At 41.2% G+C, this 72,089-nt stretch overlaps 1 non-coding gene and 1 pseudogene across 1 annotated transcript; one reads left to right on the forward strand and one right to left on the reverse strand.

Annotated features, from left to right (window-relative positions):
• Positions 1–8,989: 8,989 nt before the first annotated feature.
• On the forward strand, positions 8,990–37,052 carry LOC142461613 (lupus La protein homolog; annotated as a pseudogene).
• A 15,406-nt stretch (positions 37,053–52,458) lies between these two features.
• On the reverse strand, positions 52,459–52,590 carry LOC142462025 (small nucleolar RNA SNORA42/SNORA80 family). The gene has a single exon (XR_012787175.1). It is a non-coding gene; the product is annotated as a small nucleolar RNA SNORA42/SNORA80 family (small nucleolar RNA).
• Between the last annotated feature and the right edge of the window lie 19,499 nt (positions 52,591–72,089).

A 72,089-nucleotide genomic window follows, 5' to 3' on the forward strand; every position in this document is an offset into this window, starting at 1 on the left:
TTGGATTTGTTTAAAATTTTTTTAGCTTTAACTTGAACTGGAATATGAGCAACAGATGATCTGGTCCAAAGCTGGCCCATGGTCTTATTCTGATAGTAATATTGTATCTTTCAATTATCTCTACCCACACACATAAATATTTTAATAAATCATTTTATTGGGGGCTCTTACAGCTCTTATAACAAACCAATAATTAATTGTATCAAAAACATTTGTACATATGTTGCCATCATCATTTTCAAAAGATTTTCTATCTAGTTGAGCCCTGGTATCAGCTCCTCTTATTTCCCTCCCCCCCCACCCTTCCACCCTCATAAACCCTTGGTAAATTATAAATTATTATTATTTTCATATATTACATGATCTGTTGTCTCCTTTAACTCACATTTCTGTTGTTTGCCCACCTCACAGGAGGCGACGGGGGGGGGGGTATACATCAATCATTTTGTTTGGTTCCTTCTTTCTCACCCTTCTCCCACCACCTTCCCCCACCTTTTTGGTATTGCTACTCCCCATTACCATTCCTGAGGGATTTATCTGTCCTGGATTCTGCATGTAGAAAGCTCTTATCTGTACCAGAGTACATGCTCCAGTCTAGCCATATTTGTAAGGTAGAACTGGAGTCATGGGGGTAGAAATATGGCAGAGAAATCATTAAGGAACTAGATCAGTGGTTCTCAACCTTCCTAATGCCATGACCCTTTAATAGAGTTCATGTTGTGGTGACCCACCCAACCATAAAATTATTTTCATTGATACTTCATAACTGTAATTTTGCTACTGTTATGAATTGGGTGACCCCTGTGAAAGGATCATTCAACCCCCAAAGAGGTTGTGACCCACAGGTTGAGAACCACTGGACCAGAAGAATGTTGTATATTTCATCAGTGCTATACTGCACCCTGGCTCCCTCCTTCCCTTCTTTGTGACTCTACTGTGAGGTGATGTCCAATTTTCTAGAGATGGGTTTGGGGTCTCCCCTCCGACCCCCCCTCATTTGCATTGATATAATTGTTTCTTTGGGGTTTTCTGTTGCCCGATACCTGATCCTGTTGACACTTCGTGATCACAAAGTCTGGTATGTTTCTTCCATGTGGGCGTTGTTGCTTCCCTGCTCGATGACCGGTTGTTTAGCTTTAAGCCTTAAAGATCCCAGATGCTATATCTTTTAATAGCTGGGCACCATCAGCTTTCTTTACCACATTTGTTTATACACCATTTCCCACATATATTTAACCTAATCCCTGTATATTCTATTCAGTGAGGTTCATGTAGATTTTCTGTTTATGTTTTTAGTCTAAACATGGTATATGCAAGGAATAAATATTTGGACTTACAAAAAGTATCAAAAGGATATAGAAGAAAAACACAAAGTCAATGTACCAAAATAAAATTGGTTGACCTTCAACCATTTGGGGAGGTAGTGTATATCCAAGAACCAATGGTACTAAAGGAGGAAGTTCAATGTTTATTTAAAGCAATGGCAAAAACAAGACTCTAGAAATCAACAGAATACCAATTTAGATGTTTCAACAAACACATGTAATGCTTAAAATGCTCGTTCATCTATGAAAAGAAATTTGGAAGACAGACACCTGACCAACCTAGGGAAACAGATCTATATTTGCACCCATCCAGTCAGTGGAAGGTGGTCCAACAGAGTGCAGAAATTACTGAACAGTATCATTAATATAATACACAAGTAATTTTTTTGCTGAAGAGCACTCATAAACAGTTGCCGCAGTATAGTGACAGGGAGCTGCCAGAAATTCAAGCCAGATTAAGAAGAGGGCATAGTGAATGAGCAATGTCATTGCTGCTGCCAGGTAATTTTAGCTCAAATAAGAGAATACTTGGGTGGAGGGGTTTATACCAAAGGCTCAAATATAATTTAAATGTCTAGAAAATAATGATGAGAACATATGTACAAATATGATTGATACAATAGATGTATGGATTGTTATAATAGCTGTAAGAGCTCCAATAAAAATTATATTTATAAAAAAAAGAGTGAAAACCAAAAAGATGTTTACCTGTGTTTTATTTACTATGCCAATGCATTTGATAGTGTAGATCATAATAAGTCATGGACAACATTGACAATAAATGGGAATTCTAGAACACTTAATCGTGCTCACAGGAACCTGTACAAAGACCAAGAGTTCATTCTCTTTCTTTCTGTCTCTTTTCACAGAGTGATGCTTCACGGTTTAAAACCAGGAGTGGTGTGCATCAGAGCTCTGTCCCTTCACCGTGCTTCTTCAGTCTGTACACTGAGTGGGGGGGGGACCCAAGACACCAAATGATAAGAAGAAATCACCATCAGGAATGGATCCAGACTCGTTAACACCATAGATTATGTAGATGAAAAAAAAACACGTTTGCTGAAAGTGAGGAGGACTTAAAGCAGTTACTGGTGAAGATCACAGACACTAGCCATCAGTTTTGATTACACCTCAAGCTAAAGAAAACAAAAATCCTCACAATTATAAAAATAAGCAATAACCGAGAAAGTCTGATGTTGTCAAGGATATCATTCTATTTGGATCCACAATCTATGGCTATGGAAGAAGCTGTGAAGAAATCGAACACTGTATTGTATTGAGCAAATCCACTTCAGCAGACCTCTTTTGGTTGCTAAAAAGCAGGGATGTGCTTTTGAGGACTACTGTGAACTTGACCAAGCCAAAGTACTCTCAATCACCTCATACATGTGCCAAAGCTGGTCGATCAATAAGAAAGATGGAAGAAGAATTGATGAGTTGAATTATGATGTTGCCAAAGAATATTGAGCATACCATGAACTGCCAGCAGAATGAATAAGCCTGTATTAGAAGAATTATAGACTGAATGCTCCTTAGAAGCAAAAATGACAAGACTATCTCTCATACATCAGATATGTTTTTAGGAAGGACCAGTCCCCAACGAAAGACATCTTGCTTGATAAATTATAGGGCCAACAGAAAGGAGAAAGATGCTCGGTGAGGTCGACTGGCACAGCGGAAACAATGAGCTCAAACTTATCAATGAAGCTAAGGATGGCGCAAGACTGAGCAGTGCTCTGTTTTAGAGAGACTCACTGTGAATGACAGAACATCACAACTACAGCATAGTTCGTGTTATTCATTGAACAGCATATGTTATATATTGCAATAGATAATGGAGATTTAATTCTGCAATATTTGTCCTTAAGAAATTTTAAATTAGCTAAAACCCAAATAATTGGGACTAGAAAAAAAATTAGAGATTAGTACCATAATACAAAGATTTGTTGTTCATATTTCATTTAAACATTAATGGCACATGCCAAAATAAAATTATATCATGTTAATATTTTTTACTTTCAAAGTATATCATTATCAAACGAATTGAAAGTTAGCTAAAATGACTTTTAAATGAAATCCTGAGAGAAAGAATGCATGAGCCTGGCACATAGTAATAATGTACAGTAATTGCAGTTGTTTGTTGTTGACTTCATGTAAAATCCTGTCATCCTATGGAAATTGCTTGAGAATCATACTTAACTTGAGTGATCATCAAACTCCATAACATGAAAGGACTTAATCTTCCAAAGTTTTACTTGCTTTTTACTTCCTTACTTGACAGACATTAAAACCACAGGCCCTGCATTTGGAAAACAGGAAACATGAGTTACATCCTTGCCTTTGAGGATGTCAGAGTCAGTTGGGGAGCTGTGGGTAAGTCCCATCGAGTCAGTCCCCGTTCGCAGCAGTCCCAGGTGCAATGGAACAGGAAACACCATGGAGCCTACGCCAGCCGCATCTGCTTACTTCTGGAGAGAGGCGAGGACGCAAACGATCTGACATCACCTAGTAGTCTCCTGAGAAAACATAGTAGAGAGGGGTCTACTTTTGTTCCTCTATTTCTAATTCTGTCAAGGAGGTAATCTATGTGTAGTTTTCATGGGTATTCTAAAAATGAACTAATCAATATAGGAAAAATAAGAAAAGTCAAGAATGTGCATAAATTCTTTGGACTAATTCTGCTAGTAAATTTTAAACTCAGGCTATGTGTGATTAAATTTCCTATTTAAATACATAACCTCAGATGATCAGAAAAGACATAAACCATATACAATCAAAGATTTGTCCTCTCGGCAATAAAAATTTAAAAAACAGCTTCGGCATGTGAGATGAATGCTTACACTCTCTCAAAAATCACCCTAATATATTAAGAATAAATAACAAATATTACACTATCTTCAAGGAAACAATAAATATTTTCAATGCCAAGTGATAGTATTTAAAGCTCAAACTCAGAGAAGAATGGGAATGTGTATAGTCAAAAGGCTAACTATAACTGTCTTCAGAGAAATACATTGACCATTAAATCGCTTTCAACTCACAGTAACCTAGTGAGACAGACAAGGTCTTCTTGGCTTTTGCTTGCAGAGCGGCTGGTGGATTCAAAGCACCAACCTTGTGGCTAACAGCTGAGAGTTTTCACCACCGTGTCACTGGACTTCCACACACAAATATATAGGCTCCTAAACCCCCACCAGGTTTGCCTCTATCCCTCTCCTCAATGGAGATGATAGAGGTGTGCTTCCCTAATAAAAATAAAAGTTAACTGAAAGCCTTTAAATAAATCAGCCTAACAGTCACTTAAAATGATGGTGCCCAGTTATCAAAAGATACAGTGTCTGAGGCCTTAAAGACTTGAAGGTAAACAAGCAGCCATCTAGCTGAAAAGCAACAAAGACCACATGGAAGAAGTGCACCAGCCTGTGAGATCACGAGGTGTCGAAGAGATCAGGTATCAGGCATCAAAGACCAAAAAAAAAAACATAGCATTATGAATGAGGGGGAGTACGGAGTGGAGACCCAGGGCCCATCTGGGGGAAATTGGACATCCCCTTGCAGAAGGTCTGCGGGGAGGAGATGAGTTAGTCAGGGTACAATGTAGCAATGATGAAACATACATTTTTCCTCTAGTTCTTGAATGGTTCCTCTCCTCCCACCCCCCCAACTATCATGATCCCATTCTACCTTACAAATCCAGCTGGACTGGAGGATGTACATTGGTACAGATAGCGACTGGAAACAGGGAATCCAGATGAACCCCTCAGGACCAGTGCTGAGAGTAGCGATACTAGAAGGGTGGAGGGAAGGTGAGGGAGAACAGCAGAACCAATTACAAGGATCTACATATAACCTCCTCCCTGGGGAACGGACAGCAGAGAAGTGGGTGAAGGGTGACATCGGACAGTGTAAGATATGACAAAATAACAATAATTTATAGATTATCAAGGGTTCATGGAGGAGGGGGAGGGAAGGGAAAAATGAGGAGCTGATACCAAGGGCTCAAGTAGAAAGCAAATGTTTTGAGAATGATGAGGGAAACAAATGTACAAAAGTGCTTGACACAATGGATGGATTGATGGATTGTGATAAGAGTTGTATGAGCCCCCAATAAAATGACTTTAAAAAAATAAACAAGCATAAAACAATGGGAAAATGAGTATCATGAGAGAGGTTTAATCAACATTATGAAGAATGTTCTGGCAATGGGATAAAGAATGAATTGGGGCATAGGAATCCAAAGTTTCAGGCATAGATGGAGGACAGGCGAAGAGGTCAGTGAAAGAGGAGATAGGGAAACAGGAGATCATGAAAAGATGTTAGAAAAACAGAATCGATGGGCTGAGGGGACTGATTAAAGTCGGCGATATAGAAGAGAGAGAGAACGCAGTGGCATACATTGGCTGGTTGTGCAGATTTGCTGTCTTTTTGTTTGTTTACTTTGCTGGCAGATTTTCAGTTTTGACCGCCATGACACCCCAACCCAGTGCTCCCAGCTAGTAAGTCCTGTACTCCAAAATGCTTGGGGGCAGCCAGGGCCTACCTCCCATCTGGATAGCTAGAGTGTGAACCATACCTAAAACCAGTTACATCAAATACCTATGGCAACATAACAATTTACCCCAGAATTTAGTGGCTTAAAACAAAAATCTTTAGTAATTGCTCAAATATCTATGGGCCAGCAATCTGAGTTATAATCACCTGACTACTTCATGGTCTATAATGATCTAAAAAAATAAGTCTGTTATTATGTACTGCAGAGTGGATTCTGACTCATGGCAACACTATTTCAAAAACAAACGAAAAAAACAAAACAAAGGTGCCTAGTTCTTCCGCACCACCCTCACAATTGTAATATTTGAGCCCAATGTTGCACCCACTGTGTCAATCCATCTTGCCCAGGACCATCCACATTATGACTGCCCTTTGAACTTACCAAATAGGAGGTCCTTTCCAGAAACTTATCTTTCTGATAGCATGTCCAAAGTCCCAAGACACTTCCAAAGAGCATTCTGTCCATACTTCTTCCAAGACAAATTTGTCTCTTCTCATTTCCCACGTTACTTCCAAAATTCTTCACAAGCACCAAATTCAAATACATAAATTCCCCTTCAGTCTTTCTTATTCAATGTCCCACTTTCACAGGCCTAAGAGATGATTGAAAGTAAACATGGAATCAGTAAGTGCACCTTAGTCTTCTCAATGATACTTTAAAGAGATCTTGTGCAGCAGATTTGCCCAATGCAGTATGGCGTTTGGTTTCTTGATTGCTGCTTCTTTGAGCGCTGACTCTGAATGTGAGCACAAAGAAAGCCTTGACACGCACTTTTTTCTTCATTTATCATGATGTTACCCAATGGACTAGTTGTAAGGATTTGGGTTTTCTTTACATTGAACTGTATTTCCATACATTGAGTGGTTTTCTTTACATTGGGTTCTCGGTACATTGAGTTGTATTTCCACACATTGAGTGGTTTTCTTTACATTGAATTACATTTCCATACATTGAGTGGTTTTCTTTACATTGGTTTTCTTTACATTGAGTTGTATTACACTAGGACTGGTTGGAAGGCCACATGTAAGAAGACCAGCTGAGGACCAAGTAGAAGATTTCTTAGCCTTAAGAGAGTAAACTCATCTCAATGTTCAAGCAAATTTATAAGCTGGTGATTGTTTGAGCATTTGGCTGCTGCTAACCTTAAGGCGTTTTTCAAAATCACCAGCTCTTCAACAGGAAAAAGCTGAAGGGGTCTGCTTTTGTAAAGACTAAAAGCTTCAGCGACACTTAGAGAAATTTTCCTCTCTGTCCTGTAGGGCTGTTATGAATTGGAATTAACTCAATGGCCGTGAGTCTGGCTTTGGTGTGGCTTCTGAATACCTAGGAGACCTGATGGATCGCGGGTTACGCGTTAGACGGCTAACCTCAAAGGCAGCCGGTTGAAACTAGCCCTGTAAAGATTTACCGTCTCAGAAACCCACAGGGGCAGTTCTACCCTGCCCACTAACTCACGATGAGTGGGAATTGACTTGATGGCAGGAAGTGGGTTTTCTTAATGTATATCATTGCAAATTGCAAAATTCATGACCCAGCTTATTGTCAGAGCACAAGGCCTTCACAAGGGTACTATGACAGGAAGAGTTGTTCTCTGGACACAGTACTGTGATTAGCCATCATATTTGACCAATCAGATAGGATTCTCCAGAATTTTGGATCTAGACTAAGTGACTTAAAGGAGAAAGTAAAAATCAGGATTATTGTTAAGATGCTGGCTTTCTATCATAAATATGCTAGTCTTTGCATCTACAACTATTTTAATCATTTACTAATTTGTGCAATGCTATGGACTAGATTGTGTTTTGCAGAAATATGTGTTATAAATCTTAATCTCCTATATGTTCCCAAATGGCATTCCATTTATGAATAGGGTTTCCTTTGCTATGTTAAATAGACCATCTCAGTGTCACTTTTGAAATATAAAAAGTGGTTTGGGTTGAGAAGCAGCACAGTGTGAGACTCAAACAAACACTGTGAGACAGGAGATTCACGCCACGGAGAGACCACCAAAGAACCCAGGAAGAGAAGCTGCAGAGAGACGACTACATTCTCTCAGAGCTGGTGCCCTGAATTCTCATTCCTAGCCTTTTAAAGTGTGAAAAAGAAATTATCTGCTCATAAAAGTCATCCTCTGTAATATTTCTCTTAGAGCACCCAGAAACTAAGACTTCATTTTTTTATTGTCTGTTCCACGTTTTAGGGTGTAAATTCCATGAAGTCACAGACTGCGGCCTCGTTAACATAGTATCTGTTTACCCCATGAAGCAGCAACATGTCCAGGCTATACTTTTTAACTGAAGCAAGTAAAAACTGTGGCCAGAGAAACAGGCTGAGTCCGGTGGGTGAAGCATCAAACCTAGGGGGAGAGACTAACAGTTTAAGGACAGTTGAAATTAGCACATACATTGATGGGAAGGGCTGCAGCTTTTAGTTGCTGATAAGTCAATCCTAGAATCACAATGATCCCATGAATTACATAGGACAAGTTGTCTTGGCTGAAATCACTGTGGCAGCAGTTTGCCCTGCCTTTCTTAGACAGAGCTGCAGGGAGGGCTGAACCATCATCCTTTCCGTAGGAGCCTTCTGCTCCTCAATGCGTCAGCTTCTGCTCCTCAATGCAAAGAGAATTGGTCATCGGCGGGTCTCACACATACAGAGATTCCCCCAAATATGAATGTAACAAAACAACACCACGTCCTCTGATGCCTTGCCCTCTGCCCTACCTAAAAGCTTCCGAGCCGGTGTGAGTGACTCCACCTCCGCAGACATCTTATTAGAGCGGCCGTCCTCACACTGCTTCATCCGGGACCACTTTACACTAGCAACAATTATTAAGGATCCCCAAATGTTTCTGTTTATACTGGAATATTTCTCAGATTTGAAATGTAAACAGATTTTTTAAAAATACTTAATTATTTCAAAATAACAATAACAAACTCATTACATGTTAGCACAAATAATCTTTTTAATTAAAAAATTTCATATTTTCCATTAGATGGAAAGAATAGTGAGAAGTGTGGCATTGTTTTCCACGTTTGCAGATCTCTTCGATGTCTGCCCTAATAGAAGACAGCTGGGTCTCTGTCTCCTGCACGCAATCTGCTGCAAGACCATGCATTATGGAGCCTCTGGAAAATTCCACTGCACAGTTGTCAGGAAGTTGAAAAGAAGGCAATTAACATTTCAGTATTACCATGAACATACTTTTGGCCTCATAGGTCCCCTGAAAGGGCCTTTGGCACTTTTCAGGTGTTTGTCCCAGGTAAGTTGCCTGAGGTGGTGAGCCATTTTCATCCAGAGCTGCCAGTGACTTCGAGATGATGCTCTCCCGGGGAATTATCCGCCACCATCCAAGCAAACAGACTAAACTGTTACAATTTCTTTGTAACAAACAAAATGTCATTCTAAGAGTTCTGTTAATATTAATAAGTCCATTACTGAGCAAAATAAAATTGGACTTCACATACATAATGTGAGCTCTTTAACAAATTCGATTCTTTGTGCAACTGTATAATTTCAGTAATTATGGATTCTCTCCTTTTAAATCTTCTAAGAACCAGAAGCAATTCTACAGATAGCTCTCTTTTCTCTTTCAACACGACTACAATCTTAATATTAATTATTAAATAAAATATTATTTCAATAGTGTTTATGAGGGCACTTCAAAGAGTCCATGAGGAAATTCTATTATCTTTTAATTCCATTTCCACAAACTTTTGAAGTACCCTTGTAATATGTTCCAGAAATTACTTGGAGTGTTTTATTGCATTATTTTATATAATCCTTGAAACAAATCTTTCAGGTAAGTACTGTTCTCATTAGCATTTTTAGATAAGAAAACAGAAATCTAGAGAGGTTAACTATCATACTCAAGGTCATAAAAAACAGAAACAAATAAGCAATCAAACAAAAGCTCCAAGCTTCTAACTACTCTTCCATGCAGCTTCTCTGTTAGACTCCATCATGAGTATCAGAACAGCACTGGTTTCCCGTTTTCCACTTTAACTGCACAGTTTTTCACAATGACCTTAATATCTTTGAGGAACTCAACTAGACTTGTTTTAATAATTGTGTCAAGTTGACTATGCCTGTGAGACAGTGATCTTCAACCTTCCTAATGCCGTGATCCTTCAATATAGTTCCTCGTGTTGTAGTGACCCCCCAACCATAAGATTATTTTCGCTGTTACTTCATAACTGTAATTTTGCTTCTGTTATGAATCGGGCGACCCCTGTGAAAGGGTCATTTGATGACCCACGGATTGAGAACCGCTGCTGGAAGAAGCTATAGAAGTATAACCTCTCACTTAAGTCGCAGCCTAATGACATCTTGTTAGGGATACAACCTATCTGATATCCATAAAGTGACAGTGAGAATGCTCTCTCTCTCGCTCTCTCTCTCACGTTGCTAACAAAGATCATGAATCTGTTGCAGCCACCTCCAGGTTATTGAACTTGGCCCATAGTGCATCGACCCAGGGAATTATCGGCGATCTCTTATTCCATGGGACTTGGTCTTCTTTTACTTGAGTCACCTTCCAGCTCCATCGGCCCAGCAGTTGAGCAAGTTGGGAAGGGCCTCTAATTTAGCCCCTAAGCCGCGAGTTTGAGCCAGACTAGGTTTGCTCACTGTTTGCTCACTGTATGGCAGGATGGGTTGCTCTCTTGATATAAATTTATCCCTTGTTATAGATTTCCTTCTTATGCACATGAGCTGTGAAACGCTAAAAGGACTCACTCATTTATGCCAGGAAATTTGGAAGACAGCTAACCTGGCCAACTGAATGGAAGAGAGCCATATTTGTACCCATTCCAAATAAAATACCCAACAGAATGCACAAACTCTAGAAAAATATCATTAATAATAAAGGCAAGTAATATTTTTCTGAAGATCATCCAACAACAGATGCAGCGATACATTGACAGAGAGCTGCCAGAGGATCAAGCCAGATTCAGAAAAAGTCATAGAACAAAGACTATCACGGTGATGTCAGATGTATGTTGGATCAAAACAGAGTACCAGAAAGACGTTTTACTGATTATGCCAAAGAATTTGACTGTCATTGAGGCTCACAACAAACTGTGGATAGCCTTAACAAGAATGGGAGTCCCAGAACACTACTGCGTGTTCATGAAAAACTTCCACATGGATCAAGAGAGAGTTGTGCAAACAGAACATGGGAATACTGTATGTTTTAAAAGCAGGAAAAAGTGTGCATCTCACCCCATAATTATTTAATGGGTTTTCTGAGAAAATAATCAGAGAAGCTGGTATATGAAGAATAATGTGATATCTGGATATGAGGAAGGTGTATAAACAACCTATCAGATGCAGAGAACAGAGCCTTGCTTTCTGAAGTGGGGGGTCTTGAAGCACTTGCTGATGAAAATCAAGGATTTCAAGCTTCACTGTGGATTCCAACTCCATGTAAAGAAAACCAAAATCCTCACATCTGGACCAAGAGATAATATCATGATAAACAGAGAAAAGGTTGAAGCTGTCAAGGATTTCACCTCAGTGCTTATAGAGCAGCAGTCAAGAGAGCCAATGGCACATTCATTCCATTGAGTGACTCTGCTGTACGTGCTTTCTGCAGAGTGCTGACAGCATGGATGTTGCTTGGAGGATGAAGACGCACCTGACCCTAGCCATGGGTTTTTCAATGGCTTAATATATATGTGAAAGTTGGACATTAAATAAGGCAGACCAGAGAAGAACCAAATGCATTTGAATTGTGGTGCTGGAAAATAATATTGCAATTACTATGAACTGCCAAAAGAACTTTTGTTAAAATCTGTCTTGGAAGAAGTGCGTCCAGAGTGTTTTCTAGAGGCAAGGATGGTGAGACTTCATCACTAGTACTCTGGACATGCTGTCAGGAGAGACCAGCACCTGGAGAAGGACACTATGCTTGGTAAAGTAGAGGGATGGTGAAAAAGAGGACGCCTTCACCAAAATAGATTGACACAGTGGCTGCAACAATGGACTCGAACCAAAGACCAGTTATGGCACAGGAGCACGCCGTCTTTCATTCTGTTGTTATTAGCGGGAACCAGCTCGGCCACATCTAACAAGTGGCACTGGTTTCACTTCTGAAGAAAACCCAGCGTAACACAGCATCCTAGTCCAATATAACCTGACCTCCAGTGACCACAGGGGGAAAGGCCCGATTTCCAAGGGGCATCTTCACAGGTAAGAGGATATGTGTGGCTGGGTTCTCTAGAGAAGCAAAACCAATCACACACATTTGTTGTTGTTGTGCCATCAAGTTGGGTCCGACTCGTAGCAACCTGACAGACAACAGAACCAAACATGGCCTCTTCCCTCTTAGTCTCGAAGCTCTGCTGAACCTATTCATGTTGGGGACTTTCTGAGCGATGAAATATCAGTGACATTGCTTTCAGCATCATAGAGACACACAAGGTACCATAGCATGACTGTCGAGCACTGGAAATTTACATATATAACTAGATATCAAGAAATCCACCTGATTCAAGTCCTTGGAGAAGAAGCTAAATTGGAGGCTTTTTTCGACTCACTGGCATCGATAAACTCAGGTCTACAATCCAGACAGCAAGTCGGGCTCACAGTTGCAGGACCAAATGGACCCCACGTTGGTGGGGACTATGGTAGGTTTACCACCCAGATGCAGGATCTGGACCAGCAAGAAGAGAGCATCGTGTCCATTTATGTAAGATTAGAGGCTACAAGCCCGGTGAAATGGGCTTCGAATGGCTCCAGGGTTGTGACCGCATTCAACGAGTAGCACTGCACCCTAATCTCCCCACAACGGCTCCTCTGTTAGCAGCAGAGCCCGCCTGGAACTGGTTACACTGTGTTAGACCACATTATGCGGGGAGCCTCCAATTGCCAACCTGAGAATCCTGGCCTAGCCAACTGGACACAGAATCTATCCCACAAGGGTTAAGATTTCAGTATAAATGTGTTAAGGTGGTGGTGTAGGGGTGCTCAATTCAATCCTCGACAGTCATCCCTGCCCTATTTATTCAGTATGATCATTGAAGACAAATTGAAAATCAGCCTAGCCGTGGTGAAGAAAAACTTCCCAGTACTCTGATTGCTAACATCACCTAGGACCAGGGACAATCATGTAACACATCTGTCACATTTTCACTCTGCTTTTCAGAAATCCTGTCAGCAGCAACCTTCTGCAGACCCCTGTGACTTGGAAGGCAGCCCCTCGGTAAACTGTGCTGAAATGAATCACAGATGTGTGCTTGCAGCCCTGGGAAATTCACAAGTGTCAGTTTAATATCCGGGGTGTTACTGCCTGAACCTGAAAAGTCAATTCAGGTTATAAAAATTTCAGTGGATGGCCACAAATCCCTGAATGCTCCCTTCCGTGCAAGTAAAGCAAAGGTAGTGGGCCACAGGAGAAAAGCAGTGGGAAAAAGGATGGATCCCATCGCACTATTGACAGCTGCTCTCGGAAAGGACGAAGCTACCGAAGGTCATTCACCCACCTGACCCCGGATTCGAGGGTAGCAGAAATATAGATGAGGAATTCAACCCCTCAGGGTGAAAACAGGCAATTCGCACTGGCATCGTGAGGATGCTGTTTTCCTATATTATAGCTTGACTTGTGTCAGATAAAACACACAGTTTTTGCCTAATTGGTTATAATTGAATTACCAAGCATTTTAATTATTTGTGTTGCAAATAAATTTGTCACTGATTCAACTTTTTAAAAAACACAATCCAACTTAATTTAAATTTTGAAATTTCTTCCAGAAACGTTTCTTTTGCCTATATTATAGTTTTGTATATACATATAACTATGTATATAGACCATACATATATTCTCTCTATATGTATTCAATACAATAATTCACTCTGTTATTATTCTATTTGAAGCTGACATTAAGTGACATCAATTTTAAGAAGTCATAACCAGGGTATTATGACATGAATGCCCCTACAGAGGCCAGCTTTCAGAGGAATACAGGAAACAAGAGCACCCGAAGGCATTCTCACTTTCAGTATGATTAACGAAAGGTACTATCACTGAACTTATATTCACAATGCTGTAACATAGTACAGTATTCCAACTGATACACAGAATATTCGCAAAACCAATTCATTAATTTATATATTGTACCATCCTCAATCCTCTGTTAAACACAATAATAAAGGATAAATAAAACAAATCCTGTATTTACTCAGGAGCAAACTGTGCGCCAGATGCTGTAGCTATGCTGACTGATCGATCTTGGTCCCAGTCAGATCTAGGAAGGGTTGACAGTCATATCAGTCAAGCTTACATGCAAACAAGAAAAGTGCAACGCAAAGTGATCTGTTTTATAACAGAAGTACATACAGGTAATATGTGGGGCCACTAATTAAAAATAACTCTGCATAGAGAGATTAAAATAAGTTTTTAAAATGTTTTAAAGGGTCTTCTGAACTCAAATGAAGTTCTCCTAACTAGTTGATAGTGTTTTATTAAATTTTTTAAAAAGCAAATCTTAAATGTCATTAATATAATTTGTATATCTATCAATAAATAATTGCATTAGCGATCAGTCATTCCGCCCTGTCCTAGAGGGTCACTATGAGTCAGCAGTGACTCAATGGCAGTGAGTTTGGTTTGGATTATTGGTATAGTAGGTTATCCATTGCTTTGTTAACAGCCAGGTTCATGGTTCAAAACCATGGGTCATTCCTTAGAAGAAAGATGAGGCTTTCTACTCCTATAAAAATTTTAGTCTCAGAGACCCACATGGGTAGTTGTCCTATAAGTCAGGATTGACTCATTAGCAGTCACTGCAGCAGTACCTCAGCAGACAGACCTGATACCTGCTTCCAGAAGAGCACAATCTCAAACTCTGTCCTTGTGTGCGCACCAGGAGTCCGAATCACCTTGAACGCAATGGAGAGCCCCAAGCAGCAGCAGTGACGGACCTGCATAGTTTACCAAACTCACAGCACAAGCACCTTGAGAAGAGGGCTGAACAAAGCTTCATTTTACTGATGGGCAAGGGGGATTGGAGTGAGAGTAAGTGATTGCCAGAGATTGAATTGTGCCATGGTGAAAAATAATTCCTTGGCCCTGGTGCTTTCTGTTCCCCTAGATTCCCCAGCTAACCAATCTGGCCAAGAAAGCTATCGGAAACATATTCCATGTAGCGCCACAGACAGCCCCCTCAAGGATTCAAGGAGACCCAGAGCTGAAGTCCCGGAGCATCACATGTGAGCATCTGTTAAGATAATATCACCTTGGAGGGAAGACTGGCAGCAAAGAGACGCGGGAGGCTGATCGTATCGAATCAGACTGGGGACTCCAGCAATTAGGTGTGTTGTATTCAATGTCTAACTCGAATGACTTCAAAACCACTTGTGTCTTGGTACCTTCGTGTTACATTTGCAAAACGTGCCTTTGCATGATGAGTCCCTGAAATGAATGTATGCCAAAGGCGAGATGAGAAAGTCAAATTAGCAGTGGTTGCTGACGCTGGGTGCCATCAAGTGGATTCTGAGACATGGGGACCCCACGGGCCCTCTAGGAGTGTCTTGACTGTCATTGAAGCCGACCCACAGGTCTTTTTTCCTACCAAGCCAAGGTGTGCACACTGACGAACGGTAGCAGTCAAGTGCTTAACCAGTGTGCCACCAGGGCTCCTCAAAAACAGCACTGCAATTGCACTCCCCCAACGATAGGGGGACACCATTGGCCATGTCGTCTCTTCCAAAGGGGAAACCAATGCTGTGAATCACAGATCATTCCCACCGGGAGAGAGCCCGTGTGCTGAGGGAGGCAGTGGGTCGCGGAGATTGTGCTAGTCAGGCCTAGAATCAGCCAGTCCATGGTCAAGTGGAGCCTCCAAGACACACTCGGTGGGTAATTTGGGGTGATTTTAGCCTCTCCATACCTTCACTTGATCATTTTAGGGGAGGGGTAATAATATAATAATAGTGCCACCTCAACGAGTTATTCTGAGCATAAAATAATTTAGTATTTGCTAAAGCTTAGGCAAGTACCTGGCTCAAAGAAATGCTCATAAATGTATACTATAATACTAAGCATAAAGTACCATTTTATTACTGCAGTATTATGATGTGGCCTAATGCTGTCGTGCTCAGAAAGAATATGTAATGTAAATTTTGCCCTTAAAATACTTATGACCACTTTGAATTAATTTTCGAGGAAACACTGCCAATTCTATTTGGCATTCTATTTAAAGAAGAAGGAAAAGGCCTATTTTAATCAGGGTCGTCCTCATAGACCAGTGGCTTCCATGATAAAGAGTAATCGATGACTGTACTCCGTCCAATGTCAACCTGAAGAGACTCATCTAAATCACGCGACTTTGGATTTGCTGGACTAAATCCAGCTTCTTGGTGAATCATTTCTAAGGCTCCTGCTGTCTTCAACTCTGGGTTAAACACCGAAAAGATGCTTTATTTCAGCAAACAGGTAACGAGCAAGGTTTTCAAGGCCCTCTGCTTCTGTGTTCTTGTCAGTGACATTTCTGCCAATGTCCTCAAAGAGGTAATGAACCTCATCAGTACACCCAGCCATTCTCTCCCAGGAGCCTGCTTCCCTTGTCCCCTGACAGCCGCTATGGCTGGACAGCGCCTGGACACACTTCCATGTTCCCTTCCATACCGGGCAGGGCTCTGAAACTATAATCAGTCAATATCTTCTCATTAGCATTTCCTTAGGTCTCAATGGATGAGGCTAGCTTTCATTTGTGCCATGACCCCAGCCCATAAAATCAAGATGTCACTTGCAAGGACTGACATTTCTTAACAAGACAGATTTCATTTCTGTTTTTCTCCATTTCTAGGCAACTCGCAGGCTAATGGCTACAGAAGGTGTGCAGTCCTGCAACTGTGGAGAACAGGATAGCGTATCAAGTCTCAGGGACAAAGGTTAGCCCTGAGGTATGGGGAGTTCCTTCCAAACCCAACACAAACCATAACCCCCATTATCCGTGGCATGTGTATAACCCCCATTATCCGTGGCAGGATAATCAGCTTCATCCTTACAGGCTCTGTTTCAGAGTAAAACAATGAGAATGGGTGGAAATTTTCTGGAAAATTTGCTGTAAAATAACTGTATCACTCAATTTGACTTTTACGGTTGTTGTTCCCTGGCCATTCCTGCCAGCTGCTTTAATTCCTCTGCCTCTGTGTGAATCACTGGGCCCTTGGCATTTTCTATCACTCGAATGCTGTAGATGCGACTCAGACCAGATTGCCACACTCACTCGTTCTGATTCCTTTAAAGTGAAAGTGCAAGAACGGGCTTTTTTAAGAAGCAGAGCACAGATTTTATTTCTTGGAGGTTTATGCATAACAGATAAAGTTATTCAGATTCTCTAAGAAACCCTTCAAAAGTCTCACACGCAAAATTTAAATAATCATAAAAATACAATCATCCTCACAGAGTTGGTGCGTAATATTGAAAGGATAAGGTGGGTGGTGAGTGATTAATCAGTGATAAAAGGTCTCCCAGGAAAAGGTAAGAATCGTGCATGGTCCTGACTGCTCTATGAAGACTTTTTTTAAACCAGTTTTATTGGCATGCAATTCACATATCATAATTCAGAATTTCAATCATATTAAAGAGAGTTGTAAAATCATCACTACAATCAAGTTTGCAACATTTTCTTCTACTCATTGTCCTTAGCTCCTTGTTCCTCCCCCGCACCCTACCCCCATCTCCCCACCCCCGTCCTCCCAGTCATAGCCCCTAGAAATCACTACGCCACTTAATATCTCTATAGACTTACCTAACTTGGCCTTAATATCTAGAAAAGCATACCAATGAATTTTAATACAACCAACAATAACAAATAAAAGAGGAAATCCTCAATCAAGAAGAATGCAGAAAATATTAAAAACTAGAATGAATTTAAAATGGGTTAAAAGGGAAATCAAATGATAAAGTGTTACACTTTAACTCAACTGCATGTACAATACAGAACTAATTGATGAACTAAACACAATGGCCTAATATAACGTAATGACCCAGACCTGGAATTGAAGAAGTATGAATGGTCTCTCTCTCTCTCTCTCTCTCTCTCTCTCTCTCTCTCTCTCTCTCTCTCTCTCTCTCTCTCTCTCTCTCTCTCTGACTCTGTCTCTCTTTCCAGGCAGTCTGGAAGATGAGGACCTGTCTGCAAAATCTCAACCAAATAAGAGAACAAGAGGACAAAGCACTTTTGGTTACATGTTGTGGAGAAACATAGTAGCAAGGATATACTTATGTCACTGAAAGATAGAGAGTAAGTTCACATGTGTGTCAGAAGAGTATGATGCCATGATGTAAACATGTGTGTGGGTAGGAAAGTAGCCGTCGGTGAGCTCTTTAAGTGGTGCAAGTGGTCTGCACATGCAGCTGCTCAGAGCAAAGGTTTTGGTGTAATACTACCGATGGCGGGAGAGTCAGAAGAAAACCCAAGCAATCTACTTCCAAGCAACCGACCTCTGGCAATTCTGCAGGCGTAGCCCGTGCTCCGGAGTCAGTCAACTGCACAACTGATTGTGTGTGTTTGCTTGTTTTGCTATTTTTTGAAGAGGTATTAAATTCTTTTTAATACTTCTAATTCATAGGTGACACCAAGAAGCTGGATTTTGTTCTAGGTAACAAAATTACAACTAACATTTTTCCTTAAAGTTTCATTAATAAATCCATTAGTAAAAATATGCTATCTCTAAAAGGGAAAGATGGTGAAATCTTAACACTGTCTGTGTGTGTTTTCATGTGTGGCTTTAAGTCGAATAGCCATCGTTTCCCCCTCAGCTTTCCAATCCATCTTTGTTCGGTCAATTACGTTGACAAATGTGCACGTGTCATCCTGTGTTTCTCTCCTTCACATCTCCTCCCAACACACTTGTGACTTTCTATTCCTTGCTTTTGAACATGTATGGCAAATGACTATGTAGATAACAGCATATAGGCTCGACCTCAGAATTATTGCATCTGCTCCAGGACACTAAAAATAACGTAAGTGTTGAACCTTTAGGACACATTCAGCCTCAAGTTACAATACTGAAGAATTCTGTGGAAAGATATTGAACAATACAGGAAGCATAAATAGAAGATTGAAGAGTAACTATCTCAAAGAAGAACAGAGTCATGATACCAAGAATAATTGGTCACTATTCAGTTACAGTCATAAGATCAAAAATAGATTATGTTGAAGGCAGGAGATTAACCTGCACTGAAAGCACTGAGGAAAAGCAAGGCTATAGGAGCCAATTGAATACAACAAACGATTCAGTGCTAAAAGTTCTCACTGGTCTATGCTCAGACAGTTTGGAAGACAGCTACCTGCCCAACCAATTGGAAGGGAGCCATAGTAGTGCCCACTGCAGAAATGACTGAGCAATGTGATTAATATGACACACAAGTGACATTCCATTAAAGATAATTCAACAGCATTTTCAGCAACAGGGAGCTGCCAGAAATGCGAGCTGGATTCAGAAGAGGATTCATGCTGATGTCATGAATCTTGGCTGAAAGAAGAGAAGACCAGAAGATGGTTACTTATATCTTATTGACTATACAAAGGCATTCAATTGTGTAAATCACAATCCATGTTGGACATTACAAAGTATGGGAATTCCAGAACCCTTAAATATATATGCTCAAGCATGGTAGTAGGGCAGGAGGAAAGTCAAGGGAGATGGAGGAAAGAGCTAGGAGTCAAAGGGCATTCATGGAGGTCTAGACAAAGACATGTACATGCAAATATATATAGGAGGATGGGGAAATAGATCTATGTGTCTATATTTATAGGTCAAGTATTAAGGTGGCAGAAGGACCTTGGGCCTCTACTCAAACACTCCCTCAATGCATGAATACCTTCTTTTATTAAATTGGAACTCTACGATGCTCACTCTCCCGACACAACGGCTGGAGCCAAAGTGGGTGAACAAGTAAATGTGGTGAAGAAAGCTGATGGTGCCCGGCTATCAAAAGAGATAGTGACTAGGGTCATAAAGGCTTGAAGATAAACAAGCGGCCATCTAGCTCAGAAGCAACAAAGTCCACATGGAAGAACACACCAGCCTGTGTGATCGAGTGGTCCCAAAAGGATCAGTTACCAGGCATCAAAGAACAAAAAAATCATATCATTGACTGCACACCTCCATGATAGGATCGCTGAAGACAAATGGGTGCATAAGCAAATGTGGTGAAGAAAGCTGATGGTGCCTGGCTATCAAAAGAGATAGTGTCTGCGGTCTTAAAGGCTTGAAGGTGAACAGCGGCCATCTAGCTCAGAAGCAAATAAGCCCACATGGAAGAAGCACACCGGCTAGTGCGATCACGAGGTGCCCAAGGGACCAGGTATAAGGCATCATGCAAAAAAAAAAAAAAGATATAAGTGTGTGTATGTATGTGTATATGTATATATGTATGTGTATATTTGTATATATATATATATATCATATCAAATGAAGGGAGAAGTGCAGAGTGGAGACCCAAGGCCCAAGTGTCGGCCAATGGAGATTCCCTCATAGAGGGGTTTAGGAGAGGAGATGGGTTAATTAGGGTGTGAGGTAGTATCGATGAAGAACACAGCTTTCCCCCAGATCCTGGATGCTTCCTCCCCCCAACTACCATGATCCGAATTCTACCTTGCAGGGCTGGATAGGACAGAGGCTGTACACTGGTACATATGAGGGTTGGAGGTACAGGGAATCCAGGGTGGATGATACCTTCAGGACCAAGGGTGTGAGGGACGATGCTGGGAGAGTGGAGGGTGAGTGGGTTGGAAAGGGGGAACTGATTATAAGGATCCACATGTGACCTCTTCCCTGGGAGAGGGACAGCAGAGAAGTGGGGAAGGGAGACTCCGGATAGGGCAAGATATGACAAAATAACGATGTATAAATTACCAAGGGCATATGAGGGAGGGGGGAATGGGGAGAGAGGGGGGGGAAAAAGAGGACCTGATGCAAGGGGCTTAAGTGGAGAGCAAATGCCTTGAGAATGATTGGGGCAGGGAATGTATGGATGTGCTTTATACAATTGATGTATGTATATGTATGGATTGTGGTAAGAGTTGTATGAGTCCCTAATAAAATGTAAAAGAAGAAAAGAGAAAAAAAATGATTAGGGCAAAGACTGTACAGATGTGCTTTATACAATTGATGTATGTATATGTATGAACTGTGAAAAGAATTGTATCAGCCCCAATAAATTGTTAAAATAAAAAAAATATATATATATATATATATATGCTCATGTGGAACCAGAATAAGGGTATACTGCAATGTTTGAAAACAATGCCATCGATCATTTCTTGTGCCTTCTATTCTCTTCCTTTGCAAAAAGGATCTTTGTCTAGGTTGTTCTGTCACTGTTCTAGAATGGACTCATCCATACATCAGCATATGGAGCAGGGAGAATGATCCGGTGTTTGTTCCTTGGAGCTGCGAATCAAGAGGAACCACACCCAGACATTCCATGGAGACAAGCAGGCGATTCTGAACTCTGAACCTAATTCAATGTGATTGTTGGGTTACTACTCTCTGAAGAAAGTAAGTAAGCTTGGCGTGCACAATGGAAACACACAAATTTTTGTCATTAAGGCAGTGGACAAAGAGAGAATACACTGTTTCCAAATATGTCATGCCCCTCCCTGGTGGAAGAGCTGTATTCCTTTTGTGATGAGAGGGGCTTGATCATGTGATTTGTAAGGCCAGTGAAATGTGGATGGAAATAACACGTACCATTTCTGAGCAGATATTTGGGAGCCACTGCAAATCTACCACCTCTCTTCTTTCTTTCACAAGCCGAGCAAAGCACCAAATAGACACTGCTCTTATTCCCTACCTAGAAGCCAGTAAAATCCCTGGGAAGCCAAGCCATACCCCACAACAACAGCGACACCAACAACTAGCATGTAACATGAGCAAGCAATGAAGCACTGTCATTTTCATAAATGGCTGATATTATGAGGTTGAATATCAGTACAGTATATCAGCTTAACAGACTGATAAAGGTGATATCAAAGACAAATGACTAGTGACCACTGTCCCTGATAGAATTATCCAAGGGACAGTGGTATTATATACATTTTGATTAGTTTGATCAAAAATGCTGACCAGAAAACAATACCAAAAACATTCTGTTTATGTGTGGCTTACAGTGAATGTGCTAGGCTCTGAATTTTATATTTGAGAACAGCTGTAAGAATCCCACATGGTACTGGGCGAGACCCGAAGAGAAAGCTTTCATTCACTTGGGCGAGACCCGAAGAGAAAGCTATCATTCACTTGGGGGGTGGGGGGAGTCCACCTAATAGCAAAAGGGGGAAACATAATCTGTGCTCCAGTCTGGTGAAATATACTCCATAAAGAATGGTAGAGCTCCGGGATGACACAGAGAAGGAAATAAACAGGCTGCTGGCATCACTGTAATGCATTCAATGATCACATTGTGTAAAAGGCTAGCATTCATGAACCCAGTACAACTGACTTGCAGTGGGTACATCACAAAGCCATTGAATATGTATTACCACATATTTCTAATGTGAACCCACAAAACAAGTCCTTAGAACTTATTTCCAGAGCAAATCTTACAGTCGGACAAGATCCACGGATGTGTTCATCTGTGACAAAAACCTAGTAGTGGATTTCTGACCCAATCAGAGGTAGAGCTATGGATTCAAAGATGACTCACACACTCCTTCTACTGAAACATTAGGGAAAAATTAGAATTTTTTAATTATAGGAACACCAAAGATGGTCTTGGAGGGAAAAAAAATTAACTAAAGTGTCCACCCTGATCCAATGACGAGTCTCAGATTGTATTGCTATTACTGGCGTGCTTGTTGTCACTGCTGCCGGCGGTGCCGATTCACGGGTCCAGCTTTTTCTCCTCTCCTCCCTCCCACAGTGAGCCACTGCCCGTTGCCTGCAGGTCTTCTGCTGTGAGTGCACAAAGGCTGCGTTGTGTTGGTACTGACTATAAGCAAAGTAGGAACCGCTCTTAGATTTTAGAATGTACAACCTCAAACACTCAGTAACATACCTGGAGAGTTGTGCAGTGTGACTCATGGCAAGCCTCTGAATGTGCAAAATTATGTCAGCCCTGTAGCACACTGAGGAGGGAGTAGGTGTTGAAGCTTGCTTCCCCATCCAAACGCCCACCGATAGGGAGAAACTGGCAATGAGTAGACAAAAGCTGCCAACAGTGGTGTGATAGTCTAGGTAGACTACAGAAACAAATTCATGGACATTCATTTGTGCATAAGAAAAAGCTTTATATACAAGAGCAATTGAATATTGAGAAAACAATCCCAGCTGCGTCCAGATCAAGCCCATAAGTCCAATATTAGCCCATATGTCCGATACCAAACTATCAAGTTCACTTCAGACTCACAAAACACATGCAATAAAGCTGAATGCAGGAAGATCACAGACCAGTGGGTAGAAATTCTTGTGGATCCAGTGGCAGTGGAAGCATCTCAGTACTGGCAGGGGTCTTCACATGACTCCTTCAACTCCAGGACTTTAGTGCAGCTCCATGTGTCTTGTCCACAGGAATGACTCACAGAGAGTGAGTGTGTTTCCCGCATCCAGGGAGCTATTTATCTCCTTAGTGCCTCCAAATGAGGTCATCAAGCTGCCACCTGATTGACAGGCTAGACTCCACCCCTTCACATTTAAGTCTCAATTTGAAAACAGATTATGTAATTACCACAAATGGGAACCAAGAGAGATAAAAGCTTTTTATTAATGATGAATAAACATAGTCAATGCTTTCTTTCCAGTTTGATGAGATTAAGAATACTATGCTCAACCTGGAGCACAGAATAAGGTTCTCAACCACTCTACCCAGTTCATAGCACGCATCATCAATACCATGCTCTGTGTGGAGAAAGAAAATATTTAAAACCCTGATGATATGGAAAGAAAAAAGACTAGCGGTGACTGGTGGGAGTCACAGACTTAGATGACAGCAGGAATAACAAAGGTCAGGCCTCAAAGATGTACAGAATGTGAAGCAGTGGCATCTTTGGCAAATCAGAGTGCACACACACAAAGAGAGCACTTGCCACCAGGCCCCGGCCAAATGCTGCCTTGAAGACAAAGTGTCCCAAGGTGGCCATCCAGGCCTTCAAGAGCAGCCAGACATCCGGCCCTTCATGTGAAACTACTCGATATTTAAACGATAGCCAGCAATTCAGAAAGTAATAACATAAACCCGACGAATGGCAACAGATGGTGGACCACACACAACACATCTGCTTAACAGATCCCGTGAAGGATTCAAGTTTCCAGTTTCTGAGCTTTCCTGATGAACTCTCCCCATTCTTAAGTTATAATATTGACTCAAATTCCAAAGGAAAATGCCAAAGCAATGGAGATTTTTTTAATTGATTTTATCTAAATCTGTTAACTGTCTTTGACTACCACAAAAGGTTAAGTACTCAACTTTAGGTCTTAACCTGAAGCTTGGCAGTGAGAACTCACTCGAAAGTGCTTCGAAAGACAAGCCTTGACAATCTGCTCCTAAAAGATTTGAAAACCATATGGAATAGTTCTACTCTGCACACATCCAGTTGCTATGAATCAGAATTGATTCAGTGGCAAATTCCAGCAACAATAAAATCATGTGTAAGATCAAAGGAAAAAATACATTTGTCATTAAATACCATGAACATAACGATCCTCATTTTATAAGTAAACATGTTTGTAATGGACTGAACTTGCAAGCTTATTAAGTTTCAAATACTCCCCAAATGCAACTTTTACACTTCCCAGCCATTCTGCTGGGGAAATGATGAAGTAAGTAATACACACAAGGAGGATATAAGAAGCAGATTCTAGGCACGACTCTACCATGCCCGATGCTCTCCAGAGTGAACAGGTAGGTCTTAATTTTCCCAAACAAAAATGAAAAACAGAATTGGCTGATCCTCTAAATGTAAGATTTTCTCTGTCGGTACTAGACACCTGCTGCATGGAGTCTGGCTCCCACGAGGAGGGTCTCGGGGGTGGAGGAGGCAGAGAAAACTAGATCCTAGCACACCCACACATTTGTGCAGAAATTAGAAACTTTGTCACAAGAGGCATGTATGGAAATACCTTCGAGGCTGGGGATAGCAATACTTGAATGGCTCTGGCTAAACCCACATACGTGATTTGAGGAGCCGTTGCATGAGGCAAATGATAGTACACTTGGCTTCTACCAGACAAGGTGGGAGTTTGTGTCCACCCAAAGGCCCACTGAAAGAAAGGGTGGGCATTCTCCAGAGGCCAGTTCTGCTCGGACACTCAGGAGGTGGCTCAACTCCATGGCAACGGAGCCAGGCACAGGCACTTCAGGAAGGTTTGCTCCAACAGCACATTCTGATAGTCAGTCTTAATTCATAGTTTACTTCCTTCCACTGAAAGCACGTCACTAGCAATATGATACCCTGTTACGAATGATGTCGAGGAAAAGCTTCAGACATCAGATGAAAGACAGAGAGCGGCCACACAGGGCCCTTCACTGACAGTTTAGTACCCATAGGCCCTCAGGCATATGGTGAGAAATCAGGGCGTCTTCCTACTTCCTTTGTGAGCTTTAAGTTGCCTGGCTCCCCCACAGGATCGGGGTCGCCTGGGATGTGGTATCCACTCGTGAAGAATGTGAAGTTGGAAAAAACTACTATCTGAGGTTTCTTCCCATAATGCTGTTCTTTTTACAACACTATTCTCTTCTAACATTAAATAATCTTCCTTTTTTAACTCTCCATTCAGTATTTCATATGTGGAAATACCTGCCTTTTCTTATTCACAATATTCTTCTTTCTTTATTACATTATTTTTAACTGACCACAGTCTGTATTTGTTCACAAATACACGATTTGGGGAAGGATAGCCTTCCAAATATTTTATTCATATTAAACATTATATATTTCTAACAAAGGTCCTGAATTCTTTGGCCCTTCCTATGCCACCTTTAGGATGCCTGGTGGCATGGTAGTTATGTGTTGAGCCGTGATCTGCAAGGTCAGCAGTTTGAAACCACCAGCTGCTCCATGGGAGAAAAACAAGGCTCTCTATTCCCACATGGAGTTCCAGACTCGAACACCTAAAGTGGCAGTTCTATCCTGTCCTGGGATCGCTATGAGTCAACATTGACTCAATGGTAGTGAGTTTGAGGATGTTTTGTTTGTTTTCATTCTACATTTGCTCATTCTAAGGAATTAGATCCAGAATGTATGTAATGCACATTGAATATCATACACCTGCTATCTCAGTGACAGCTAATATGGAAACCATCAAGACATCTCGTCAAAACAAAGACACTCCCCTGGTCTTATAAAGGAGACCTGGCAGCATAGTGATTTCCATTTGGGATGTGATCCAATAGGGGCTCAGCAGTTCAAAACCACCAGCAGCTCTGCTGGAGAATGACGGGGTGTCTACTCTCAAAAACATTGGCAGTCTCAGAGACTCACAGGCACAGTTCTACCCTGACTCTGTGAGTCGACGTCAACTTGATGGCAGTGAGTTTGGTTTATGGTTTTGATCTGACATAGATTTGTCTGTAAGGGGGGAAATAACATTGGAGACATCGCAGGAGAGCCAACTAGACGAGGCAAAAAGGACAGCGAATCCTCAAGGACAAGGTGTGGAAGGGTTAGGAAAAAGGCAGAATGGAAACAGGAGAAGGGGGAAGGAGTGGGTGTGGGATGTTACAGTCAGGAGATTGCAATGAAGGAGTTGAAACAAATGCGCGAGCATGGTTGAATGTATAGCTGATCCTCTTCTCTGTAAATCGCCCGAGTCACAGCAACATATTTCTTAAATGTTTTAATCATCTTGTTTTAGTATAGGCCTATTTTAGGGAAGGCCTCATGGTCTGTGCGTGTGTATTAATTGTTCATACATGTCACTAGTTCAGTCACAATCGTGAGAGTTGTGCAACCTCCGTCGCCATCACTTCCTGGGTAGTCTTTCTTCTTTGACCTTGTGACTAGCTTCCTGTTCCCCACCCACTTCCCCTCCATGTGTCCCTCTAGACTTAGCCGCGGTGGGTTTCATATACAGAAAAGCATACAACATCAAAAGCAAAACACAAAGGAAAGGCCCAACAGCAACAGAGTGATACCTTCAAATAGATAACAGCAGAAAATGCTAAAAACTGGAATAATTACACATTGGCTCCAGGAGGAGCCCAAATGACATGGTGGCGCATGTTGACCAAACTGCAGAGGCAGTGGTTGGCCCTGCAGTGCCCTCTGCCTGACAGCAAGGCCTTTCCCATCCCTGGTCCCTAGTCAGAGGGAAAAATGTTTGTTATGAAAAAGTACTGCACAATTTTCTTTTCTTTAGAGGACAGGGGTGGGGGAGCAGAGTGGGAACCTAAATTCAGCCCTGGGAGAGTTCAAGAATGTGCAGGAAGGTCAGTGATCAGGGAGCAGTTGGAAGCAGGGCCTGGGGAGTGGTCCCTCCCACTTGGATGCTTGGACTGGGTGGGATCCTACCACACAGGAACCTTGCTAGAGGTGACTGGGTAGAGGGAGGCTGCCAGCACTGAGAGACCGGAGTCGTGCAGTTCTGGAGGTAAAGAGGGCTGAGGGTAGAGGGCCATCCTGAAAGAACAGAGTTCCAATGGCCCAGGCTGGAGCGGATGGAGAGAGGAGTCGGGGGGGGGGGGGGAGGCAGGAGCTGAGTCAGGCACATCAGGGGTTGGCGGAGAATTGTGCAAGATGGCCGAGCGGGTAGGGGTTGGGCACAAGCCTCCTCCAGGAGCAGGCTCTTGCTCCTAAAGGACTAAGGTGATGTAAATGGGGTGTTGGTTGGGGAATGGTGCTGGGAGGGCAGCACTGCTCACATAGCTGGTACTTTGGTTGAGATGCTTGTTGGTGACAGGAGCCGTCCCCAACCAGGGCCTATGACTCTGGCTTTGGCTGAGGGGAACTTGGAAGCCCTTACATTAGCAGGCAGCCTGGGAAGTCTGAGTGTGAGCTATATGGGTACCCCAGCTGGAGAGTTAAGAGACCAACTAAGTCTGCAGGGAGATCAGCAGGAGGGAGGAAGAGCTCTGGGAATGGGCACATTCCTCCTTCCTCTTCCCCTCTACCTTTTCCATTGTCTCTGGACCTGGGGGAGTGGATTCCTTAACTATTGAGTTGTTCCCATAAGATTGCTCATACCCAGGTTTTTTTTCTTTCTTGATGCTTTCTTCCTGATTGTTGAAGAAAGATTCACTCTCCATGAGATCAGTTGTCTATCTTGAACCAAAAACTCCCCAAGTGGTTTTTCTAGAAAACATTTAGAACAACAATTAAGAAAACTCTGGTCCCTGCTGAATCAGTTCATAGCTGGCCCAAGAGCAGCAAAACATCAAGTTAAAATAGATAATTATGCCATTCTTCAATGAATAACACCTGAGCAGGGGCAAGTTCTTCATGCCTATAAAAGATATCCACAATACATACATACACAGACACACGACCAGATCTGAGACATTGTGATTAATTGCATAATTTGATTTTGTAAATCTCATTTTTTAAAAAGATAGTCTTTGTAAGGATGTGTGCCCCCTTCAGAAGGCAAAGCAAGAGATCAATTAAAAAATGCCAAAATCAGAAAGAAGAAAGTTAAGGCTTTTGCAGAAGGAAAATCGGGGAGAAGGGAAATAATGGAGTACTGCAAATAAAGCAGCTCGAGAGGTGTGAACCAGCCTTTCTTCCCAGGGACCTCTGCGTATTTCCAGAGCACGTCCCAGGATGCCATCTTGTGTGAGTTCCCTGAAGATGTGCGTGACGGCTCATAAATGTTGAATTTCACTCGGCTGAAGGGGGGCATTTTGGTGACTCCTATCACTACTTCTCATAAACTGACGGCACAGACTCGGAAAGCAGCGAACGTTCAGACGATCATATGTGAGTTCTACCTCTTCGAGGTGCTGTCTCTCCGCAGCCCAAAGTGGTAGAAATGGGGGAAAACAAGAGCCAAAAACCCTCCCAGTGATATGCATGGAAATGCCCCACTCCCTCTCTCTCCAGACCAGTCTCACTGTTCTGTACACTAACTGCCCAATGACACGTGACACCATCTAGGACTTGAACAAATTGCTGAGAGAACACTGATACACTTAACATTGGCTAGTTTTAAATGTAGGATTTAGGGGTATGATTATTTCATTTTGTCATGAAGACAAAAATTATTTTTAAAAACAATTTGATATGCTTATAGACACGAATAAAGCCTAAATATGCTATCTCTCACTTCCCCAAACTCATCTAAAATTAAGCTGTTTCATGGCACTAACAAATTATAATGGAATCCGTAGCATCGATTTGCTCAATCCATTTTAAACACAAAATTGAAAACAGAGCGAATGCACTGCTGCTTAGACCACAGGTCGCCCTCATTATATTCAGCAACAAATATTGATACTGTGTGCGAGATGAGAAAGGATACATCTTTATCAGAAAGGTAAACAGTTGAATAAAGTGACATAAAGTTGTTTCCTAAATATTTTATCAGATGTCAGCATGGCATGGAAAAGAGATACGGGAACATGGCAGGGGAGCGAGCTCCCATTGGAACCTGTTCTACTCACTGCGATTGAGTGGATTCCAGCCCATAACCCTCCTATAGAACAACAGCGGAACTGCCCGCTTGGAGTTTCCAAGGCGGCCACTCCTTATGGGAGTGGAAAACTCACCTTCCTCCCCTGGAGCAGCTGGTGGTTTCAAACTGTGGGTCTTGTAGGGAGCACCCAACAGGTAACTCACTGCAAACATTTCCTGAAGACGGAGTCTACAATCAAGGACTAATCGTGAAACGTATAACTCATCTCCAGTCTATGCTGGTAGACTCCCCGGTCATAAGCGGAACAGACCACCCCCCATCTAGTCTGATGACCTTTTTTCCTATAAAGAGTAGGAGCACCCGTGTTCCACTTTCAATTCAAGGAGGAAGTTGCTGATTATGCAAAATTCCTCACCCAAAGAGGAATGAACAAAAATCCATGAAATATTTCCAGTAGCTTTATAGGCTTCAACCTGGTGACAGGTAACCTTGAATGTGATCATATTTGCATTGTCCAAAGAAAGATGGGTCCTGATAATTTATGTGTGGCAATGATTCATTACAATTTGCCCCAAGAAAACAGGCACAGTTTCCTTTTCTCACCGTTTATCCAAAGAATCTCTTGCTAATGTAATTTAAATCAACCTAGATTATTTACATTGAGATTGACAACACAGATGATGTTTCCTGTATGCTATTGGGAATGTGTTGTATGAGCACATCACCAAGCAAATCGACCAAGCTCACTGTCATCAAGTCAATTTCAACTCATAGCCACCAGAAAAATATTAATGCTCCTTATCAAAGAAAAATGTTTAAGCCCTCAGAAACGAGTCCCCCGGTGCATACATAACTCTAACTAGCAAAGTTCTGACTTTAAGGTGACTCAGTACTACCTGGAAGATAGTGAAATATAGATTGTTGGACCATACCCCTAGATTTTCTAGTTGAGAAAATCTAGGTTAAGTCTAGGGGATATTTTCATCTCTAATACTTTCCAGTTGAGGCTAATGTTTGTCTGGAGGCCGTACTTTTAGAGCAGCTGCCTTAGACTAACCTGTTGATGGAAATTGTCTAAATTTACAAATGCAGTGTCTAGAGCTTACAGCTGCAAAATAAAAGTAAATTGATGCATTTATGAAAAAACATTATCATAGCAGTATTCCCAGAACACATGAAAAATAAGAAGGGGAAGAGAAAAGCAGAAGTCATCCACAACCCAGGGACATCAGAACATGTATTGTATCGGAAGGAAAGATTTACTGTGGAGAAGACAAAGGACATGGGTGAGAAACATCAGAGTTCTGAGTTTGGATTCGTTTCTGCCCCTTTAGTCTCAAAGCATTATCAATCCAGTTTCTTAATCCATGGATCCCTCCCTAAAGCAGATGGGAAAATATGCCTTCCCCCATTGGGTCCGTGACTGTGATTACAGACGAAAAGCACAGCACCAGGCTCGGGGAAGGTGCTCCACAGAGGCTGACGAAGCTAGATAGTTTTCAAATGATCACGAAAGCTGTAAACATCCATTGAGGAATTTAAAAGAAGAAAGATATATGGTTGAAATGAAGTTTTAAAATACCACTTCTGTACTTTCAGGGTTGAGGGATTCATGCGGATCGTGAGTTACAGGAAGGCTAGTCTGGAAGGGTGACGATTAATTGTATCACCATGGTTTGGGTCTGGCTCACATACGGGGCTACTAACCAGCTAGTGGAAGGGTGGGACCACCAGCCACTCCACCGCAGAAAGATGAGGCTTCCTGCTTCTGTAATGAGGCACAGGCTAAGGAAACCCACAGGGGCAACTCTATACTGTCCGATAGGGTGGGGCACTATGAGTCAAAATGGACTCAATGGTAGTTTTTGAGAATCTACATGTGGTTTGCAAGGTATTTACCTGTGATTAATATTTATTATCAGTTGCTTTAAGTAAAGCAGATTAGCCTCCCAGTGGTTCGCAACCTTCCCAATGCTGAGACCCTTTCATACAGTTCCTCATGTTGTGCTGACCCCAACCATAAAAGTATGTTCATTGCTAGTTCATAACTGTAAGTTTGTTACTGTTATGGATCACAGTGCAAATATCTGATATGCAGGAGGTATAAGGTGACCCCTGTGAAAGGGATTCAACCCCTAAATGGGTCAAGACCCACAGGTTGAGAACCGCTGCTCTATACTGTGGGTGGGCTTCATCCAAAACATTGAAGCCAAATCTGAGCAAAAAAATGTGTTTTTCCTGAAAGAAAAGGAATTCTGCCTCAGGACTAACATAAATATCCTGCAGGAGTTTCCAGCCTGACACATAACTCTTGATTTTGGACTCGCCAGCACCTACAACCACCTGGAACTGCTGAGTCAATTCATGAAAAATCAATTAATATCTCTCACTCTCGCGCTCGCTCTGCTCTGGTGTATGTGTGGGGGGAGAACCAGAAGGAAGCAATTCAAACTCGCCAACCACACTATGGGAAAAAGTTCAAGAGTTCTCTACTCCTGTGCAGATTAACAGCCCCAGAAACTCTCATAGGGTCGTAAAGAGTCGGAATCAACTCAATGGCAACACAGTTATTTAGAATGTGTGTGTGTGTATTCAGAACAACTCTATAGTTTTCAAATTATCATAAAATCCAGTAAAGAATATATATATATATATATTCTATCAGCTTCCCCCACCCCTGGCAGACCCTAACTAATACAGAGAGCCACTGAATAATTTAACTTAAATTAGGCCATGTCCACGATACGTAACAAATAAATGAGGGATGGATTCAAGGGATACTTGCAATTAACATGCATAGTAAGCATGAAGATTGAAAAATACAAAATGTTTGATGAGGATATGCAAACATTCATGATTTTTTTTGAAGGAAAGAAAAGTAAAGCTGTTGATAATATATATAAATTTTTTAATTTATGCATTTGCAATTAGTGGGTCACCCAATTGCATCAATATGCCGAACTGTAACAGAAATGCAGGAGGCTAAGAACAATAAATCAAACCAAGAGAGATCATTGTAAGTTCATGAACTATAGATAAATATTGTAATTTCTTCTCTTCAAAATAAATCTTTATAATTACATCTTGGATTGCAAGCGACAAACTAAAGAGCTTCAAGAATCACTGTCAATGGATATTGACCGAACTATAGTTATAAGAAAAAAACTGCATAAAAGAAACCAATGTCGGCCAGAAGCTCGTTACCATCATTTCTGCCCTGCTCCCATCAGACTTCGCCTTCACCATCACAATGGATGTCCTTGACTTATAAGTTTCCGTGTTTAACTAGTTGGACCTTTTCCTGTGTGCTTACAAGGACCACTGACAACTACGAGATCTCTAGTTGGCCTACTATTCTGAGACTTCTTATTCTATTTTGGATCACGAGCACATTGGATAATCTAATGAAGGCGCTAGGTATATCCTTCAGCCAGAAAAGTACTGAGATCAAAAATTTGCATTTAAATGCAAATTGGTACCAGATTCACAATTTGTGATCACTGCTACAAAGAACAAAACACATATCCGTTACAGGATGGGTGTATGGGGAAGGCAATATGAAAGAAGAGACTTGCCAGGCAGCCATGCTGAACTTCGCTACCACAGAACTTTAGAAGGCCTACAGAAGGGGCATAAAAGACATGACTTTTAAAATACACTTTCCAAATGTCCTTTTTAACAACCAAATTAATTACACATTGATATCAATCAAGACACAAAGGAAATACCTTGAAATAAGATCAAGGGCAAAGCAAAGTCACATGAATTATAGATAACAGAAATTAGCCTGTAACTGTGAAATATTTCTTTTTTTCTAAAGATGCAACAAATAAGGCAGCCAACATTACTACCTTCCATAAAGATTGAATTCTAAAGACTTTCATCATTAAGGTCTCATTTGTAATTCTATGCAGTCGGAGGACTATTGGAAAAGAAGCGATCCTTAGCTGAATCCTTTAGGAGATAAGAGAATCACATTTCTTACAGGAACTAGAACTATGCCTCTCCAACCAGCACAGCAGCAGTGGAAACAGCCAAGTAATGGCTGAGTCGCGCGGTCCGTGATACTCATTTAGTAGCATCACCCACGTTATCCCCAGGAGATAGTCTCGCACTCCAGCATAGGACGCATGTGTGGCTCCCCCACATGTGTGCTTTCCTTCGTCAAGTTCCGTACGGCCACAGGATCTAAGCCATGTTCACTCGATCTCCTCACCACAGCATCACCCCTTTGAATGGGCCTCATCGGTATGGGTGGGGAGAAATGAGTGAGGCAGCTTATGTCTCCTCTTAGTGCATTTTTATTTGGTTCTCGTGTGCTCATGTACACGCACACACGCATGTTCACACACAGTGTGCTTATCAGATTTTATTGAGGCCTGGGGAACATATAAAGGATCTATTACATGGACGTGTTTTAAGTCTTTGTTAAACATTAGCTATGCTGTAACCTGAGAAGTAAAATCCTTCACAAAAATACCCCTGTGAATATTCCCAATATTTAACTTAGCTGTCTCTAGCCGTCTTACTATTACCTGTCAGCCCTCTGACATTCCACCTGTTTCCTATGGTAGCCTTGCCTCTGGCTGCTCTTCACTTCATGGAAGAAGCCTCTGTGTACGCACTGGTATGTGTGGGACATTCGCATCTCACCTCTCCCAGCCTGAGGAAACGTCTCTGCATTCAGCAAGGAAGGAGTACACACGGTGGTTCGGGTGATGGAGGCCCTATTCTGAGAAGGTGGATATCATTTGATCATAGGCCCACTTAACCGATAGGGGATTCAAAAAGGCCCTCTGTTCTTCCAGGTACAACTAACTGTGAGAAAGATCGCCATGTTTAACACTGTGCCCACCCACCCCACCACCGCCCACACACATTCTCATCTTCTAAAGCAAAAGATGACTAAGATTTAGTTACAGCATAACCCAGATCCATAAAGGGAGAAAAATAAATATTACTCTAAGTGTCTGCTAAATCGTTTGGCTGCCAATCTCTTGGTAGAATTTTTATTTTATTTTATTATTCAGAACAGGATATGTTCCTTTAATCATATCATACTCTCAAATTGTGCCCCCTCTAATTTGATGGCTTAAACACAAGGCTGGATGCCAAACCATATGCTTCTCCGTGGCTGTCTCCTTGATCCACAAGTCCGTAGCCAGATTTCTGTAACAATCCCTTTCAAGGGATTTAAAATCTTTACAAAGGCATCATGCTTGGCTCCATTAAACTATCACCTTTTACATCTTTCTCTAGTCTTGTGTCTAGCTAAAACCTAATTTGGGAGATCAAAAATAAATGGACTTGGTTCCTGGACAATGGATCATTTTATTTTGTATTCTCTAGCCACCCTGCTCCATCTCCGTGCCCGCATTCTCCTCAAGTGAGGGCTCAAGGCCCTCCGCCTGCCATCCAAACTGTGTCTTCTTTCTGCCCTACGTTTGAATGGCTTTCTACCATCCTCTCCCTCCTCTGCCCTCGAATTCCTCAAACCCCCTGCATGAATATTGTTTCAATAAAATGATGGCCAGGAGGGTCCTCATATCCTCTCAATTAGGGAAATGCTATTCTGGCAAGGTAGGGAGAGCAAAAGAGAACTTCCTTTATTCCAACTTAGTTCACATTAAATGAAAGCATGTAATTGAAGCTAAAGGGTTAAATTCTTGCATTGGATAAATACCATAAGAAATAAAGTTGCTTGATAGTAAAAATTACTATCATAATTCAAGTGACAATGAAGATAAGCCATTCAATCTATGGGTATTACATGCTTAGGAAAATTACTTTTCCATTCAAGCAGACAGATGGCTGAAAAGTAAACTTGCAAGTCATGAAAATGAGATAATAAAGAAGGATATTGTCAATCACTGTGCAAGCTCTGAAATGTCTTTCTATGTGAGCAGATACTTCCCAAAACGTGAGCGCCAAACTACTAACTGCATTCTTTAACTCCACAGCACCTTATAATTCATAGCTCTCATCATGTATGAAAGGAAACATTTAAGATTCTGATCAATTTCATGAAAATTCTATTTGACCCAAATTCCCCAGCCACAATAAAAGACATTGATAAGAAAACCAAGATAAAACTTAACCCCCAAATTTGAATCACTGAAACTAAATTATCATGAAAATAGACCCACATTTGCATCTTGAAGGAAAACTATTTGTTACATCAATTTCAAGCTTTTAACACTAATTATTAAAAATTGATCCAGCCTAAGTTAAGAAAAACCTCTCTTATATTAAGGAATCAGGCTAATATTAAACAACTTAATATTAAAAGTATAATTATATCTTTCCCCGTCTTCTTTGAGCACGTTCAGCCGGCCGGTGGCACTTGTTTGTCGGGTTGTTGCAGTCGCTGCTCACCCAGGGGAGCGTCTCTGTGGGGTGGGAACCCTCCAGGAAAAATTTCCCATAGCCACAATGCCGAAAATGGTGATAGTGAAAAAATGGCTGAGCTGGAGGCCAAAACCTGTCATCAGATTGAGTATTATTTTGGTGACTTTAATTTGCCTCGGGACAAATTTTTAAAGGAACAGATCAAACTAGGTGAAGGCTGGGTACCGCTGGAGATAATGATAAAATTCAACAGGTCAAACCGTCTGACAACAGACTTTAATGTAGTAGTAGAAGCATTGAGCACATCAAAGGTAGAGCTCATGGAAATCAGTGAAGATAAAACTAAAATAAGAAGATCTCCAAGCAAACCCCTCCCCGGAGTGACCTATGAGTATAAAAATGATGTAAAACTCAGATCTGAATCTATTAAAGGTTTCCCAACTCATGCCACCCGCGATGACATCAAAGAATGGTTGGAAGGCACAGGTGAGACACTAAACATTCGGATGAGAAGACCCACGCACAGAGCAGGTAAGGGGTCAATATTCATGTGTCTGAGAGAACTGGATGTGCTAAGACCACTGGCCAGAAGTATAAAGACACAGACTTCTAATACTTTTCAAGGACGACTACTTTGCAAAAAAGAATGAAGAAAGAAAGCAAAACAAAGTGGAGGCTGAACTATGAGTTAAACATGAGCAAGAAGAAAAACAGTAGTTAGCAGAAGATGCTGAAATGAAGTCTCTAAAAGAAAAAATGGGCTGCTTGCTGAAGTTCTCAGGTGACTGAGGTGATCAGACCTGCAGAGATTTGCGCATCCTTTTGCAAGTCATGGGGAAATCAAGTGGACAGACTTTGTCTGAGGAGCAAAAGAGGGAGTCATTCTATTTAAAGAAAACACTAAAGAAATGCTGGATAAAGCCAAAGATGCGAGTACCAATAACCTACAACTCAGAAACAGAGAGGTGGCGTGGGAAGTCCTAGAGGCAGAGGTGGAGAAAGCAGCACTGGAAAGTCAGGGAAGATCAAGAGGAATCCCTGAACAAATGGAAGTGGAAAGGTCGCACATTTAAAGGAACGGGAAAGGGAAAGGGAAATAAAGTCGCCCAGGCTGGGTCGGCTGAAGGAAAAGTACAGTTTCAGGGCAAGAAAATGAAATGTGACAGTGCGGCTGAACGTGATGAAAAGGGTAGTACAGCTGGACCAGTGAAAAGAGCAAGAGAAGCAGCAGACAAAGAAGCGTCACATCAAAACAACAGAAAGCAGAAAATGGTACAGGAGACCAGTTGTGTGATCAACCACTGTAACATTTGTTTTATTTACAATTAATCTCCTTTTCTCTTTGGAGATTTTTAAAAAGAAAATCGAATTACCTTCAATGTCCACCTGTAAGAACGGAAAATATTTTTGTTGTTTTTGTCTTTTTGTTATCAGATGAGGATTTTTTAATGTATAACTGTGTGTTAACAGATAATTCAAAAGGACTTTTCTTCCACTAAATTGCCTTTTTAATATGAGGATATATTAATATACAATTTAATAAAATATATGCTATATAAAAAGTACAACAAAGTATAATTATTACAATAGCCTATCTTAACATACATTCATAATTCTACAGTAGTGTCCTGAAACCCTTACCAGAAGAAGAAAAGAAAAAAAACTGGCTATTGAATTTTATCATTTTATCTCCAAGCAAAGCGCCACCTCTGTCTTCTTTAATGCACGTAAGTGAAACAGACATGTAGTCCCTGGCGTAGTTGGAGTCCCATTTGTAGTTAGTTATGCCTTTGAACTCCACCATGTTGCCAGGAGAGTTACATGGGAAATCACTGAAAGACGTGCCAAGGGAATACACAGGGGAAAAGTATTTAAAGGCCAGAGGCAAATCGAATGCTAAGGCAAGATGAGCATTTAAAGGGATTTGTCAAATTGATGGAAAAGCATACACAAGACAAATGTGCCTGATAAGGAGAAGGAAAGGGGGAGAGAAAAATGACTTACATTTACCTTTAAACCAGAAATCCCACAGTGGAAAACAGGCATCAATACATCCACATCACTACAAATTTAAAAGAATGGAAAAGGTCAGACTTGGAAAGATATAATTAAGAAATACTTTCCTAGAAGGGTCCATTACGAGTGTTAAACCAATATGTCTAAATGTCAAATGAACTGGTGTACTGAAGTATCGGACAGAGCCCCATTAGATCATACCAACTGAGAAAAAGGAATCCTGCTTAATTTTCCAAAAATTACTCAAATTTCAAAGACCATACCGAATCCAAGTCTTTGGTGTGCCCATACCATCCAGGCAGCGAGTATCTGTCTATTATTTTGTGAGATGTTTCCAGTTCTCACACATTACCCAATACATGACCAGCAGGTGTGACAGCTGCTGCACACACGGTAGATGCGTTATGGCTTTAGGCAACATTAGGATAACAATTCATTGCTCAACATTGCTCTCAACAGGGTTCATCATTTTGTGGCATTTGGAACTTTCAGCCAAATATAACGTATTGAAAGAGGAGAACCTTTTCAAATGTCTCAGAGGATTTCATACTTTTTTCTTGGTTCGTAGGCCGAGTCCAGTCATTCCTGGATTGTTATATGATTTGTAAATTGTATTACTTCAATAATGCTCATTCAACAACAACAAAAATACTGCAAATCATTATGGAGAAAGCAGCTGCAGATTTCTTCCACAGCATGGCTGGTGCGATTGAATGTCACCCCTTGCAATTAGTGATCAAATGCCTAACACACAGCACCACCAACACTCCTTTTCGGCACACTGCATTGTCACTGTTGTTGTTGTACAGTGGGTTCTGACTGGGAGCCACGCCCAGTACCACGGAGCCAAAAAGAGACCAGGCCTCGGCCATTCTCCCAATCGGTGTGATGGTTGACCTCCTTGCTGAAGTCACAGTGTCCATCGTCTCGTCCAGGGCCTTCTCTTTTCCACGGTCCCTCTGCTGTACCAAGCATGATGCCCTTCTCCAGCGACTGGTCTCTCCTGAGAACACGTCCGAGGTACATATGACCAAGCCTCACCATCACTGCCTCGTAGGAGCATCTGGACTGTACTCCTACAAGAGACTCTTTTTCTGGCAGCCCGTGATGCTTTAAAAATTATTTTCCAGCAGCAGAGTTCAAAGGAACTAATTTCTCTTCAGTCTTCATTCTTCGAAGGTCTGATTTCATAGGCATGGAACAACTGAAAGCACCATGGTTTGGTTAAGATGAAGCGTAGTCCTCAATGTAACCGCCTTGCTTTTCAATATTTTAAAGAAATCTTGTACAGCAGATTTACCCAGTTCGGTACATCAGTTGATCTCAACTGCTGCTTCCATGACCAATGATTGCGGATCCCAGCAAGATGAATTCCTTGACAACATCAGTCAGTTCTTCCTTTTGCACTGTGTTACCTATTGGTCCGCTTGTGAGGATTTATCCTTCTACATTGAGTTGTCATCCATACTAAGAGCTACAATACTTAATCTTCACCAGTAAATGCCTGAAGTCTTACATATCTAAATAGTAGAAATGACGCTAAAATAGCACAGAAATTAGAATATTATCGGGTCACAATTGACTGCATTTTCTTATACTTGTAAGTCACATATTATTACTAGTCCTACAAAGATGTTTGTCAAAATCATAGCTTTTCCCATACTTATTTAATCCGTGGCTGGTTAAGTAGCATGAGAATCAGGTGTGTATGGAGAACGCGGCATTGGGTTTGCAGAAAGACTTACTAACAACCTGAAATATGTTGACGGCACCACCTTGATTGCTAAAAATGATGAGAAATTGAATCATTTACTAATGCAGATAAAAAGTGAGTCTTCAGTATAAATTAGTCTTTAACACAGTAAAATCAGAAGTCTTCACAAGCATACTATTAAACGACATCATAATAAGCAGAGGAAGTTTTCTAGGGGTTCATTTGACTTGGATCCACATGAGCATAAATGGAAACAGCGGTCAAGACATCAAAAGACGTATTATTATATTCAGCAAATTGACTGTAAATGATTTCTCCTTTTTTACAGTTGTATTAACACAGAAACCACAAATCATTCAATTCAGTGGTTCAATTGCATCAAGAAGAATTGTACAATCATTACACCACTGAACTTTAGAATGGTTTCTTCATGGATAAATTGTTTTTAAAAAGAGTTGGGTAATCGCCATCAGTTTTAGTGCTTCCTCTCCCCGACTTTCATTTTTTTATGGGGTTGAACTATGGAATGATATGATTACATGTATGAACTCTGGATTGATAATAATAAAGGGAGAAAAAGATATTTCTTTGAAGTGTTAAAACGATGTCACTGTGAGGAGTTGGCAGTGCCTAATGTAAAGTCTAGTGTTTGCCGTGCCGTGTGAAAGATGGATGAGGAATAGTGAAAGCCAAAGGCGAATGAAAGCCCTTGAATTGTGGTGTTGGGCGTTCAAAGAATGTGAAATGTGCCATAGACTTCCGGAGAACAAACCAATCTTTGTTGGAAGAAGTATAGCCGGAATGCTCCTTAGAAGTGAGGGTGGTGAGACTTTGACTTTTGCACTTTGGACTTGTTCATAGGCAGAACCAGCCCTTGAAGAAGGACGTCGGGCTTAGTCAGGTAGAGGATCAGCAGAACAAGAAGGAGAGCTTTAATGAGAGAGGTTGACACCGGGGCTGTGAAAATGGGCTCGAATGTAACAGCAATTTTAAGGGTCAGGAAATATTTCCTTTGCTATGAGGTCACCTAACAACATAACAACTGGAAAGCAACAACAAAAACAGCAAATACTGTGCAGACTATGAGGGCATTGGAACCCTGTCCATAGCTGGTAGGAACACAAAATGGTATAGTCATAGAAGGTCTTCTCTTTTAGTGTGATCGGTCCTTAAACCAAGTAAAACTAGAACTACCATCATATAAGCCCAGCACCTCCATTCAAATATGTGTACAGCACTATCTATTGTAGCGCTGTTGATAACAGGAAAGGAGCAAAAACAGTCTAAATCCCCAACAGTAGATGATTTGATAAGCAAAATGTAGCATATAACATAGAATGAAACACTGCTCCGTCGTTAAGAGAAATGACATCTTGATACATGCGATAATATGGATGGAGCATGAAGACGTTATACTGAGTGAAGTAAACCAATAACGAAATGAACAACATGGTGAAACCTCCCTTATACAAAAAGACACGGACACGCAAATGTAAACAGTCTAAATTTACCAGTGGTTCACAGGGTGGGTGGGAGAACTGAGGAGGTAAAGGTTAATGCTGGTGGCACATTGAGTTTGTTTTCCCATGATAGAAAAATTCTCATTCATAAGTGTTGGTGTTGTTGAGTGCATTTGAATCAACTCCACTTTACAGCTACCCCGTGTACGACACAACAAAGCACTGCCCGGTCTGGGAAAAACGTCACGATTGTTGTGCTTCAGCCCCTCTGTTGCTGCCACGCTGCCGACACATCTTACCAATGCTCTTCCTCTTTCCCACTCTCACCAAGCATCATGTCCTATTCCAGGCACTGGCCGCTCCTAATACGATGCCCAAAGTACACGAGGTGACATCTCGCCATCCCTGCTTCTAAGGAGCATTCTGGTTGTACTTCGTCCAAGACAACTTGGTTTTTTGGCAGTCCGTGCTACTTACAATACTCTTTTCCAGCACCATAATTCAAATGCACGGATTATTCTTCAGTTTTCTCTATTCAATGTCCAACTTCCACGTGTTATTTATTATCATGGCAAGTGATGGAAAATACACTAAGGGTCAGTATTAAGAGTGGCGGCACATAATTGATTAACATAATTGCTGTCAATAAGTTACACCCCCATAAAAAGTTGAACTCGCAAACATTGTGGGAGAGGTAGATGAACAACACAGTGCAGGATAAAAGGAAAAGGTTTGCTGCTGAAACTTCTTTGTACAACTGTACACTTCATAGGATTTGGTTCCTTGGTTTGGAACATTGGAATTAATTGGACTAACATAGAAGTCAGTGATTGTGCTCTATACTCTAGTCTGCTGGGTAGCATCTTGGGTCTTAAAAGTTTGCAAGCAGCCATCCACGGCACAATACAGGTTCTCTATTCATCTGTGCACCAGGAGAGAGAGCGCTGGAAATAGAAAAGGAACTGGAAAGTAAGGCTAATTGCATCCAGGAACAACTGGCCTTCTCTGACATGGGTACATAGATGCCATGACCGAATATTTTTTGAAAGATTCTATTACTATAATGTTGATAAAATAGGGGGAATGCAGAACAGAATCTCACATTCCTGTGGGATCTTAGCTTTTCTGGACCTAGGAAACTGGATGAACTCATGAATCGATCGCCCTAAGATCATCTTTAAACCTGAAATCAAAAACCAAAATTATCCCCTAAAGTCTTCAAAATTAAGCAATAATTTAGCTTAATTAGCAAGGAATGCCTGCCTTAAACTTTGAGCTCCTTTAATAGCTATATATATGTATACACAGTATTAAATTGGCAACAACTAGAAAGATCAAACAGGAAAAGCTAACGGTCCATGAGTGCTTGTCAAGGTGGGAACAATAAGAAAAGAATGTACGCACAACTCAGAGAATGTCACTGAATTGCTTGTGCCCACGCTGTGGCATGCATGCATATTCCCTGTTTATATTCTCAGAAATGAAAATTCATGAGTTTTTAAGAACACAATAGGACACATATGCATTAAAGTGACCAAAGTGAAAAGAAGTGACAATAAATGCTGGTGAGGACTGAAAGTCAAGGAGCCCCTCGTGCATTCCTGGTGAGAAGGTAGAAGGGCACAGCCCTGCTAGAAAATAGTTTGGTGGTTTCTTTGAAAGCTAAGCATGTGACTACTCTATTATTGACTGCCATTAAGTGGACCCCAACTCAGCAGTCCCGCATGACAGAGTAGACTTGTCCTCATGCGCTCTTCAAGCTGCCATCGCTACAGGAACGGAGATTCAGGTCTTTCCTCCTGTGGAGGGGCTGGTGGATTGAACCACCGCTCTTTCAGGGAGTAGCCGAGTGTCTGACAGCTGGACCTTGCAAGTACCACGTAACCCAGCCATTGTACTCCCGGCATCAGAGAAATGAAAAATTACGTTCGTGGATGTGTGTGTTGATGACAATTTTATTCACGACAGGCAAAATGTGGAAACCATTCATTCATCCTTTAGAATGAGTAGTTAAATGTGGAATATCTCAAGCATAACTGTTAATATACACAAAATTTGGATGAATCCCCAGATAATTAGGTTGAGTGAAAGTCCACTCTCGAATGGTTAAATGCTATTTGATTCTATATATATAATGAAAAATATAGAAATTGGTAATAAAAAAACAGTGGCTTCAGCTATCAAAGATAGAAGATGGACATAAGGGAAATGGGTGTATTTAGGAAAATTCAGGGATTGTAGGAGTGGAGAAAATGTATACCCTGACTTTATCAAAGTCAAGATCTTGGGTATCATCATGGGGAAAAATTGGGTATTGGAAACATAACATCTCACTTCATTACTTCTTAAAGTAAGTGCACATGAATTTAAAATTATCTCAAAATAAATGTTTGAAAAAGTTAATCTTTATAGAAGTCCAAAAATATTCAATAAATGATATCCTAATATTTGGTAAATAATCTTGACAAGATAATGTCTTCATTTTTCAGAAAATAAACTTTTCATAAATTAGACAAGTGAAGATACTTTAAGCATTTAAAAAGACAAAATAACTGTTTGTGTTCGGCCATGTTTACTGGAGAAACAAATCCAGAGACACTCACATATGTATAAAAAAAGAGCTTTATATTAAAACGTAATTATCTATATCGAGAAAATATCCCGGCTCAGACTAACTCAAATCCATTAATCCAATACTAGTCGTTAAGTCTTTCTTCAGACCCATGCAGCTACATGCAAGGATAGAGGACGAGGAAACCCCACAGGCTGGTGGGTGCAGAGTCATGTGGATCCAACGGTTTTGGAAACATCACAGGGCTCTGGCAGCAACTAAGGTCAGCCAATAGGAAAGTGAAGGCAGAGAGAGAAGGGGAGGTTCCTAGGATCCTCCTTATGAGAAGGCCACACCCACAATGAGGCACCATCAGGCCGTGACCTGATTGACAGGTTGAACACCACCCCTACACTTTTATACGTCTTCAAGTGGACATGAGTATTTCACTATCACATGGTTAAAAATCATATTATATTTCAGAAAATGATAGGATATTTCTTCATCAAAAGGAAATGTAAGTATGCACAAGCATCATAATGAGAGGGTCTTGCACAAATTGTTTAGAAAAACATTAAAATCCCAACAGACAAGCAGGCTGATGGCATGGAAAAAGACGCAAATAATTCACAAAAGAGGGAATTCAATTAGTAAACAAAGCGATGGGGAAATGTCCATACTAACTAATAATAATAAATGCAAACTTTAAAAACCCAATGATTGCTCCTCGTTCTTTAGCTCATCAAATCAGCTAAGCTTTGTTACTTCGGTCATTTGAAATAATAGCCCATGATGGTACCTTGTCAGGGAAATGGCTAGACACTCTGAAAAAGTATTAGAGGTGGAGTATGTGGCTAATTAATATAATCTATCTGAGGAATTATTTCAAAACAGCATATCAAAACCATTGTTTGACAAAGGGGAGAATTTGCTAGAAATGAAGACTCCATCCGATGTTATCCTGCAGGAGAAAAGAAGGCAGGCATGACAGCAGCCATCCAGAGCTCTCACCTGCCTGGCCTCGGGATGAGATGTACTTTCATCTCTCGCCTGAGAAAACCAGGGAAACCATGTATGAACTCAGTCAACCAGGTATGAGGTTTCCACTAGGTACTCTGAATCCAGAGCTTCACTACCTGAGCTTTAAAAAAGAAAGAAAAAATATTAGGAGAAGCTCAATTCTGAGAAAGAGGTTGGCAAGCTACTCCTTCAACAACACCATGGTTTCACAGCAAAAGTATAACTAAGAGTGTATAAGGAGAAAGCACCCACAAGAAAAGGGAAACCAATGCCTAACTTCTAGTGTGGGCCCGTTGCTCAAAGGCAGCCAGCTTGTTCTAGGTTCCAACCGTTGATCTGATCTTCAGGATTGCACTCTGCTCTGAGAGGTCACAAGAGCTCTCAGGGAGAAATGTTCTTCGGCAACAACTGCATTTTTCTGGGGAAGAATATGAAATTGCGGGGAGGTTCCAAGAACAGGCGGCATAATCACTGATACAGCCAGTGACACTATGTCTCCGGAACACTCACCCTCTTGATCAGAGACAGGAAGCTGGAGGGGCCATTGTTCCAGCTGTGGAAGGGCTAATGAGGAAATAATTGTAGGACCTACAATTTGCATTCTAAGAGCAAGTAAAAATGGAGATTTTGTAAGGAATTTTTGTCATATGTTGAATATAAAAAATAGGAGGAAAGATTGCCTGGCTGGGCCGAGATGAAGGAAATTAATGAGGCTGAGCTGAACACTGCTTTGACTTGAAATTTTGAATTTTTTTTCATTGGCAGTTGGGAGCATTTATTTTTATTTTTCTAACACTCTGCATTTAAAAAAATGTGTCTTGATTGCAGAGTATTTGGGCACACTCTTAACTTTATATCTAAGGCATCTGCCACCTGCTTTACTTTGGGGTCTGTGATCTGCACAAGTGCGGCAGACAGAGCAGATACTTAAACAGACGCTGATTCTTCACAAAGAAGAATAAGTGGGAAGCATCAAACAAGGAATTAAGGGACAAAAATCAAGAAGCTCTATATAAACGAAAAAGAAATACAATGGGAGTATTTTGCTGGATGTGGGATTTCTACCATCAAAGGTAGATTTTCACTCTTTGTACCAACTCGGGGAGACAAAAGTAAGAAAGAACTACCAATAGTGGGTGCTTGTATGAAGTCGTGAGACCCAAGTGGCATATGCATTGGGCTGCTAACTGCAAGTTCAGCAGTTTGAAACCATCAGCTATTCCACAGAAGAAAGAAGAGGATAAAGAAGTGAAACTCGACCACGGGTTACCATGGTGGAAGAAGCATTGTTACTTAGAGGGCATTGAGTTTCTGTGAAGGGTGGTGGAATCATTTGGAAAAGGGTATCAACGATGGTTGTAAAACACAGAGTATAATAAATGGCACTGAATTACACATGTAGACATTGTTGAATTGGAGCATGTTTTGCTGTATGTCGCTTTGACTCAATTAAAAATATAATTACCTTAATAGCAATGAGTACAAGGAAGAAGAAAATGTTCTAGAACTGATTATGGTGATAACTGGACAACTCTTTTGGATATGAATAAATTATTGAATTGAATGACTGACATGTAGATTAAGTGTCACGAAAACTCTTTTTAAAACAGAGAATCGTGGAAGAAAGGGGCTTTGTGTTCCTATAAAGAGTTACAGTCTCAGAAAGTCGCAGGGCAGCTCTACCCTGTCCCCCAGGCAGCTATGAGTCAGCATCAACTCCGTGGCAGAGCGTTTGATCTGGGTGGGTGTGAAGTGGAAGCATCATAAATGAAACAGTTGGCAGCGCATCCCACCCAGAGGTGCCTTGTAAAACAGACCTAGGGATAGCTTTGAAGTTCCTATCGAACCTTGTGACTCCGCACACAAAAAGTCACTGAGACTTGGAATCAACTCAGGAGCAACTGGTAACAATAAAAGTAACCTAGGCTATTGGGCTGACAAGCTTACTAAAATCATCACAATTAATCTTCACTTTAATTCTATTTGGTAGATCTTAATACTTCCCAGTTGAACACTGTAGGCGTTTTCAGCTTGCTCATTAAGCAAATGTTATAAGGTCATGAAGTTATTGAAGGAGTGAGGATGGAGTCTGTGTCAATTTCAATTCAAAACTCCCTAATCTTAACGACTGTCTCAGACCTCAAGAGTCAAGAAGATATAAAAGTAAACAGGAATTTCAGAAAGTCATATTGGGATATAAAAGATTGAGAAAGGCCTTCTGAAAATATTTTCCCTTTCCTCAAAGCAGTGAGTACCTAGTATCTATCTCCAAACTGCCTGAACTGTAATGATTCATAGGCCACCTGTGTGCTTAAGATGGCAGACCAGATGGTAATCTAACAACACGGGGAAATGCAGAATTACGAAGTACAGAGCGTTAATGCTAATTCTTATTGTCATTTTCCCCTCACAGTGACACCATGTGACAACAGATTTGCCCAATAAGTTGCTCGAGGAGATAGTTCTTGTAGGATCAGACGGCCAGCCGTCTCTCCCTCAGCGTGGCTGCTAAGTTTGAACTGCCAACCTTGTCGTCAGCAGCAGAGCTCGTGACCATGGCACCACCAGGGATCCTCATCCCATCTCAATTCCCTAAAGCGACGAGTGTACGATACACAGGAGAGAAGTCCTCTGTATCTTTTAAAGCCTCTGACATTTGTGACATGTGGGGACTTGGTTGGTGCACCCCAAGCACAGTAAGAAGGATGCCTCATTAGAAAGTGTAATTTTGACCTCTGTGTGTGTGTGTGTGTGTGTATACACTGCACTATAGTACATTGAAAGCCAAATGAGAGCCCCTGAAGCAGACTAAATGAGGTCAATAAGTCATCATTGTCCCCAAGGACACATCTTTTGGGTTTTTCATCCTATAGCCTAAACAGAGCGTTTGGGTAGAAATGTGAATAATTACTAATAAATCTTTCAGAGAGCATATACATACTGTGCGAAAGGACTTATTCCAAAACATTTGTAGAAATACCAGGAAAGCAACGGCAATTGGAGCCAAATCATTCTGGTTTTGCAGGAAAGGAATATGATTCTCCTCACAATTTAATTGTACTGTTAATTGTACCTATAAGTGGGGTTTTGAGGAGCTCTGGTGGCATCGTGGGTTCAGCTTGAGCTGTTAGCTGCAAGGTTGACAGTTCAAATTCGCCAACCAGTCCATGGGAGGAGGAGGAGGCTGTTCCCATAAAGTTTAACAATCTTGGAAACACTGCATAGGGTGCCTGAATCCCAATCAACTCAGTGGTAGTCGGCTTGATAAAAGGGTTTCGTCATCTCTTAATGAAAAGACTGGATAATGCAGCCTTTGTATTGTTTCAGCTTGAAACAACAATCCAACTATAAATTTAACAACTCATAATTCTTTGTTTTAGCAGTGAATTATGAGATTAGTAACTGTTCATTATCATTACAACAATACCAATTTTAAAGTTTCTGAAAGGCAAACATACTTTTTGAATTAAAAACTGAATGGGTTCCTATATGATATGCCTAACAAAAATCTGACTAAAGGATTAATACCAATTCCTGAAGAGCCACTTCTCCTTTCAAAAAGATTCTATTCTTCTTAAACTTGCTCTTGGGAAAGGAATTAGAAAAAGATAAGCAAAAACTGCATGCCGCAGTGCACCACAGGGTAGCACTTCTTTGAGCCTCAACCTCCCACAGCCCCCCTCCAACCACCAAACAACTAACAAGCCCTCCGAAGTGGCGGGGGAGCCAATGAAATTAAACGCAGACATTTAAGTGGTATGTTATCAACAAAGCACCACAAATCAGAATGCATATTCAAAATAATCTCTTCTGTATCAGGGCCTGGTTACACACTCTGCCATGGAAACAGGTTTATCAAGGAAACGGGGCCATACCCAAAGCCGAAAGATCTGACTCGCCAGGATCCCTGGGTAGCGTGGTGGCACCTGGACAGCTAACGTGCTGAGTTAAACCCAATGAGCACTATTCCTATTGCGTTCATTGCCAATAAATTCCTTCGACTGGGGCAGTGGACAAATTGCAAAATTATATGCTGTGACCTTGAACACAATGATGTCAGAAAACTAACCTACATGCAAGCGGCCTGGTTTTTTCAGATCAAGTTCGCTCTATTTTAAAAAACCGCTTGGATCAGCTAGTGCAGGCCAAGTAGGCAGAACAAAACGCAGGCTCACTGTTCCAAGGCAGCGGAGGAACATTAAGCTTCTTTCTGAACTAGTGACAGAGCTCATCATAAAATTGTACTTTCAGCGTTGGTGGTGACGGTCTGTCCTGTTCAGTTTCCATCGATCTTCCATCGCGGCTTCAACTCTCATCCAGGCTTCAAGTCAAAACTGCTCACTGCTTCACACACACACACACACACACACACACACACACACACACACACACACACACATTCACCATCACCTGACACCACGTTCATCTCATCTAACTGAGAGCCCGGACAACCTGCAATGCTGTACCAAACCTTCCTCTGACCAGAGTGAGACAGAGCATGTGGAGTGATGGAGGAAGACAAAAATAAAATTCATTATTTGTAGATGGTTGGGATTAGAACGCAAAAAATGACTTTTGAAATGGTTAATTAGCAGATGCCATTTTTATTTGTAAATACTTTTAGTTTAGAAAGATAAAGGACAATGACAACCAAAGACATATGAATTTCTATGCCTTTCCTCAGCCAAGAGTTTAGACTTCAGCAGCAGTTCATGATTTGCAGGGAGCAATCTTCCAGAGCAAATCAGATTCCAGTAAGATGTTGTAGCCAACACTACGAGAGTATTTTCAAGAACTCCACGCAAGGGCATTATAAGGAGGAAAAACCATCTGAGATTATTGAAAACCAAAAAAATAAAAACAAACAAACTCTCTGTCATCCAGTTCATGCCAACTCACAGCTCCTTGCTTCTGCAAGTTCCCGGGACTAAGTCTTCACAGGGGTAGGGCAGCCCATCTTTCTCCCTATCTGTAAGGAATCTTAGGGGGAACTCACCAGAAATTTCTTGAGCCTTATCTTTTTCGTTTTTTCTCTCTCTCATCACGACTGATACCCATACTCAAATTTTGCCCTGAAAATATAACTGTGTTTCTTGGACTTTTAATATGTTCCTCTTGGATTTCCTTCCCAAACTGCTTGTGCAGATCACTGACGCCTTGGGCTTCAGCACTGTCTGTTCTGAGATGCTCTTCCATACACGGACCTTACAGGCTTTCTGGTTCTGAATACTGAACACTGTCATATGGTGTTCATCCTCAAACTATTACCCAAATAATGGTAGCTGATGCTTAGCAGTATTGTAGCATTCATCGCCGGAGGAGGGCATTTCTGTTGTTGTTCCATTTTGTTTTGTTGTCTCTCTGGTCCATATTCAAGAGGAATTGTGCCGCCATGGTTGTAACAATGATGGGGTGAGCAAGTCCTTGTTTCCTAAACAAGTGAGAGCAGCAGAATCTGAGCGGATTTGAAAAGCATTATAATGTCTTTCTCTCTTTCTCTCTCAGTTCAAATGGACTGACAGAAAGAGAACATTTATTTCTGTGACTACTTCAGGTAAAGCCTCAAATCCTCTGATTCTCTAAAGTTTTTGCCTTTGTGGGAAAAATCACACTGTCTTTCATCAATCAACCCGTAAGGACCGGACAGCTCGGCAGTCCTTGTAAGCAATCCCAACATGATTTCATGCTATTTTCTGGGTTTTGTTCTTCACCTTAGAGGCAATTCAGAATGGATTATAATGAATCCAATTTTTCTTTTGTTTCTAGGCTTCCAATTGCTTTGCAAAATATGCTTTTCAAAGAAGTCAAAATTATTTCAATTCTACAAAATGGTTTCTATACATCTATCTAGGCCTAGAAGAAACCTCAAAAGCTCATAACAGGTGATTTCCCAGCTGTAACATGAAACCATAAAACTATCCTAAAGAAAGAATTGTTTCACCTTCTTATAAAGGCCCTTAAAAGTGCAGGTCCCCGAATCTCTTTAAGTTGTTCACTCCGACAATCCTCAGTGCTGACAAATGTGCTGTGGTCTGCAGAGTCTGATATTTTTATGGCGCTTATTTTGCTTTCTTCCATGAACAAATAATCAGGTACTACAGTACCTTGTAGTTCACAGTACAGCACTTACTCCGCAGCGCCACCAGGACCCCCTAGTTACAATACAACTGTGGTACTGTTCTACAGATCTGACTTCTCTTCCACAGATGGGATTGGATCCCCCCAAATATGTATCAACCAGGCTAGTCATGATCCTCAGTACTAAGTGGTTGTCTTTCATTCTGTGATCTCTTGCCATGATCCTCCATTTTGTGATTTGTTATAAACTCTAACATTTTCGATATGAACAAGACAGAATTAGTGTGGGTTGTATGGGTTATTTGTTGGGCTGCTAACCAGCAAGGCAGCAATTTGAAATCCCCAGCCACTCCACGGGAGAAGGATGAGGTTTTGACGCCTGTAAACATTTGGAGTCTCAGAAACCCACACAGGGGGCGGGGGCAGTTCTACCCTGTCCTATGGGGTCATGAGTTGGAAGTCACTCTGCATTTTGTACCTTGAGCCACAGCTTTATGGAAGAATGCAACTCCAGTCTCATCCTCACTCAAGTCACCACCATACTCCCATTCCCAACACCCCCTCACTCAACTCACCTCCAACTCTGACTCAAGTCAGACCTTTTGTCTCACAAGAGATAAAAGGAGAGAGAAGAAAGCTGAGAACAAAGATTCAGCTACCATCAAGAAAGAAGAGGCCAGAGTGAAGCCTATCCTTCGTACCTGAAGTATCTGCCTTGAAAGACCCTAGACTCACGGGAAGATCCGTTGCATGATCCATGGAGATCTCCAAGGAGTGCTAGGTCCACGGATTTTGAAATGAGGCCAATAACCTTCCCCAGAACCTACAGAGAGAGACAGCCGTCCCGAGAGTGGACACGGAATTCAAGCTCCTAACTCAAGACCTGCTGTAGAACCCGAAGACAATTCCAAGGGTCCCTTTTATGTGCCTGTTCTCGCAGTACTGTGGGGAGATGACAGCTGCACTGTAAAAGGGGATTTAGAGGGTCCTCTAGCAGGTTGAGACATTGATATTGTACAACTGCTCTATAATTATTTCAATATTTGATTAAATAGCTCAGTCATTCCTATACACAAAAATTCATAACAGTTTGAAATCAATGGGACTATTGTCACATTTTTTTACACAAAAAACTCTCACCTTTTACATTTGCTTGCCAGCTGGTAGCTGTCTCTCTAGGAGGCATTTGCATAAACACTGCTATGCCAGTTGTTTACATGCTATTGTAATAAACCTAAACTCTCTGCCATCGAGTTGGTTCTGACTCGAAGACCCTCTAGGATAGGACTGTCCCGGTAGGTAGATCTTTATGGGAGCAGAGAGACTCTTCTTTCCCGCATGGAGCAGCTACCATTTTTCTACAGTGGATTTCCTTTAGGGAAGCCAAAGCATCACCCACTACCCCACCAACTGGTCCTGGGGGCATGATGGTGACTCACTGGGCTGCTAACTGCGTGATCAACCATTCAAAACCACTAGCTCCTCATGAGAAAGACCAGGCTTCCTACTCCCGTAGAAAATTAAGGTCTTGGAAACACAGAAGGGGGTATTTCCACCCTGCCCTGTTGGGTCAGTGAGTCAGCATTGACTCGATGGCAATGAGTTTATGATAACCAAAAACAGCATTGCACATTTACAAACATATCTCCTGAAAGAAGGGTGCAGTTAACAAACACGTAGAGAGAGTACGCATTATTTGTGTAAAAATATAGTATTAGAGGAGACCATGGTTAAGATTCACTGTAAGGAATAAAGAATAATGATTGAAAATTTTCTCTGGGAATTCTTAATGTTGTTCAGGTAATGTTTTTGTTTTCCTTCTTCAAAGTACATGATAATATTATATACTTCTTTGTCTCTCTCTTTTTTATTTTCACTGTGAAACCCGTTTCAGTGCCGTATGCCCACCAGGTAAAGCCAGGCAATGGTTCAGGGTGGCAGTTTGCTTTTGCATGGGACACTGTGAGAGGCCCATGGGATCGGACCTGCTACAAATCCATCCTTGTCTCTTTTGACATACAACATATAACCAAATGATTTGCTTTGGCCAATAAAATATGAGTAGAAATGAGGCTTATTATTTTTAGGTGGAAGATTTTAAGAGCCAGCAAAGGGTTGGATGGGAGACACCCAAATCCCCTATGCCGCTACTCACCCAGGACGACCATGGAGCACGGGCTGGGAACCTCCCTTCCTGATCGACACTACTGAGATTCAGCACTGTGTCTTTCACTGTCTGTCCAACAACCCCGATCAATGTGCTAACTACGCTTAATTTCATAGACCAGGATAAATGTCGCCATCAACAAGAGAAATGATTATCTTAAGCAGAAGGAAAACAAGAGCAAACACGTGGAGGAAGGGCTTCATATCTGGTGGTGATGACGAGAGAAACATTAAAGGCACAGGCAAGAGATTGTCCTGGATTGTTTGGATGCCAGGGAAGCTTGACTTCAGCCTATACACACTGCTAAGACTTCAGGACTCGAGTGAAAAGATGACTGCGCTATCCAAATGATGACTGATGAATTAATATTACCTCATATAGAAGCGCAATACAGCAAAATGCTGTCTCGTGTACTTTGGGCATGGACATCATGCCTTCTTCAAAGGCCAGTTTAAAGATTATAACACAAACAGACATATCCACACCTATATTTATTGCAGCTATTTCCATAATAGCAAAAACAAAAAACTCTGATTATAGAGGAATATTATGCACCGATAAAAAGTGACAAGTCTCTTAGAGACGGCAACACATGGGAAAATTAGAGTACATTATGCTTAGCAAAGTTAGTCTTTCTTATAAAGATTAACATTTAGTGACGCCATTATTATAGAAAAGTGGATTTTACACCAAAAGATAACACTTTGAAGACAATGGGGAGGCCAGGAATGGAGGCAGGTACCCGAAGAGAAGGGTGGGGGGTGGGGATAAGAAATTACGGAGGAAGGAATGGAGGAAAGATTCAAGTGGGAGAGGTTCTTATTACTGATTTCACTTGTTCAGATGAACTGTGCAACTATCAGGCAGATGCTTCTTTAAGCACCAAAATAAATCATTACATAAATGAGCGTGAAGACCCGTAGCCTTAGAAACCATGCAGATGCCCAGCCCTTCTGCTCTAAGGTTGATCCGAGAGACAGAAACAGGAGGGAAAGGGAGACGGAAGCTGAGCTGCAGTCTTACTGACATGGAAGTTCACTTCAAATGGATGGGGCAGAAAAGGAAAGGCCACGAAAACAAAGAGGGCCCTCAAGGAGATGAGCAGACGCAGAGGCTGCAGCCTCATGGGATCCAACATGCCAACAACAGTGAGGATGACACGGGACCAATCAGGGCCACCCCTGCTGCACAGAGGTAGCCAGGCATCAGAACTACGTCACCTAATAACAACCACAACTGGATATTTTATTGGGACGTGTTCAGCTTTTTTTTTTTAATACCTGGATAGGAGAGAGAAAGAAAATGTCTAAAGTGTTTCCATATGTCTTAAAGCTGTTGTTCTCCTGTGAAAAGAAGAAAAAATGATACTAAGGTAGATTAACAGGAGACCTAGTGCCCTAGTGGGCTATCTATTGGACTAACAGCCATGAGGTTGGTTTGAAACACCCAGCCACTCCATGGGAGAAAGATAGGGCTGCCTGCTCCTGTAACATTACATCTCAAAATCCCAGAGGGCAGTTCTCTGTCCTCCAAGGTCATTGCTGTGGATCAGGATCAGCTCAATGGCAGTGGGTTTGGTTTTTTGTTTTATTTTCTCCAGTGAGGTTTTTCCTTTTGTTTTGTTTTTAAAGAAGGCAGATCAAACATCAAAGACTAAGGGACTCCACTGTTTGGTCCTTATGTCTCTACACTTATTTGTTGCTATTTTGTGGCATCGCAAAAGTAAAAGAGATTAACTGTGGTCAGAACACTTTCTGATTCCTTGTCATTCTAATTCTTGCCCCATGTCACAGTTCTCTGCTAGTGTCAAATCGTACCGATGTAACTGTTTGTGGTACCAATGTAAGTGTTCGTGGTACTAATGTAAGTATTCATGGTACTAATGTAAGTGTTTGGGGAAACCCATACTCAAAATGAATTGGTAATATGCCATTTATTTGCAGCTGCAAAAATCTTGGTAGCATTTGAATAAAATAAGTGAAGATTAAAAGATTTATATTTGAAAATATGTCAACCATGCCTATCCTTTCATTTTTAAATGTACAAGAATGTAGGCAAAAATAATAGAATAAAAGACAAGAATGATAAAGTTTATTGATCATATACTGTTCTGACACTAAGAAATGACTTATAACAACCCCAAAATAAATAAATAAATTGATTGAATATTCATTAAGAAGAAGAGATAAAATGAAAACAGAAATAATAAATATATTTTTAATTTATTTTTAAATCATTTTATTGAAGGCTCAGACAACTCTTATTACAATCCATACATATGATTACAAGGATCTACATATAACCTCCTCCCTGGGGGATGGACAACAGAAAAGTGGGTGAAAGGAGACATCGTCTGGCAGTGTAAAATATGATAAAAATAATAATTTAAATTATCAAGGATTCATGAGGGAGGGCATAGTAGGGATGGAGGGGGCCAAAAAAAGAAAAGAAAAGAAAAATGAGCTTATTCCAAGACCCCAAGCAGAAAGCAAATGTTTGGAAAATGATGAGTGCAGTGAATGTATAAGTGTGCTTTACACAATAATAAATAGATTTCACTTGGTCAATAAATTAGTAAAGGGGAGTGTGTCATAAGAATGCTGGAAAATTATTTGAATTTATAACTGATTTAACATAAATTTCTGCTGTTGAAAAAGATAATATAACTAATAATTTACAATTACAACACAGATATTGACCCCCAAAAAAGCTAATAAGAGACTTCCAGCAAGATGGTGACCAGGTACACAGCTGTCACTGGGAGTTCCATGGCGCTCAGGGAGTGGAGAGACTGCAGGCCCAGTTGGGGGGCCAGGGTTGTCAGTTAATCCCCACAATGGCCCCAAGCACTTACCTGAACTAGTAGCTGACTTAGACATCTTCTCCTGCGCCTTAGACAGAGTGCTGGGGACCTACGGCCTGTGGGACGGACTGCCCGGTGTGCACCACCCAGGCTGCTCTGCGTCCCACCAGGGCTATCACCCTGGGTTGTCCACCTGCACCCAGGCCATCATATCCTGTTCACCATGACCAAGATTCATGTCAGGGATGCAGAGATGGTTCAACTACGAAAGTCCATCAGCATTATTCTCCACATTGACATGAAAATGCATAAGAACTACATGATCATATCCAGAGGTGCAGAAAAAAAATTCGACAACATCCAACACCCATTCCTGTTGAAGACACTTGAGAAGATAGGGATGGAAGGAAAATTCCTCAATATAATACAAGCTATATATGAAAAACCAACAGCCCATGTGGTAATCAATGGAGAAAAGACAAAAACAATCCCACTGAGAAAGAGGACCAGGCAAGAATGCACCTTGTCCCCACTTTTATTTAACATCATATTGGAATACCTAGCTAATCATATAAGGTAATGGAAAGAAATAAGGTATTCATGTGGGGAAAGAAGAGGTGAAACTATCGTTATTTGCAGATGATATGATTTTATATATGGAAAATCCCAAAAGCTCCACAAGAGGAGTGCTGGAAGTGATAGAGGAGTATGGCGGAGTGGTATGCCACAAGATAAACAAACAGAAATCACAGAATAGGAGATCAAAAAGGGAGTACCCTGCACAAATTGAAATATCTAAAGATATACCTAACCAAAAACAAAACAAAAGATTTGTACAATGAAAACTACTGAACACTATTACAAGAAATTGACTGACCTCAACAAATGGAAAAATATCCCCTGCTCAAAGCTCAGAAAACTCAATATAGTAAACATGTCAATTCTGCCCAAGGCACTAAATAAGTTTAATAGTATCCTGATACAAATACCAACATCTTTCTTCAAAGAACAGGAAAAACTGACTACCAAAATCACATGGAGAGGGAAGCCCAGAGTCAGCAGAGAACCCCTCAAGAAGAAGGACAAGGTCGGAGAGCGTGCTTAACTGACTTCAGCACCTATTGAACAGCCACAGAGGTCAAAACAGTGTGGCACTGGTAGAATGACTGATATTCAGACCAAAGGAAAAGAATTGAAAATCCAGAAAGGAAATCATCAGCATACAGACAATTGATCTTTGATAAGAGGCCCACAAATATCAAATGGGAAGGGGATGTGCTGAAAAAATAAATATCTACCTTATTCCACGCACAAGAATAAACCTAAGGTGGATCACAACCTCGAGATAAAACACCAAACTATGAGGGCCATCAGTGAGGGAATTTGGACAAACCTGAGAATATTGGTGCAGGGAATACATAGGCTATCAGAAATAGGGAAGGACACAAACACAGAGGAGGGACAAATTGACAAGTGGAATATACTGAAGATAAAATACCTGTGGACGTCAAAAGAACTCACCCAGAAAGTAATACAAGAGCAGCCTGGGAAAACATCTTTAGCAATGACTCCTCAAACAATGGCCTTATTACTAAAATCTACAATACTCTGCCAGCTTACAATAAGAAAAAAAATTAAGTGCCCACTGAGGATATGGGCAAAGGACCCCAACAGAAGTTTCACAGGGGCAGATATCCGAATGGCCAACAAACATATGAGAAAATGCTCCCAATCATTAGCTACAAGGGAAATGCAAATTAAAACAATTATGAGATGCCACCTAACACCCTTAAAAATAGACCAATTCAAAAAAGCAGAAAGTAACAAGTATTGGCTGTGATGAGATAGGAATCCTTGTCCACTGTTGGTGGACCCGTAGGTATGTATAGCTTCCATAACAAATCATTATGGAAATCAATTTGGTGAAACTTAAAAGAAATGGAAATTGAGGTACCATATGACCCAGCAATCCCCTTACTGGGCATACACCCAGAATAAATAAGAAACAGACCATGGTCAGACATCTGTGCACCAATATTCATTGTGGTGCAGTTCACAATTGCAAAGAGATGGGAACAACCCAAATTTCCATCAATGGACAAACATGCAACGGAGTAGTATGCATCCCTAAAAAGCAGTGATAAACTCATGAAGCCCATTGCTGCATGGGCAACAAAGGGCAAGTAAAACAGGAGTACACTGAGGTAAGCTTAAGAAGCACAATGGATATAGGAGAAAAATTACTAAATTCATAAATTCCTGGGGCGAGGTCCAGGCACACTGGCAGGGGTCAAACCCAACCCAGGGATACATATTTCAGCCAACCAAAAAGGAGGAGAAAAGAGAGAGAGAGAGAGAAAGAGAGGACATAGGTAGTGAGGGAACAGGACAGTAACCCAACCATGGGGAGGGTATTGTGTATGTCTCTACAGGAACAGGAGAGGGAGGAGAACTCAACCTTGTGCACTAAGCCTTGAAGGCATCTGGAGGGCTGGGCCCAGTCCCAGCTACATGGACCCCTCCCCAGAAGAATGCACTACAGAGGACAGTACAGAAGATATAGCCTGGGGAGAGGGGCAGGTCTGCTCAGAACACACAAGAGCAAACTAAGAGGGAAGGAGAGAGAGAGAGAATGGACTGTACCCTGGCCCACCAAGCCCCAAGGATGACATCCCTGCTCAAAGCAGCCTTACAGAACTCTAAGGCCAGCCCCACCACAAGACACAGTGTCCCTTCACTGACCCATAGTGCTACAGGGAACAACACTGGACACGTAGTGTAGGAATTATGCCCGGTCTGACCACTCCCACACTTGGACAAAACATGAAGGGAGGACAACATAACAGCAAGGTGAGCAAAGCAATGAAGTTCCTGAAGAATCCCAAAAATAGACTTCAGGGGCATGGTATGGCACCTCATCAGACTTGATTGGAAAACATTCATAGGGGTCAACAGACACTGCTGGAACTATTTATAAGGTTTTTTGTTTGTTTGTTTGTTTCTTTTCATGTATACCTATATAAGATAGGCAGGATAAGCAATCCTGAGGAGAAAACAACAGGACCAAGAGTTCCGGGGGTGGGGGGGAGGAGAAGGGAGCATGGGAGAAAGGGAGTGGGGGGAACAGATAGGGGAAACCAACAAACCCAGAGATAAGGGAACAACAAGAGACCTAAAATCGATGGCAAAGAGGGTGTAGAATGCTTGATGGGGTTGGATCAAGGGCAATGTAGCTGAGAGGAATTAGAGAGGGCTGAATAAAGGTCGAGCATGGTAGTGGGGCAGGAGAAACATAAAAGGAAAGAACTAAAAAGCAAAAGACATTTATAGAGGTATAAATACAGGCACATACGTATGTAAATATATTTATATATAATGATAGAGACACAGATCTATGTTCATGTACTATATGTTAAATATTAAGGTAGCAGACAGGCATTGGGCTTCTATTCAAGTTCTCCCTCATTGCAAGAATACTTTGTTCTAATAGCCTGGCATTCTGTGGTACAAAGCTTTCTAACATAATCATTGAAGACAAAATTGATGCATAAGCAAATGTGGTGAAAAAAGCTGATGGTGTCCAGCTATTACAAGATATAGCATCTGGGGTCTTAAAGGCTTGAAGTTAAACAAGCAGCCATCTAGGAGGGAAGCAACAAAGCGCACATAGAAGAAGCACACCTACCCCTGTGATCACTAGGTGTCCTTGGGATCAGCTGTCAGGCATAAGAAGACCCAAAACTAACAACCATATCAATATGAGTGAGGGGGACGTGGAGTGGAGACCCACAACCCATCCGTAGACAATTGGACATCCCCTCCCAGAAGGGTCACAAGGAAGGAACAAGCCAGCCTGGGTGCAGTACAGCACCGACAAAGCATACAATATTCCTCTAGTCTGTTAATGCTTCCCACCCCTTCCCCCACCCCCATCCCACTATCATGACTGAAGTTCTACTTTACAAATATGGCTAGACCAGAGCATGTACCCTGGTACAGATTATAGCTTTTGACACACGGAATCCAGGACAGATAAACCCCCCTCAAGAACAGTAATGAGCGTAGTAATACCATGAGGGTTGGTGAAAGATTGGAGCAGAGAGTGGGAACCAATCGAAATGATTGATCTATGACCCCTCCCACCCCCAGGTTGATGAACAAGAAAATAATAATAATTTATAATTTATCAAGGGTCATGAGAGCAGGGGGTGGGGGAGGGAGGGGAAAAAAGAGAGGAGCTGATACCAAGGGGTCAAGTAGAAAGAAAATATTTTGAAAATGATGTTGGCAACATGCATACAAATGTGTCTGATACAATGGCTATATTGATTGTTATAGGAGCTATAACAGCACCCAATAAAAATTTTAAAAACCTAATGTGTTATCAATTTAAAAAATACTTAAGATGAATCAAAACATAAGAAAACATAAAATGCTCTGAAATACATATATCAAAGAATACAAGAAAGGTTTTTAAAATTGGCCAGCAATCTCAAAATCTCACATGACATTCAAAATAACAAGTGAAACCAAAATGAACTCATCAACATGTTCAATAAGGAAGCAATTTCATTAAGACATGCCAGAAATTGGATTATATCTCTATCACAAGGTTACAAAATTGTCATGAAAATGACTCATCAGTGACTCTGTAGCTAAAACATGATGAAAAGTGTATTATGAAGGCGTATCCGAAGTTACAAACCCTGGTTGTACAGTGGGTACGTTTCTGACTTAACATTGGTTCAAACTCACAGCCTCTCTGCTACCGTATGTGATGGTAGGCTGTTTCAATAGATTATAATTTAGGGACTCCAAGGGCCAGTTCTGCCTTGTACTTTAAAGCCTTTAAAAGTAAAAACTGACTCAACAGCAAGTGATTCGGGGGTTGTTTTGCTTTTTTGTTATCAGGAAGATATATTGGTAAAAAGCTCAATGTTTTCTGTATTTTTTGTATGTGTTATTCTTTGGTTGTGCCACTATTTTTTAATTTGTAAATAGTTACGATTTATTTTTTAAGCAAAGTGAATCTTTAATTTCATACTAATTTTATACTACTTTATGAAAACAAAGAAAAACCTACATATGAGCTTTCAACCTCACAAACTTAATCACCGCTTAAAGAGCAGAATTTCAGAATAAACAGCGTGAATGAAATTTCAGACCTTAGCTTTGTGATCTCCCTTACATAGTTTGTCCTCTGAAATATGCTTTGGATTATGGAGGACATTTTTTTCAGCCTGAAATAACACATACCAAACATCAAAAATGACAGAACAATTATTCCATTAATATTGTTTACTTTTTCTAAGTACCCTGCAAGGAGATGATAGCATGCTGTTGTGAGGTGCTACATAAGTGTTCCCACTCAATATGACACTTCATACGACAAGACGAAACCCTGCCTGCTCAGGCCCCCATTCTCAAATTGTTATTGAGAAATCTTCGCAACCACAGGCTGTGTCAGTCTGTCTCATGGACGCTCTGCCTTTTTCCCAGACCCTCTACTTCATCCGCACAATGCCCTCCCCAGAGACTGGTCTCTCTAGATAAGCATGCCCAAAGTACACTAGACTACCTTATCACTCTCACTTCTAAGCAAACGTCTGGATATACTTGCTCCAAAACATATTTGCTCATGTTTTTGAAAGTCCATATCATACTCAAAATTCTTTGCAAAACCATGAGTCACATGCATCCATTCTTCAGCCTTCCTCATTTATTGCCTGCTCACCCACGTATCAGAGGCACTTACAAATACCGTGGCTTGGGTCCGGGGCAACTTCCACCTCAAGGTGATGTATTTGCTTCTCCACACTCTGAAGATGTCTTTGACAGTACGTTTGTCCAAACAACGCATCATTTGATTTCTGACAGCTGTTTCAATGCCCATTGATTGTGGATCCTCTTAAATGGAATTGTTGGCAACTGCAACCTCTGCTCCATGTAGCATGAGGCTGGATATTAGTCAAGTCGTGAGGATTTTTTTTAATATAACGTGTAATCCACACAGATTACCATAATCTCTGATTTTCATTTATGTGCTTCAAATGCTGTCACCATGGAATCCCTCTCCTCAATCACTGTCAGTGAGCAAGGTGGGGTCATCTGTGTATCACAAGCTGTTGATAAGTCTTGCTCCAATCTTCAAGCCATATTGTCTGCAGATTGCCTAACCTCTCAATATATTTGCTTAGCACACAGATTGAATGAGTACGGGAAAAGGATATAATCCAGACACAAACCTTTTCTGATCCTAATCCATACAGTATCCCCTGACTGTGTTTGAACAACTATCTCCTGATTCCACATGAGCAAAACTGAGGGTTTTAAAATGCCAAGTCTTCCCAACGCTATGGGTAGTTTGTATGATCCACCTGATCAAATGACTTTGCTAAGTCAACAAAACATTTCAGCTCAGAGACATCTGACATCAGCAATGATATTTCATCTTCCAGGTCATTTTCTGAATGAAGCCTGAATTCCTGAGAGGTCCCTGTGGATATGCTGCAGCAACCAGTTTTTAATTATCTCCAGAAAAATTTTACTTGCCTGTGAAGTGAATAATATTGACCAATAATTTCCATATTCTGTTAGCTCACCTTTGAAATAAGCACAAATGTGATTTTTCCAGTAGGGTAGCTAGGTCACGGTCTGCTAAGTTTCTTGACACGGATGAGTTAGTGCCTAAGAGCCGCCTCTGTTTGACACATGTTAGTTGGCAATCTATCAATTTCCTGCAGCCTTGGTTCTCATCCAGGTTGTCAATACCATCAGTTTTGATATGTTACCTCCTGCAATGTTTGAATTCCAACCAATTTTTTGTGTACAACTATGTGCATTTTCTCGTCTTCACAGGATGCTTTTGGCTTGATTGAATCTTTTGTTTTTAGATAGATTCACTGTTAGACTTTGATCATTGAATTTTTCGTCAGGTTTTTTTTAACTTTAGAAATGTCATGCAGGTTCTTCCTTTATACGTTTCTAACTTTATAATTTTTCAGGTCTTTACATTATAATATTTTACTTCATCTTCTCAAGTCACCCTTCAAAATCTGCTGCTTCGCTGTTTTATCTCATCATTTATTTCATTTGCTTTAGCTACCCTATGTTCAAAAGCTAATTTCAGAGTCTCTTCTAACATCCATTTTAGTCTTGTCTTTCTTTCTCACCTCTTAAATAATTTTTTGCTTTCTTTGTGTTTGATGTTATTTCACATCTCAGCTGACCTTCAGTCATTAGTGTTCACTGTATCCAATTTTTCCTCATATGGTCTCTAAATTTAGATGGACTATACCCAATGGTGCACTGTCACTGCGATGAAGTTATTTCATTTTCTTCTGTTTCAACTTGAACTCTCTTATGAGCAATTGATGGTGTGTTCCGCAGTCAGCCCCTAGCATTGTTCTGTGTGATGATACTGAACTTCTCATCATCGCTCTTCAGGTTCCTTCAGACTGCATCCATCAAGGTCTGTGCAGATAGTCACGTTTAGGGTGTTCTACAGAGACATTTCCAATGATTAAGCCATTGGTCTGATAAACTCTCTCATGAAATACCCAACACTGTTTCTATCACCACAGCTATAGTTTCCAATACTGATCCTTTTTTGTTGTCAACTTTCTAATCTATTTGAGTAGTATTTATTAATGTATCATGATTGAATATTCGATCAATTTCAGACTGTCGAGGTTGGTAAAAATCATCATTTTCTCCATCTTTACCATTAGTGATTGGTGCAAAATTGGAATAATATCATATAATGATATATAATGTGATGATCATAATAATATTCCTTAAATGCATATGAATATTAACTTATCATTGACAATGTTACATTTCTCTGTAGCTCTTGAAATCTTCATTTTGACAATGATTGTCATACTCTCCTTCTTTAGACCCCCCTCAGCAGAGCAGATCATCTGTTGGTACAATTTAAAATGGCCAACACAAATCAATGTCAGCTCAGTAACGCCTACAGCACTGATGCTATTGATGTATATGTGTTCTGTTTCCTTGTGGATAACTTCCGATTTTTCTAGATTCACAGTTTGTACATCTGATGCTCCGTTTATTGGGGGGTATTCTCGGCTATATGTTCTCATTTTGACTTGTACCACAGTCGTAAGTGAAGGGTCATCTAGGTCAGTAAGGTCAACTCTACTTTGAAGAGGCAGTACTTCCCAGTGGTATTTTCAGTGACTTCAATTCTGCCTTATCTTCTGGAACAGCATCAGACAATGCTCTACAGCTATCTGTGAGGTTATCATGGGCTAATATTTCAAAAACAGTTGACTAAGTCTTCCTGATCTGTTTTCTGGAAGCTCCATTGGAAACTCCACTGAAACTTGTCTGCTATGGTTAAGCCTGCTGGTACTTGAAATACATACATACAGACTATAGCCACACAGGCCACCACAGTATGCCAAACTGACAGGTAGCCAGTGTGTGATAGTACGAATCCACGCTATGTGACTCTTTGAATATCTGATTCAAAGTTATGTTTCAGTAAAATGTAAACTCCATCATGTAAGAAACTGTATGTTGTTGCTTTCTCTATGCCCAGAACTAGGACAGTATCTAGCACATAGTAGGTGTTTAAGTTATATTTTTGAATGAAAGAATAAATCAATGAGACTTCTTTGAGTTCTTTGAGAAACACACACACACACACACACACACACAGCTGTCTTCAGATCAACTCTGAGGCATGCCAACCACATGTGTGCAGAACAGAATTGCAGTAGTTGGGTTTTCAAGATTTTGACCTTTGAGAAGCAGATCTCCAGGCTTCTTATCTGGATAAGACTCTTTCTGCCAACTCTCAGGCAGCAGTCACCACCTAGTGACTGGCGCACACATGTAAGACAGCACCAAATGCAGTTTTGCCTCAGTTTATAGAGCTCATGAAGTCTTACCTGTGGCCCATGAATTAAAAAGTCTTCCTCTAAAAAGGTCCAGGAACAGATATAGTGGCTGGTATAAGATGTGATAAAAATTAAAATGATAATAACTATTTATAATAAGAAAAGTATTCCATGGGGAATAGGGGAGGAGAGGGGGGATAGAGGGGAGCTGACATCAAAGAGTTTAAAAATAGCATGTTTTGAAATGATGGTGGCACTAATTATACCATTATGCTTCATCTAATTGAATTATGGATTGTTGTAATATCTGTAAGAGATCCCAATAAAATCATCTAAAACCAAAGGATCCCAAGCAGGGATACATCCAAGGGGAGAAAGCACTCTCCTAAAGAGTGCCTGGTGGTCTTGAACTGCCAACATTGCAGTCAAGGTGGGATGCTTTCTCAGTCTCCACCTTATTAGAGGGAGTAGACCAGGTCATCACCATTTGTTTCCTTGACGACAAGATCTGCTGAAGGACAAAAGCCACACTGCCATGACAGCCATTTCTCTCCGTGTAACAGCTATCTCAGAAGTAGAAGGAAAGAAATCGCAGGATCATAAAGGAAGAAGACCCATCAGCTGAGCAAATTTGAAATCTCTGTCTGAAGTGGAAGAGACGTGCCATCCATGACCAGAGGCAAACCGACCAGGAGGCAGACACCAAGAGAGAATCAGAAAACCAACTTGCAAGCATGCATGCTCTAAAGACCATAGCTCCTCCTCCCGTGAGCTTGCCTGACGGTACCAGGGAACAGCCCATATTTGTTCCACAGGGATATGTAGAACTAAACATTTCTTTGTTTATTTCTCCTTTTAATGGTCACCATCGTATAATGGACTTCTGTTTCACAAATTGGTTCCTAAATTATTTCATAGAAAACTGAGGGAGGAAAGGATGTAATAAATGTCAGACTTTGATGTGTCCATAAATATTTTTTTTAATTCCAGCTTATCAAAGGGCATGGATATAATCGTTAGGAAGTACTATAAAATGCACTAAAAAGCATAGCATTTTAAGTCCAATGGACCTGCTAAAATCTTCATCTTCCAGCTACTTAGCAGGACGAGGAAGGAACTGTCTTAACTGTACTCCATAGAATTCGATAGCAGGAAACTCCTCTCAAAATCAGCTCGAAACAAGGTTGCTGGACTCCAAGAGCAGAGAAGGTGAAAATAAATGAGAGCTAATGAAAAATCAGGGTCACTTGAGAGATTTCTAAGCAGCATCAACAACTAACATTTTAAAGCATTTGATATCATATTTGAATCACACGAGAATCTAATGGCATAAGTATCATTTTAATGTGAGGAAAACACTGCACAGAGGTGACCAGCAGTTAACAGAGCTAGGCCTCAGACACAGACCCTCTGAAGACTGTTTCAAACTCCATCGCAGGTAAGGGGGGATTATAAAATGAAACAGTTGGGCTAGCCTCCAATCAGACTGGCTAACAGAAAAGGAAGCCAGTTTGGTAGCAGCTCACCACAACTGACAAAGCGATTGTGATATGCCCCAAAAAGTCAGGCAGGTTGCGATTCTTACTATGAGACAATTTGTCCACATTTCATTGCCATGCAGAAGGTGAAATAAATAATACAAGGATGACATGGTAGGACTGACCTTAATACTTTCGGTCGATCCTCATCTGTTCAAATCAGTTCTCTTCTTGCTTCCAAGTGTCCTCTGACCTGGGGGTGGAATAATGGTGTTATCAGCTTTCCACTCTCATGTAATGCTGAGCCGGGCATGCCATCCTAGCACACTCAGAAATTACAGACCGATGCTTCCTCTGTCATCAGCGGAGAGAATATGTCAGGAAATCTGTCCCCCAGTGAAATACTCAGGATGTTTTGGCATTTGAGAATCATAGTTTTCCTCCACGGGAATATAGAGGACATGCCCACAAGTGCTTTGACATTTATGTAATCGTAATATATATTTCCAAAATATTGATCAGGAAAGGAAACACATTGTTACTCAGAGGCTTTGAATCGTGATTGCGAGAGTTTTAAAAATAAGCTGGAGTATAGTTTCCCTCTCTGTTCTGTCCCCTTGAATGAAATATCACTGTTTATCCAAAGAAACAATCAAATACCCAAGCCAGTGGCTGGTGACAAAACACGAGTCCAAATTATAATTTACAATGTACTGAAATAGCATATTGCTCACCTAATGCTAAAGGTTACAGCCCCTTTTCCATTTCCAAACTGTAATACCTAGAAGCCCAGGAGAGCTTCTCTGCCTGGTCTAGCGTTCTGTTTACTTCTGCCCACCGCCAGGTGTTATTACTTGATACGACACTGTATATCATTGCTATGAAGGTGGCATCAAGATTTATGTCTTCTTCGTGAACTGTTGACAAATTCTATTTTCATTTCACAATGGATGAATGCAAATCACTTGGCCTTAATGTTTCATAACAAAGTTATGACTGTTTGGCATTCTTTGTGACTTGAAAAATGTTTGGAGAAATACACACATATTTTACATACATTTTTTCCCTTTTGGTTAGTCGAATATTCTAGACTCTCACTGCCTTTATAAAATCTTGACCATCAATTTCTCTTGCCTTTGGATCCATACATTAGGCAAATAGCCTTGGCTTTATTTTCAATTACATTGCTGCCATGCAATAAGCTATTTAATAAGGTTATTTTAGCCATAGCTTTGTTACTCCCACCACACCGTCTTCCTTTTCCGGGTGGGTTTGTTCAAGGAGGCTGGATAAGACACTGATGGGGCTATATGATACGGCTGTGAGTGATTAACAGGGTTCATTGTGATTGCCACCCTTCTGGGTATGACACCAGTCCTCTCAAAATCAGAACAGGGGTGCTTTTCCTATCACCAAGGGAGAAGAGCCCGAAGTGGCTCTTTGGACACTTTGATCCCTGAGAATTGAACTTCCTTGAACCAGAAGACAGGAGGCGAGCAGAGTCACACCAAAAGAACACCAAAATTGGGGACTAGAACATGCGAGGGAGAAGTGTACTTCCCAGCCCACAAAGCCAGTAAAGCTGAGCTCCTTCGGGCAGGAGACTAGCTTGTGTAGTGGGGCAGCTCTTAAAATTTAATTGGGGAGCTAAGTCTAATGACCTGCGTAGTTAAGCTGACATCAAATGACACATTGCAATAGGTCAATCTTTAAATTTTTGAAATGTAAGGATGAGTTAGGACGAATGTGCACTTGACCCAAGCCACTGTATTTTCAACAGTCGGGTATGCGCATGAAAGTTGGACATTGAGTCAGGAAGACAAGAGGAAAACTGATGCATTTGAACTATGGTGTTGGCAACGAATACTGAAAACACCATGGACAGCCAAAAGCACAAACCGGTCCATCTTGGAAGAGATATAGCCAGAATGCTCTTTAGAGGCAAGAATGGAAAGACTTTGTCTCACATCCTTTGGACATGTTATCAGGAGAGATCAGTCCCTGGAGAAGGACACCATGCTTGCTAAAGTGGAGGGCAGCGCCAACGCCAACGAGGAAGGCCCTCCGTGAGATAGACTGACACAATGGCTGCAGCAATGGGCTCAAATATAGGAAAAACTGTGAGGAGCTGGCAGCGTGAACTTTCCTTGTGTGCATCCAGGGTCAGATGAGCTAGGAATGATGGGATGGCACCTACCTGCAGCAGCAAGCCTGCTGACTTGGGAAGCCAGGCTTTCCAGTGCAGGCTTACAGGAGAAAAGGAGGCCCGTACAACATTCATGCTTTGTATGTAACCTTGCCAGAGCAAGGCAGAGTCCAGGCTGAGAGACGGAGGGCCAGAGAGTGGCCTGCCTACTAGCACAGCTGTCCTCCCTCTCACCTGAACTGTGGATCCTGTTAACTTCCACAATCAACCCTGAAATTGTGAGCACTGTCTGTGAGCTCTGTGTAGCCATCACAATGAATTATCAAACACAGCAGGGAAGCCGCATGCAGGGTGAAGTCTTGCACTGTAGGAGGAAAGGTTGCTGTCAGAATAGGGTTAAGATAAGAGTAAGAGCTCATGACCTGATGCAAAGGGCTTAACTGGAGAGCAAATGCTTTGAGAATGATTGGGGCAGGGGATGTATGGATGTGCTTTATACAATTGATGTATGTATATGTATGGATTGTGATAAGAGTTGTATGAGCCCCTAAAAAATTGTTTAAAAAAAAAAAGAGCTCATGACAAGGTGAATCCAGGAAAGGGAATGGGAGTAGCAATACCAGGAAGGTAGGGGGAGGGCGGGAGAGGAGGAGAGGAAGAGGGAACCAATCACAATGATCGACACATACCACCACTCCCCATCACCAACAGAAACCTTGGAGGAAGGGAGACAGCAGTTGATATAAGATATGCAAACAATAATAACTTATCATTTATCAAGGGGTCACAAGAGGGGGAGGAGTAAAGGGAGGAGAAAAAAGAGGACCTGATACCAACGGCTCAATAGAAAATGAATGTTTAGAAAATAATGATGGCAACGCAAGTACAAATATGCTTGATGCAATTGATATTTGAATTGTTATAAGAGCTGTAAGAGCCCCCAATAAAATTATCTTTTTACTAAAAGAAGAAGGAGGAGGAGGGGGGGGGGAAGGGTGGAGGCATGCCTGACATCACTTCCGTGACAATCATCCAAGGAAGTCAGAGGAGGTCAGAGGTGGGCCTCACCCTGTCCTTTGCTCAATTGCTGATTTGCAATATGCAGGGGAGGGGCAGGGTGTGTTCTCCAGTCTGGAGCAGTAAGGTACTGAGGCCTCTACCTGATGGGCTCAAGCTTACACCGTGCATATTGGCTTGAAAGGGACTTTCTCGTTCCTCTCCCCAATTCATCACTCATAGACTGTAGTCTGTGCTAAACATATGAGATTTCAGAGATCTGATAGTTACTTCTTCTCATCCTTAGGCCTCTCTGCATATGAACTACTTCTTTGTCCTGTGCAATCTTTTTTCTGTGCCTAAAATATGCTTTTGGTCTTGCTTTGAATATAGCACTGTATTATCAATATGCTCCAACATGGCTATTTGATGCTATAGTGTTTATATAGTAATATTTTCATAGCTAAGAGACAGCATAAGGGGGTCAACAGCTGTGGCTGCAGGCTCTATACTTCCTCCATTACCCTTGCACTACCCACACCAAGTACTAAAAATTCTTGTCAATCGGCATTGATGTAGTTTCTGGACAAGAGGAAAAATAAACATCTTCACCAGATGCTAAGATTTACTTTGAAATACAGGAACCCAAGGGTAACACATCTCATGTTTCGTTTAAAAATCCATTTTTCCTCCTGTTCTGACTTTCAATTGTCCATGTGACAAACTGAAAGCTGCCATTATCTCAAGTGGATGAAAGGGATGATCCATTCTTGATTTTCAAGATATTAAAGTTCTATTAAATTTTTTAATGTATGCTATAATGAGTAGGCAAAAGAATCTATTAGGGAATAGTTATTATTAGCCGAAGTCAGTTCTCCCTAACTCCCACCTCCAACTAAAGGGCTAGTTCAGGGTGAGAAGATGAATGTTTTGAGAGGAAGTGTATTGAGTTTGACAAGCTGTATCCAGCAACACTGACCTTCTCAGGCCAATCTGTGCATGTGGTGGTACTTTTGAACTTTCTTTAATGTTGAGGGTCTGAAAGGAGGGAAGAGTAATAGCAAATAGATCTTTCTTGCTAGCTAAATTCTAGAAAGGCTCCTTGATTCTGCCATAAGTACCTAAGCAGAAATGGCAGATGTGATGTGTCAACTTGCCTAAGGCAGGATTCTCCATGGTTTGGCATTCAAAGCCTAGTAATCCCCATGTGTGGTCTACTACAATGTATTCAAATTCATCATGAGATTTGCTGTGACTAGCCAAGCAGGTGGAAGGAGACCTACGTCGACTGTGATGCCATTATTCAGGGCACAGCTTCCTTGGAAGCCAAGGAAGCTTCCTTGGAGGCGTGGCATGTTTCCTATATAAGTAGACACTGTGGGAAGCTTGCTTGCTTTTTTCTAGGTCTGGATCCTGTATCTGACTCATCAGCCTTTAATACTTTGAACGTGATCCAATGGCCTGCCGTATTGCCTGCATCTCTTGGAAGCTATCAGTCACCTGCCATCTGACCTGGATTTCATCTACCTTTGAGACACCATCCTGTGGTCTTCCTACTGAGCCAGGTGCATCAACCCCCAAAGTACTCTACTCAAGATATGCCTCTAGTTTAAAATCTGACTCACAGACTTAGCACCTGCCTGGACTCACACTGGTCTACAACTGTGTGAGCTATTTTCTTGATATAAATTTTTCTCTCTCTTGATCTCTCTTTCTCTTTCCCACTTCCCTCCTGTAAGCTGTTAGGAACCATATACTAAACAACAAACTAACGTAGAACAGAAGTACTAAACACATTATTAAGCCAATTCACTGGGATAGCTCATGAAACCATAACACAAAGACTCCAAATTTAGGAAACAAAGTACATGTTTGTCTGCACATGAGCAGTCTCAGCAGTCACTCTTTGTATATTGTTTTTTTTAAGACGGTGACTTAAAGCTAAAACTTAATTGACGAGTGTTATGTAGACACATTAAGGGGTTAAAAACAATCCTTGATGACGGACAAACCAAAGAGCCAAACTCACTGCAACAGCGTCAAGTCCACTGCCTGGTGACCTTAAAGAACAGGGCAGAACTGCCCTGGTGAGTTTCTGAGACTGTAACTCTTTACGGAAGTAGAAAGCCTCACCTTTCTTCTGCAGAGCTGCTGTGGCTGAACTTGTAGTTAGCCATCGACTGCATAGGCATTGTGCCGACAGGGCTCCTGTTCTGAAGAAGCCTTAGAATGGAGAATATGAATTGTTCAATGTAAGTGTAAATCCAGGCTCTCAGCAACACGCTTAGGAGGAGATGGAAAACAGAAAAACAGTGGAAGAAAGGATGCAGTACTGGGTGTTCTTGTGAAGTATGGGGAGAAATTGGGACAGTGAAGGCAATGAAACGTAGAAACGTTTTCAAGCAAAGAATCAAAGATAGCAGATTATGGGTGTTGTAAAATGTTTCTAAATATGAAGCCTAGAGCCAGGAAGATTAGCATGGAAACCATTTAGAAGGCTAGAGTATGCAAAGAAGGAAACTAGGTCTTCTAGCATGCGACCCTTTGCTGCTACCGTATCAATATTAGCAAACACAAACTATGGAGCGGGGAAAATAAGCAGATTAGCGACTACTGCTAATTGCCATATAAATGCTCAGCATGTGGATCACAGCTAGTTAAAATGAGAAGCAGTTTTCTGGAAAACAAGCTCTGGGCATTGAGAGGTTATGTAGGTCGCTCATGGGCTAGCACATGACCTAGCGCCCTTCATTGCATCAGCCAGAAATACAGACAGACCCACAAATAGCATTAAGGGGCTGAGGGGCCTAGAATCTGGAGCAGACTGCCTGGAGGAGAGGATATGCACCCCAGGTAGCTCATAGAACCTTACTCTGGAGGGGTTTGCTCCCAGTTTTGTAGTGTTTTTCTCAACTCACTGGGAAATTCTCAAATACAATCTGTTTAAGACTGAAACTCAATGAATAATGTTCCTCACTCGGTTCAGTGTCAAAGATGTCCTAATGGTACATTTGTAGAAAAGTATAGTGAGCAGGGAATTGCTTTCAA

The sequence above is a fragment of the Tenrec ecaudatus genome, chromosome 11 (assembly GCF_050624435.1).
Source record: "Tenrec ecaudatus isolate mTenEca1 chromosome 11, mTenEca1.hap1, whole genome shotgun sequence".
NCBI lineage: Eukaryota > Metazoa > Chordata > Mammalia > Afrosoricida > Tenrecidae > Tenrec > Tenrec ecaudatus.